Genomic DNA, 50,777 nt, shown 5'->3' on the forward strand with positions numbered 1-50,777 from the left:
TCAGAGATTAAGAAAAGTGTGGGAGTAATTACTGTGCCACCCCCTGTGGTGTTCCCATGATCAGTGGAGTGACTTTTACTGTAAGCAGAGGAAACTCACACTCACTGTACGTCTCGCATGATTACACAGGGGTCAATGTTCAAGTGTTGCAGTTTGTTCCAGGAAAGGTGCAGCTGCATGTTTAAAATGTGCCTGTGTCCAGACCTTTGAATCTGCCCACTCCACTGAGTTGAATTGACTGATTCTGTCTGATATCAGGAAAGTTTAAAACCAGTTAAAAAGTCAAAAATACAATAGGAGGCATTTTTGAGCAGAACAATCAAGGCTATGGGTGTCATAACATTTTATTTAGCTGTGAAAGTGTCAGTTCCTTCACTCAGAGATGGTGATGGAGGAAGAAAGGTCAGCACTATTGATCTGGCATTTTCTGGCAAGTTTTGTTTTTTAATGTATAATTTTAGAGCAGTTTGAATGCCCCTCAGTTTGTTATAGGCACTGACTAATAAAAATGGGGTATCATTAATTAGCTTAAAGAAACGATAGTCATTCACACATAGGCCTACATAATTAGCTAGTACATCTAAATGAGGCAGAGATTAACACCTAACCTGAGATTAAAACTTGAGCAAAGCTATCCCATATACAGTCCAACTGAAATCCTACGAATAGCTTGCCAGAGGACGTGAAGCTCGCAGATTCAGTACACAGTTTGGAATCTCTTCTGAAAAAGTGCTTTTATGTGATAAGTTCTCATGGTTATTACAATGTTAAGCACTTTTTAAATAATGTTTTTAAAAAGTCATATATAAGTTAAGTCATTCTTCTTCTTCTTCTTCTGTTTATTGTTATTATTATTATTATTATTATTGCTGTTGTTATTAATAGTACTACTACTAGTAGTAAGTATTATTATTAGTAGTAGTATCACATTGTACATTTGATTGATTGATTTGAGGATAAATTCAGTTTTGATATGTGTAACTACTGTCTACATGAAATTTGGAATACAGATATAACAGATATAATAGTAGTAGTTCTTGAAATAGGATCATTTCTTGTCAATTAGCCTATGTGAAATTAAAACAATTCTTGCTTTTATTAGAGACTCCCTGGAACCCCTTCAAGCGTCCCTGTTGTGCTTGAGTTAGGAGGCGCTTGTTATGTACTCCGGATCGCTCGGGCTGGTGTATAGTGCAATTTCCAAACATAATAAGATATTAAAACATTTCGAATTAAAATGTGCCACGCTTTTGTTTTGTGTTATTTATCTTTGTCGCCATGTAGGAGTAGCTCAACCAGCATCCTGCGCGGCGCTGACGCTCTTATTTTAAGGCTGACTCCGCTTGAACTAGTCGATTCCGGCGTACGCGGGTACAGCTTACGAACGCCTCTCTCTTAGAGCCAGTGCATCACAGGAGTTCTATAATCGACCAATCAGGTATAATTTTGGTCAGGGGCAGAGCTAAGTGACAGCAAAGCCAGCCAATCAGCGAACGCTTTGCCTAGACGCCGTGACCAATCAGCGTGCATATGCCAAAAATAACACCTCCTCTTGTTCAGCACCCAAAGTCGAAGGATAGCTCTGGCCTTTCAATGGAAGAAAGTGCTAGATTTTGTCAGCGTTGTATGATATAACCGACTCTTCGGGTTCCATATTTGTTTGGGAAACGATCGGAATTGTCTGTATTTAATGTGAGAGACAGAACTTGGCGTCAAACATGCGTAAAAATCAACGCTGTCCAAGCAGGGAACCACCGAGAAAGGAATTATCGCCGCTCATCTGAGGCCAATCTCCATTATTATTTTTTTTTTTTTGGTCAAAGAAATAAGGGAAACATAACATAGCTTAGCGCGTAGCTCACGTAAGCGCCGTAGATAGATCACCAGGGGTAACAGCACATCTTCACACAAAAGCGAGTGGTCCGGCAATATCATCAAGATTGGCTCTACATTCGCGTAACAGCAGGAAAACGTAAGTAGCAATGCTAGTATGTGAGCTAACGTCATTAGCTAGCTCAAGCTAACGTTAGCTCACATCAACACACCAGCAAAACTAGGCCTTTCCCCGCAGAGGGACCATTGTAAAGAGGAGTGGAGTTCAGCATGTGGTCAGTGGATTGGTATTTAAAACGCACAAACGCATTTACTAAACCAACCAGTCGGCTCATGTTTAATATAAACTGTGTTAGGTTAGCCATTGTCAAAATAAATATAAAAAACAAAACCTGGCTCCTCACCTGAAGTTTCAAAGTAACTTGGTGGTTAAACCTTTACCGCCAATCATTTAGCTGTAAGGCTATTCTGAATGAAGCAAAAACATCTGCTGTTTAACAATTTAAAACGACACATTTGGGGCCTTTCAGTGCTTATAGACTGCCCCCCCTCCCTCCTCCTTACAGCTAATCTAGCAATGGTATAACTACACAAGCTATAACCAGCTAATGACAGCTTAGCGGACTTTGTCATATGGGTGTCAATGGTTAGCAGTCTGATGGTGTTTCCAGAGGTCTGATGTTGTGAGTTACACAAACACACACGCATACAACACCGCAGAAATGATGCTAGATTAAACTGCACAAGTCACATTCACTTCAATAAGTAAGCTATATGTGGTGATAAATGTCTAGAGCTAATAGTGTCAATGTGTCAAACATAAACTGCATGGCTGCTGTATACACTCACTGGCTTCTTTATTAGGTACACCTGTGCAAGCTAATGTAGTCCAATACAACAGCTCTGCTTTAGATTATACAGTTGTGGTGAAGCTTGTGCATTTTCAGTTTTTGCTGACAATGTCAAAAAAAAGGTGATCATTCTACTTTGTTTATTATTGAGGTAATAGTGGGTGATTGTGGTGTATTAGGGTGCATTATAATTGAATGGTGTCCTTAATAGGTTGTCCACTCCATTAAAATACATGTGAAGGGGCAAAATATTAGGAATACCAGTCAATATAATGCAGCCCAGTACACCACCATCACTTAGTACAACCTCGGTAATAAACACAAAGTAAAATGATCACCTTTTATCACAATGTTGACAAAAATGTATAAACTTTCCAAAGAAAAATGCTGAATTTAAAGCAGAGTATTGAATTATATTGCACAAGTGTACCTAATGAAGTGACTGTATGTTCTGTTGTGTATGTTACGACCTCAGGGGGGGTAATTATAACCACAAGGCACGTGTAGTATCTATGTTGAAGTCAGTCAGTCAGTGTAATCTAAGCAGATAACGCTTAATGTAAGTCACAAACTGGTAAGGTGTTTATAACCAGCCACGTTTCACTATGATTGCCACCAGCTCATTGTTTACCTCATATATATATATATATCATATTAAATGATACACACAGTACACAACTTAACTTCAAATTCCTTGATCTAGCACTGTTGGTATTGAGAAGCTGAAATACTGTCAAAATAATTGTGAAATGAAGTATAGATTAGAAAGTATTGAACCTCGACTTGAACATACAAACTAATAATTTGCCACAATTTGATTTACTTTCAATTGTCTTCACTGTCTTGCTCGTTAACTGGTTAAGTACTGTGGCATGTTATACACTTTGGGCCTCGTGTCCCAGTTGATTGACGTTACTGCAAAGCGAGCTGCTCTGTAGGTTTATTTCTTGCTAATATTTTCTATATTAAGTCTTGTAGTATATATTCTCGGCTGTATGTAGGAGGGGCAGGTCCATAGGAGCAGGACAGCTGTGTAAATGTGGAGGGAATGTCTTGACCATAAACATGGGCTTGGCTGGTTACTCCTAACTTTGCTTTAGATGTATAGAAATGCTGGGGCGTTTATGAACACATATGGTCAACCAGAACTCAGAGACTATGTTGAAAAAGATTTTGGGTTATAGAATAAACGTGCCCATTGAATTTGGGGTTTGTATGAGCCATTGTTCTTGATGCATAATATCTTTTTTTTTTCTCGTTTAGAGAGCGGCTGACAGCTACATGCTGAATGCAGCTACTAACATTTGTAACCTTGCTTGCTGTAGTCTTTGTATTGTATGATTAGAACTGCTGCGGTATACATTTTTTTCCCCTTATTGCACAAATTAGCGAAACTATTCAAAGCATTACGGTAACCATCATTGAAAAAGAAAGAAAAATTATACTTCAGATGTTAGAAAATAATTAGTTCCTCCTAGTTCTGACCCCTTGTTTTTATATTGATAACGTGATATGTTATATAGATATCGCCTTAGGTTTTGAATATCGTAATATTGTGATATGGAATAAGTTTCTTCCTGCTTTTAAAGGGTGCATTACAGTAAAAGTGTCATTTTCTGAGCTTAACACAAAGTTCTATTACCTGCCTTTATCCACTTAGTCATTATATCCACGTTACTAATGATTATATATCGAAAATCTCATTGCATGAATATTTCAGAAGCAACAATAGTCATCCCTACAATATTGTAAAAATATTGAAATCGAGGTATTTGGTTGAAAATATTGTGATATTTGATTCTGCCCATATCGCCCAGGCCTAGGTTCAGTTACATACTCACACACTTTTCTACCAGGCTTTTTTGAAAGCAGCCAAAAATGATTTTCTCCAGCAGTTAGCATTTCTACGCCTGCCTGTTTGTCTTTTTGAGCTCCTTATCATCTGTCCATGTCACATTTGGCAGTTTGACATTACCCCATTTCCGCAGAAGAAATGCTGGAAGACAGTTTGGACTCACTCGTCATGAATTTATTTCCTCTGTGGCAGAAAAACAACGTGAACCGAGCCTTCACACATCGGTGCAGGTTAAACTGGACTAATGAAACACTTTTAGCGATTGACTCAACACACTGTTTAGAAAATGAACTTTAAGACACTTGATAGCTTAGTAACATTAAGGCTACAAACTACCCATAATCCAACACTCCATGTAAAGAGTCAGTTTTATACCTGTGTTTTATCCATTGGAAAAGGATTGTCTATATAAGATGACCCCACAAACTTAAAAACGTACATTCAGACCAATACGCTGAACTTTACGAATGCATTTATTTTTGTTGTAGTTTTTCTTTATAACGGCTGTTGTCAAAATATCAAATTTTGACTCCAGCTTTGTCACTGAGAGGCTGACTCGCTGCAGGAATATTGGTTGGCATTCGGCAGGCGCATCGCTCTTTTATGTCGAGCCTGAGAGAATAATTAATGTCTCATCTCTTGAGCTGCTCGCTCAGTGGTGAAACGGTGATCAGCACGACTCCGCACAGGGCGTGACGTGATTGTGTAACTGTGGTAATGCGGTAACCACGGCAGCTATAAGTATAGAACCACCATATGAAATGCATTTTTATGATGTGTCTGATTGTTACAACCCAGATCAGTAATCAATGTCATCTCTATCGTCTTTTACTGTCGTCTTTTCACCCCCCCCAGTTTTTTATTTCCAGTTTGAGACGGTCCAAACTCAAGTCTAATTTAGGTTTTCAAAAGACAATTTCTACCCTTACTTTCTATATTGATAAACAGACACTCCTACTAGCAATATAAAGAGTACTCCTTTGATTTCTGATTCATGGGCTTGGCAACATTTTATATGAAATTTTTTAATCAGGAGAGGAGCTAATGACCAAATCTCTGAGCAGATAAACTTTGGTGTTTTCAGTTTATTCCCTTTTTAAAGTTTGTAGAGTTTAAATAATCTTAGGAAAATCATTAAATTTCAACCCTCAATTTTTGTGACAGCAAAGTTTTTATGCAGCGAGGGCTTATTCCAAGTATGAGATAGTCCAAACACAAGTCTAATTTAAGCTTTCAAAAGACAATTTCTACCCTCACTTTCTATATTAATAAACAGACAACCATACCAGCAATGTGAGTTTTCAAAGACAGTGCTCCCTTCAATTTCTGATTCATGGGCATGGTAGGGGTAGTGCTAAAGACCGATTCTTTGAGCAGATAAACTTCGGTGTCTCAGTTTATTCCACTTTAAAGTTTGGAGATTTTAAATCTTAAGAAAATCATAGTTAATTAAGTCCTTGGTCTGCTATATTTCAAACATGTTTTATCTAAGCTAAGACTAATGGGCAAGTTCACATTTCATCATCAATTTTGTATAATGCAGAGCTGAAATTTAGCTCGGCGGCCACCCTGCTGCTGTATCAGATTGCGATAAGGTGCACCAGGTGACGAATATATGACATCACCTGGTGTTGGGCATGTGCCCTGCCGGCCAGATACGGGAGGAGTTCAATAGCTGATAATCTTATCTGAGTCAGCAGTCACCGTTTAAAGACTGAGGTGCAGATGAAAGACGGCGTCACAGTGAGAGATTGAGACAGTTGACAAGCTTATTTTAGAGTTTGACAGATCTTTAAGGCCTCGGCTGTGTGCAGCAATGGAGCTCGTGGGCGTCACAGGGTGCTTTAAAAAAAATATGTGAATCATTGTATGAGCCCACATTGGTCTTTTATTGTTGGGAAAAATTAGAGACCTCTCCAAGACAAGCTGTACTGTTCACAATTCTTAGTGGAGTAAATTAGTTGGACTGCAGCCGTAAAGATTATTCACTGACAGCAACAAGTGTATATCAACAGAAAGACAACTGTATCAAATTTACTGCTGAGCCCTTCAGATATTGTGTTTGTGCTCATTTCATTGATTAAATATCCTTATCAGCTTCTGCATGTAGGTAACAGTGGTGCACTGATGTTAAAGTGCTGTTGCTTTATTCTGGGGTCATTTTTAGAAAATATCCATGCTTAAATGCATCTAAAATAAAGATACAATCAATGACCTATAATACAACCGCAATGATTGGTTTATTAATCAATTTGTTGTTAGACAGAATATTAAATTATATATTATCTCAGGTTCGTGCTTCTAAAATCTAAATATTTTCTGGTTATCGTTCTCTTCTTGGATAGCACACACAATATTTGTTATTTGCTTTTATTTTATGTTTATCTATAAAGCACTTTAAGCTGCATGCCTTGTATAAAAGGTGCTCTTTAAATAAAGTTTATTTTTATTATTATTATTGTTAGTATTCTTCTAACAAAAAAGAAAACACTTGAAGGCATCATTATGGACTCTGGGAAACTTTTTGCCATTTTCACAATTGATCACTGGCCACTGAGCACAAGATGTAAAACCTTCCAACAATACCAGTCCATCTGTCTTCTTAGTCACAAATTGCTGTCCTTTCTGGCACCACGTCGCAGATATGTTGAACCGATTAAATAAAATACAGCGCTACCCTTACTGTGTGTGAGTAAATTAGCTTGAAGCATTAACATTAAGACAATTTTTATGTAGTATTGCGGTCTTTTTTTTAATAATCTGAGCCTTAAACTCTTCTCAAACATAGCTTGTATGCGGACAGTAAAGTGATGTGTGTCATTGTGTGGATTGCAGGCACCACGGTGAACCTGTGAATCAGTCAGGTCATAAAAATGTCCATTATGATCTGATGTGGATGGGGAAATAATACATCATTAATAAGGAAAATCTTCCTATAAATCTTCCTATTAATAGAGTATAATATGTAATAGAATAGGTCTTCATTGTAGTATACAACAAAGCTCTGTTTGAGCTGTCCACTGCAGCATTAAAAAAGATATCAGATATACACAAAACACTAATACACACATGCATGAACCAAGCACATCTCACCCATTCACATGACCATGCAGTGGACAGCTTCATTTCTCATCAGGCATGACTCACAATTAAACAAACTAAAGACAGCGAATACTCAGAAACATACAGACGCTAATAACAATTATTTCTACAATCATACAAGCGAGACAGCTGGAGAAATTGGTGCAGTCAGCACAATACAATCTTTCTAGACCACATGAGTTATCAGGAGCAGAAACAGACCACAGCAGGCAGCTTACGTCGTCAGCTACATAAATATGAAACTGCAGTTTTGCAAAAAGCACAAACAGTTAACCATGGAAACGTTCACAATTACTGAAAGCAGCTTCTCTAATCTTTAAAGTAAATAGTTAAAGAAGACACTCATACATCAAGAGGGTGGATTTAGTGATTTTAGGGGCCCCAGGCGAACTCTGTCTTGCTTTACAAAGTAAAGAAACATTTTGGATTTTGGGGCAGAGTTACATTTACTTTGGGATGGTTAAAATCATTTTTCAGGACATGTCCAGGATGGTGTTGAAAAAAGTTTGGAGCCTTGTCTGGAGAGAGCTAAAGAAACCAGGAAATATTCACATTTGGGAAGCTGGAATTAGAGAACTTGGACGTTATTTCTTAAATAATGACTCCGAATGATTAATGAAAATAGTTTGTATTTAATTTCATAGTTGTCAACTAGGGCTGGGTATAGTTTAAAAAATGACAATACCATTACCAATCCAAGTACCCTTAAAGTGATACAGATACCAATTAAGTACTTCATTCAATACCCATTATGTGAATAGAAGCATTAAAATGCCTAAAAAACCACCAATCCTCCACATTTAAATGATTTGCAATTATTCAATCAATCAATCAATCAATCTTTATTTGTATAGCTCCAAATCACAACAAAGTCATCTCAAGGCACTTTACACATAGAGCAGGTCTAAACCGAACTCTTCAGGTTTTAACTTTAAAGAGACCCAACATTCCCACATGAGCAACAGTGGCAAGAAAAAACTCCCTTTTAACAGGAAGGAACCTCAGAACCAGACTCAGACTCAGAGTGGGCGGCCATCTGCCTCGACCGGTTTAAAAAACCATTATTAATGTTTATTAATTGAAGAGACTTGCGTCGATTGGCTGCGAGCAAGTCCATACAGATAGTCTTATTTTATAACTTTGGGTGCAAAAAGGATCGATTGCAGCGAGATGTTTTGATACTGCTTGGTATTGCTTTATTCCGGTCGATACCTTAAAGGTATGGAGTACAAATATGCAGCCCTATCGGCAACTAATCGATTAATTTACTCAATATTGCAGCTTTAGAGTTGAGTATCCATTGTTATAGTACATAGAGTCAGACAAAGTGATTTAAAGGAGCAGGGTGTGAGATTTAGGGGTATCTATTGGCAGAAATTGAACATAATTTTCATAAGCATGTTTTATTTAGTGTTCAATCACAAGAATATAACAATCATTGGGGTTTTGTTAGCTTCGAATGAGCCTTTTATGTCTACAAAGGGAGCGGATCGTCTCCATGGAGCCTGTCATGTTTTTACAGTAGGATGAAAGTGGAGGGTGACAGGTGGGTTATTTAGCTGGTTGCCATCCACATACTCCTCAGTCTCAATCAGTTATGTCCCTATTTTGACATATTGAGTGAAGCAATAAGTTAAAGCTTTGTTTTTAAGGTTGTATTTTTAGTTATTTGCATTATTAAAATATCAGCGATGATTTTGAATGAACTCCTGGAAGAGAACTTTGCGAGTTTGCGTGCGTCCTGCAGCAGATCAGCGCACCAAAGGGGGAAATGACGAAACGTGGGTCAAAAAAATGTGCTGAAGTGCTGCATGTTGGATCTCTGCAACCGTTGTTTTATGTGTTTATAATAAAATAAACTTTAAAAAAAAGAGAGAGAGAGAGAGAGAGAGTAGCAAGGTCAGAGTTTGAGTAGGGTAAAGGTCAGAAAGGGTTGTGGCAGGAGACTGTTAAGAGAGCTAAGATAAGATAAAAAAGAGTATTTCAATGTGTACCATGAATGAATTTCAAGCGTGTGAATAGATATAATAGGGAAGGTGTGGCTTTAGAGGTTATAAATGCGACATGGGTGCTAATTACACAACGTGAGCCATGTCCCAGTTCAGGGTTGGCTGCTTTCAAAGTCCATATTTCAAGACTACAAGAATACGTCATAACGGATCGACGAGGCTGCCCCCATTCCTTAGGCAGGCTCCTCCAAATGCGGCTGTGAAACGTGAGCCGGTGTATCCTATATGCAGTCCTCAGCATCCCACAATCCATTCTGGGCTTAATGGCCTTAATGGTGCATTCAGGTACCTCTCTTCACCTCGTAAATCCAGTAAATATCCCACAAGACCGTTCAAGGCTGTTTTTCCTTTTTAGATTGGTCATCAGCTATTAAATAATGAAATAAAGACAAGAAAGTGTAAGTGTTTAAGGTGTGGTGTAATCTCTGGTTATTGCTGGTGGCTGCCTGCCAATGTGTCATAATCACATGGTCTTAAAGAAAAGTGTTAAGGACAAACTGACCTGGTTCTTTATCTGTAAATTGTTGAAGTAAAATTTTACGACTTGCATCATAAAGTCGGTTATTGTGGTTTACATTTCTGCTGATATTTAACACTCTGAGGGCAACATTCAGGGGATACATCTGGACAATTTGAACTGCCTACATGCTTTATTAAAGTGTGTTTGGATAGATGATGAAGTGAATTAAATTTCGCTGAAGATTGCAGCCCCTGATTTTGGTTCATTCCACTCGGAGCAGCTCTAGTGGGACCAGCACAACATCACCGTTTCCCATTAATTATAGAGACGGTGTCCCACCATAGTCTATTTTGTGCCACCACAGTTTCATAGTGAGCCGAACATCGTCTGTACACTCTCCACTACGTTCAGCAAAGCATCTCACCCTGCACCAGAGCTGCTCTGTCCTAGTGGAGTAGTTGAACTTGGACAATCACTTCTGGATATAATGGAAATATGGACATTAGTCTTTTTTGATGGTTTGTTTGGGACATTTATGGACTGGTAAAATGTCTTTCCCATGCTTTGTGGCTGTGTCATCACCATTCATACCTACACAAGCAGTAGTTAAATGACTAAAGCACAACATTGTTTAGAGAGTTTAGCCCCAGATTGATGCATTTGACTTAAAAATGTGCCCCTGGACCCTCCCAGGGGTCAGACTGAGGTCCAACCATCCAACCATTCTGTGGGAAACACTGCAACATTGTGTAATTATCAGACTGCATGGTGGGATCCAGGATCGTTTTATGTTGTTTTGTGACGGAGAAATTAACTCAAGACTGTTTTGCTTTGTTTATGAGTAGGGAAATGAACTTTTAATAGCATTGAAATGGAAATGGCTTTGTTTATTATTGGGAAGTTGAAAGTATCTATGTATGTTATAGCTATGTTTTTGAGTTAATCCATTTCTGAGCAATTGAGAAACAAAATGATGCTATTGGGTTTGTCCAATAATTTATTGTAAAGTTCCTTCCAGACATGTTTTAGGATTTCAGATGGATGTTCAGAATTCAAGTTTGACGTTCTTTCCACAAAAAAAGGTTATTATAAAAAAAACCTTCAATCTCTGATAAAAGGCTCAGCTATCTTGTGCTATATAGTCATAATTATCTCACATTTCATTTAAATATTGTGATACAATTTCGAGGCTATATGGTCCACCCCTAGTGGGATCATTCATGTCTTATATTTGGTTCAAAAACCCATTCTGGCAAGTTCATTACATCTTTGCTGGCCAGATATTCAGACTAATTAGTAATATGGTGGTTTTGTCACCTCTTAGTTATTCAGTCTGATGTTGCTGCCTTGTTTTCTTGTGGAGGAAGGACTCCATTTTGCCTTAACCCTCCTGTTGTCTACCATGGACTGTACAACTTCTGTCCTCCCGGGTCAAAATGTACCTGGTCTGGTTTGACTGTTTATAAAGCATAATGTATAAATGATCACCCAGTTCTATGTTAGACCTTTTACCCAACTGTAATCCATCTTATTACCACATGTTTTACACACATGTTTGGGAAATGATGGTCAATGGGCCTCATTTAATTGAAATTATACCTCATACCTATCCAGTCACTACAGAGAGTAACATATCTGGCCAAGAGGAGGCCAGCTGTTTAATTAACTCAAAGCAAATTATTGAGGCAGCCAAGAAGATTTATTGAAGACCTGACCTAGCTTGTGTGTTATCCATTTAGCAGCGTCCAACAGGTCGGCTTGGCTGGTCAGTGTTAGCAAGCAAACAGGCTACACTTGCCAAATAGTTCCTTTACTATCCTGTTGACCTACTATTATATAGAAACAATACCCACACTGTCTAATAGAGTCATTATAGTGAATATGAAAAGGTTACCTGTAGTTGTAAACACCATATAGATGATAGTCATCTACAGTGACTTTCTTCACTAGTGACTCTCCCACAGTGCAGACAGTGATGCAACAGTTACACTTGTACGTGCACCCGGCGCAGTTTAAGGAAGTGTCATGACTCCAGCTGACTCTAGACGCATCGGAGTGAATTTAACGGTCACGCTTGCAAGAGGTACGCACTGAAAAAAAAGTTTTGTGTTGTTTCAGTGTTAGATTAAACCCTGTCCAGGTCCAGTGTGCTGCCGGTTGTCTGTAGATACCAGGTTGATGTCTGGGAACACAAACAGCAGGAGGAGATTATTTTGTCTTTTTTTTTTTTTTTTTTCTCTATCTGCACTGAAACTGATAATTGAAGTCTATATTTTAACCTATTTGAAGCTTCTGGTACTATCAACCCATAGCTATACAGTATAGGATAAATGGGACCTCCTTTAAAAAAAAAAAAAAAAAGGACAGCGATGAAAGTGTTGCAGGTGGTGCAACATTTCATTATCCTTGCTCAACTTCTTTGTAAATCCTAAAAAAAAAAAAAAAACCCTGAATATGTCATGTATCAGTATTTCTACATTTTACAAGAAAAGGAAGAGATTTTACTTTTTGGTCTTATCGCCCCAAACCTACTCTGGCATTTATGTTAACATAGCTAGTGTAATCTCTCAATGGACAGGACACTTGGGATTAAATAATTAAAAAGAAACTTGCAAATAAAAGTTTGTCTTGATAACAGCCAGAAAAATAGTTGTGTTGATACAGGAGCGGGGCTGTAATGTCAGCAGGTTAGCTACTATTTCTAAATATCAATGTTATTCAATTAGCATAGGCTATTTATTTCTTATACAATGTGAGAAATTGTTGTCTGTAACTTTTAAGATATATCACTTTATTGATTTGTATTGGCATCACTGTAAAAGTCTTACTTCTTTTCTGTAGTGGTGAAAACAGTCATTCACTAAAGCAGCTTCAGACTTAATGAATTTGTGATGTAGTGTGATGTGGACAGCGCCATAAAAAAAACCTCATGAAATCTCTGAAATCACATGACCTAAATATAATGTCATGAACAATCTTTAATAATTAGTTTAATGTAGATATTCAGACCCTCAGGCTCTAATCAAACCATCAAACCATCAAACCATCAAAATCTCAAGACGCTGAGTTGTCACATTTCCCTCTGAGATCAAGCATGAACCTGCAGAGAAAATGCAGCTGAATTTCAACATATTGATTTGTATGAATAGCAAGTGTGTGTGTGTGTGTGTGTGTGTGTGTGTGTGTGTGTTAATCTCGCTTCCAGTATAGCATTGACTGTTTGGTACGAGTGTGCCTGCTGCTCTCAGAGCTGCACTCGGGCTCTCTGCAGCATTATGTAATCCCCGACCTTCCACTTCCCTCTTCGTAGCCAGTAGTTTTTGGCAGACATGTGCGTCTTAGGAGAGAGAGAGAGGGGAGAGGGGAGACAGGAGAGAGGAGAGGAGAGAGGGGAGAGGGGAGAGGGGAGGGGGTACTGGTTTTGACCTGCGGTTACAGTGAGGGTGAAAGCAGTTTTTGAGGGGGTTAAGTGGTTGGGAGTTCCTGGTTTCAGTCTGATGTCTCAATTAAGATATTATCTGGGGTTTTTTTCTCTCTCTCTCCCTCTGTGTGTGTGTGTGTGTGTGTGTGTGTGTGTGTGTTTGAGTGTGTGTGTTTTTTTCTCTCTTCCTCCCAGCAGTTTCTTGCACCATTGACAGCCAGAGGACAGTCTCATAGTATCTACATGTGTTCTCGCAGTAGTCTGCATGTCTCCTTTCAGGGTCTGACTGCTGCGACTGCTTTAATGGATGGATGATGCAACTCCCCCTTTCCTCTCTCTCTACCAGGCGGCTGAGAGAGCGTGTGCGTGTGAGTGTGAGAGAGGGAGAGACATAGAGAGAGAGAGAGAGAGAGAGACATAGAGAGGGGGATGTTGCTGAATGAAGCTAAGCCTGGATGTTTGCACTGCAGGGTGGGTGGTTGCTAGGCGACGGCAGTGTGTTTGTTTTATTTTTAGAGAGAATCACTGCTGGTGAACATAACAGATTTCTCTTTTCTCAGACACACACAGACACACACACACACACACACACACACACACACACACACACACACACACACACACACACACACACACACACACACAGGCACAGGCAGGCGCGCACATGTGAGCTCACTTTTCTACCATACTTGAACATACGAGCCACCTCGTGAGTGTCAGTGGCGGCGGGAGCTGGACAGAGAGGGAAGTCTGTTGATACAACCGAAAAGAAAATAGAAATGTGAATAACGTGGCCCACTGCCCCACCCTGGACATGAAATCTAAACCAGCACCCCGGCGTATTTATAGAGTGTGTTTTTTCTTGCACATTGACTATGACACTGCACACATGCGCAGAGCAGACAGACACAGACACACACACACACACAGACACACACACACACACACACACACACACACACACATACGTTCCTCTGAAACCAGCTGTAGTCACTCCTCGCATGTACCAGCCTTTTTTGGGCACATGCCTGTCATGCCGTGTGAGCGCTCATGTGGGAGGTAATGCAGAGCGAGGGAGAAATCAATATGTTGGAGAAAAGGAAAAGAAAAAAAGAGAAAAAAAGACATGCTTAAGGCGCTTGTGATTTTTTTTTTTTTTATCGCTTTTCTATCGATTTTTAAGATCTCATGAGTGCTGCCTCCCCAACCAAACCGAGCTATACTGTAAAGCAGCTGCTGACATTTAGGGCAGAATTGATTAGTATGATGGAAAAATATAGTCCGGGTCAAATATGCCAGAGAGAGATTTAGGAGACTGACTGGCCAGTGTGAGGACCAGTAGGTGCTGCCAGTGTCTTCTTAAGGTACAGTCACTACTAAATTGCACCACATAAACTTCCTTTTTATTACATTTATTAGAATGGAGGGCTCTGGCTTTAAATGTGTGCTCGTCTGACAAATGAAAAGTTTAACCTCGCTTAACTTTTGCCCAAATCTACCAGAACACTTTCCTGGTTGATTTGAAGTTGTAAAATGAACACTGTATTTTGGAGTTGTAATGATTAATAGGTTCATTAAATAGTCGACCAACAGGAAATCAATGACAATTTAAATAATCGAATGATGGTTTCAGAAGAGAGATTGATTTGAGATCAAATGGCAAAAATACATGAGCTCCACCTTCCTAAATATGAATGTTTTCTAGTTTTCTTCCTCCTTTTATGATAAAAAACAAGATTTTTTAGGTTTGGGACATTTTGTACTTAGGAATATCAATATTTTTCATTTGCATTTTCTAAACCACACAAATCTATAAATTGAGAGTATAATTGGTAGATAGAGCCATTATTAAAATAATCATTAGTTGCGGCCCTGCTGTGTTTCTACAGTTATCATTGCAATGAAAGATAAAATCACTGCTATGATAACTTTCCAGAGCAGAAAAACTTTTTACATAACATTATAAACCTCTGTGTAGTGTTCTGACGTCTGATCAGCCTTCAAACTCATAGCTCATAACCCAAACTGGACTTGTGGTAACTTAATCTTACTCTTCTTAGCCTTTTTATTAAACCATAATATATTATTGTTGTTGAGTGTATTGTGTTGCATCTAAGGAGAGCAGCACAGTAAGAACTTCATTGCATTGTCTGAACATCAGTGTTTTTACTTTGCATGTGACAGTAAACTTCTCTTCTTGAACCAGTACCCCCCCCGCATTGTGACTAGTGTCAAGTCAGATGTAGTGTTTGACAGTCAGACTTTTTATTTGAGCCAAAAAGCAAAGACTAACTCCCAAAGACAGATCTCTTCTCCATTCATCACTTGGCAGGTGAGAGTTTTGAGTCCTCGATAATGCAATAATGTCATTTTCTATTTCCTGCCAACAAGGTAACTAATAGTATTAGTTACATTCTATTCAGAAGAAAAGAGGCTCTGTGTGCTCAAAGAAGCTTTTCTGATGAAGTGTAATCCTCCGCTCCACGGTTCCTTCTTTGCTATCTTTGTCTTGTCAGGATCTCACCATCCGTCGAGTAATTAAAAGCACTCTATAATCAGCCTACTGAACTACTGACACCAAAACCTGCTGGTTTACACAGGGATTTATAGGATGGAGGATATTATTATACACTTGGCTTGGCTATTCATAGAATATATATATATAAAAAGAATTGATAAGAAAGTGAATCAGGTTTCACCTTCATTCTGTATTTATGATGTTTTAAATACTTGATCCACAAAGGTCTAATAAGACACATAAATCTAACTGAAACGTAGTCAGTGAGATACATTTTTTTTGATTGCGTCTCGATTTCATATCACTTTAATTCATATCAGATTTTGAAAACGTGAAAACTCCAGTGGTGTTTTAATGCTCCCTGCTTTCACAACTGCATTTCAAACATGTAAATGAGAACCTGTTCACATCTTTATCTCCAATCTTCTCACTCACACACAGTAGGGACCAATACTGGATTTTTGGGAATGATGCCAATACCAAATATTAGTACTGATACTGATCTCTATATATCGGCCGACATATTGTTTATATATAGAATATACGTATGAACAATGGTCCCTCAAATGTAATGGAGGCCATGATATTTTACAGTTTGACAATAATCTTGTTTGTATAAAATGACATCAGTCATTTTATACAAACATCGTCAGGGGCTGCAGCCAATCCCAGCTGTCATTGGGTGAGAGGTGGAGGTACACATTGTATAGATTGCCAATCCATCACAGGCCTCATATGAATGTATGAATAAAAAAAACAGAACAAAAAACACACAGTATGTATATTTCAAACCAGAATACACATAAAGCACTGCCCATATAACTTTTATCTTTAAAATATATTGGTGCATATCGGACAACATACACACGATACCTATGTATTTGTCATAGGCAATAATGGCTGACAGATATATCAGTCGGGCTCTAGTACTCAGTGTGTTAATGATGCTGTGGTGCGTTACAGTGAAGGAGGCTGAGGTAACAGTATATGGAAGGTGTTTTCATATCTTCTTTTTTTTCTCTTTTCTTTCCCTGATAAATCTCCAGCTATAGGCAGCAATGGGTGCATTCCTGGATAAGCCGAAGACGGAGAAGCATAGTGCCCACGGTGAGGGCAATGGGCTGCGCTATGGCCTGAGCTCCATGCAGGGCTGGCGGGTGGAGATGGAGGACGCCCACACAGCTGTGGTGGGCCTCCCCCACGGACTCACCGACTGGTCCTTCTTTGCTGTTTATGATGGCCACGCAGGCTCCCGAGTCGCCAACTACTGCTCCGGCCACCTGCTGGAACACATCTTGTCAGGAGGGGCCGACTTTAGTTCAGGACCCTGCTCCGTGGAGGGCGTGAAGGACGGCATCCGCTCGGGCTTCCTGAACATTGACGAGTACATGCGCAGCTTCTCTGACCTGCGGCAGGGCCTGGACCGCAGCGGCTCTACAGCTGTGTGCGTGTTGCTCAGCCCGACCCACCTCTACTTCATTAACTGCGGCGACTCGCGGGCCGTGCTGAGTCGAGACACCAAGGTGGGCTTCTCCACCCAGGACCACAAGCCCTGCAACCCCCGCGAAAAGGAGCGCATCCAGAACGCTGGCGGCTCAGTAATGATCCAGAGGGTAAACGGCTCCCTGGCTGTGTCCCGGGCCCTCGGGGACTACGACTACAAATGTGTGGATGGTAAGGGCCCCACGGAGCAGCTGGTGAGCCCCGAGCCTGAGGTGTGTGTGTTGGAGCGGGCGGCCGAAGGAGACGAGTTTGTGGTGCTGGCGTGCGACGGAATCTGGGACGTCATGTCCAACGAGGAGCTGTGCGAGTTTGTGCGCTCACGACTCCTGGTGTGTGACGACCTGGAGAAGGTCTGTAACTCAGTGGTGGACACCTGCCTGCATAAGGTGAGTGTTTGTGTCTACTCATGATGTAAATAAAATGAAAAAATCATGCATCGTAGGCCAAAGAGTGTACGTGGTTAACTTGGTGGTCTGGTTTGACTGTTTATAAAACATAAGGTTTAAATTATCACCCAGTTCTATTAGCCAACTTCATTACAACTTATTAGCACAGGTTTTACACCTATTTTTGTTAATTATGGTCAATAGGCCTCATTTAAATGAAATTACACCTTTTTACCCATCTTGGATAAAAATTGACCTGAGGACAACAGCAGGGTTAAATATGAACAAAGATTACAAAAAAACCAAAATCATGTTTGTCTTTTAAAATGAAATGTTGGTTGCCTCCCAGCGTGGTTTATAAGGTAGAGGTGTGTTTTAGGATTAAACATTGCAGATAATGTGAGAACGATCATACAATACTGTGACTATAATGGTTTGAAATTTCAAATATATTGAGGAATATGAATTAAAAATGACTTAAAATGACTTTGTCTTATTGTATAACTCTTGACATTAATAATTAATTGTGAATATAAAATATTGTAGTAATAATAACAGATACCAAACCATTTTTTTAAACCATTAAATCCATCAAACCTAAAAGTTAGCAAGCTAAACCAACTCTTTCCTCTCTTCTCTACTTCTTTTCCCCCTTCCCTTCTTACACTGTGTCTGTATCACCACATCTGTGCACTGTACAACGATGTGTCGAGTCACAATTCAAATACTTGTTTAAACTTTTTATTGTTAATCCTGTCATGTGATTGTCGTCCTGATCGTGGTGATGAGTGAACAGTTGAAGCTGTTTAAGTGTTCGTTTTGACTAATTTCTTGACAGAGTGGGTGACGATGACGGTTTTGCATCAGTTCTGATCCAGATCTCACATCTGCTCGCCTCTGCTCTCGTTCTCATTATTAGGGCAAAATCTGACTCGTTCAAGAACAAACGTTACCAGTATTCATTTTCGGAAAGATAACTAAATACGTCAAATAATGCATTACTGCATCACAATGTAATAGAAACAATTTGAACACGTCAGTGCAAGAAATCAGATCACCCAGATAACAAATGATTCATTCATTTATCAGTTATTACTATCGGCTGCTCTTCTTCGCTCGGCCGCCCAGTTAAATGGTGCTTTATCGCTTTCAAGTCTGCCCGTGCACATCGGCCTTGTCAGCTATTGATCTGAGAAAAAGCAAGAATTGCTCTTTGCCTCCGCTGAACTCGTCTATATAAGTTCACAGTTCTCGGACTTTGGCCTTCCATGTATCATTTATTTTGTGTGTAGAGTTGTCGGAGAAGCAGCAAGTGCACAGCAGTCTAGTTATTTTTACCGTGCTGGATGATTTATCTCAAGTAACAGCCACATGCTGTCATAAATCTTCTGCGCTTGCCACGGCCTTTTGTGATGAATGTAACAGCGAACACGAGGCGTGGGATGATATGAAAATTATTACCCTCGCCAAAATAATTATGACATTTATGACTCACATTATTATCCTGGTGATCATTAAAATGTGCCTTAAACTCTTAAAATGGTACCAAAACAAACTGGTAAAACAAACTTTTATTAACATTTTGTTAAGAGTACACCAATAATAGATTTTTGGGACCAATACTGATACAGATAACTGGAAGTAAAAACATTCCAATAGCGATATATTGGCTGATATAAATGAGTTATATAGTTATAACTGCACATTTTTTTGCAGTGATCCATCAAATTTGATCATCAAACACTACAGCTTCACAATAAACATTATTCTATAAAATGACATCACTGAAACTATGAATTTAATAATTAATATAAAAACAATCAACATGCATTAACCCTTTATTGGGCAAATAATTATATTCGGTAACTTCTGTAAATATCCCAAAATATCCTTCCTTCCTTCCTTCCTTTCCTTCCTCCCTGCCTTCTTTCTTCCCTTCCTCTTTTCCTTTCTCCCTCCCTCGTTCCTTATTTCCTCCGTCCTTCCTTCCTTCCTTCCTTCCATCTGTCCTTCCTCCCTCCCTCCTTCTCTCCTCCCTTCCTTCTTTCCTTCCTCCATCCCCCTTTCTTCTTCTTTCCTTCCTTCTTTCTTCCCTTCCTCCCTCCCTCCTTCATTCCTTTCCTTCCTCCCCCTACCTTCCTTCCTTCCTTCTTTCCTCCGTCCTTCCTTCCTTTCCTTCCTCCCTCCTATCTTCCCTTCCTTCCCTTCCTTCCTTCCTTCCTTCCTTCCTTCCTCCCTTCCTTTCAATGAGTGTCCTATAAAGGTGCTGCTAAATGACGCCAAATAATATGCTGTTACTCTGTTTCTATAACACACATATTACAAGTGAATAAAAGCCTAATTAAAGATGTTAAATTACAATAGTGAATCAGTTTGAATGATCCATCTATTAAATCTACCTGCTCCTGTGGTATTGTATTACATCTTTGATCCGACACTAACAGATTTATTACAGTCAGATTGTTGTTGATGCATCCTTCATTTATAATGTAAACAACAACGTCATTATCAATGTCCTTCTGTGTGTGTGATATTTGAGGCAGTAAACACCCCCCTGACATATTTAACATGTAGTTAAAAAAAAAATCCATTAAGAACATGTAACAAGTCCAAAAATAGATTTTGACTAACCTCAATTAAAAGATAAATGATTTTCGTTAATGCCAGATTACCAAAACCTGTGTGCATAATGTTCACCAGAAGGTTTTGGTGAAAAGCAGCCGTAGAAATGGTATTATTTTTTACAGTAGCACTCAAAAAAACAATTTCTGTCCTTGGCTTCCCCTTTCAGTCATGTTTTAAGACTACTTTTAAATGATCTTCTTCTGCCTTATTAAAAAAAAAAGTATGAATGTGCAAATATCTTTGATTTCTAAAGTTTATTCTGCTGGATAGAAGATGTCTGCATATTCTCAGTGTTTGTGCTCTGCAGGCTTCAAGTTCCCTCATCAAACATGTGTGAGATGAATACTGGAACAGGCTTGACTTCCAGACTAGTTTAGGTCCATACTTTAATAATAATAATACTAATAAACTTTATTTAAAGAGCACCTTTCATACAAGGGATGCAGCTCAAAGTGCTTTACAGAGAAAAATACAAACTCAAAATGTTCACAGAGCCCACGTCTCTCTTAAAGCTTTAGGTCCCTTTAAAATCCGATTTTCAATTCATTCAGAGATGAAGGATGAAGGGATGATGAAGATGAAAACAACCTTCAAGTGTCAAACTCTGCTCATATATCATTCTGCACAGTGAAACTCAAACATTTAAAGTGATTCTTACCTTTCTTGCACTTGATACATCACTTTGAAAAAACTTGAACTGCAACAACTCCTCCTCCTCCCTCCTATGTCCCACCCCTTCTCCCCCTCCCCCCCTACGAACGCGCATTACAATAGTGAAGATATAGTTATATAGATTTATATAGTTTTCTTTTTCCCCGTGGGAGCATCTGGAGGTGGAAGCTGTGGCCCTCTTTTGTTGGTCATTGTCAGTCACTACTGTCTGTTTACGGCTATCTCTGTGGATCATGGATGTATTATAATGCTGAGGATCCACAACAGACTCTCTTCCGGGTGGGGGGGGGGGTGTGCACGATTACGTAATGCAGAAGGGGGAAACAGGCAGGTCGCTCGGCTTGAATGATATGATTAATCAGAGTTTTCATAGAACCATATGAGAATGGAATAATAATGAGTTTTAGAGTGCCATTACTTTATTAATAGCATTTTAACCTAAACCAAAAAATTGTAAAAATGGTAAGGGTTGAAGAAAAACATATTTTTGAGTGGAGGAGGATTTTAAGTTTTTTTTCTCCTTCATGGAACCGTTTATAATCCAGTGTGAACAAAATAATCGTATATTTAGAACAACAACTTTATGACTGATCCCAGTGTCGTGTTGATTCAATAAACCATTTTTGGTGTCAGATGTTTGTATAATTGCCCCTCTACGATCAACAACTACTTTCCATATTTGTTTAAAACGTTTAATTTGTTGTGTCCCCCGTCCTCATCCTGCAGGGGAGCAGAGACAATATGAGCGTGGTGTTGGTTTCTTTACCCGGAGCCCCCAAGATCTCAGAGGAGGCTGTGAAGAAAGAAGAGGAATTGGATAAATACCTGGAGAGCCGTGTTGAGGGTCAGCACATATCTACACACACACACACACACACACACACACACACACACACACACACACACACACACACACACACATACAACAGACTGACAGTTGGCATGATGTTCAGTAGAGAATTGCCTCATTAATCTACATGCTGTAAAGGATAACTCCTCAGTGATAGTTAAATGCTTACTCTGCATGTTTTCAATACCTATTTGAAACATGTTTTTCTCCAAAGGTTAAGTGAAACAAGCAACCACATACTGTTCTCACTGGCTGTGTACATAACCCGCACAAAATCAACATTCTTTAGGTAGTGCACACATTTGAAATCAGTCTGTTACACTGTGGCAACTTGTGTATCAGATTTTTCTTTCTCCCCATCTCCAACTTTAATATACTGTAATGTTGCTTTGATATACAACATAACTTGGCTCTCTTTGTGTGTGTGCCTGCAGAGCTGCTGGGAAACTGTGGGGAGGCAGGCGTCCCAGACCTGGTGTCTGTCCTGAGGAGCATTGCAGCAGAGAACATCCCTAACCTTCCACCCGGCGGAGGCCTGGCCAGCAAGTAAATACACAGCTCAGGATAACATTGAACTAGGGCTGCTCGATTATGGAAAAAAATCATAATCACGATTATTTGGGTCAAAATTGAAATCACGATTATTAAAACGATTTTTTTAAACTTTAGAAACATGCTGCATTTATTGTCCATTCGGCTTAATTAATTTTCTCTCCTAGCAGCAGCCTTTTATCTGCCGCTTAACGCAACACACAGCAGAATATGTGCAGAGATATTAGAGCTGAGCTGGTTACCATGACAACAGTTCACACGTCACTTCCTGGTTTTTAATAATTAGTCAGTAAACTCAGCATCGGCTGACGCAGGCTGGAAACTCTGCACTTTTATTTACAGTTAAAACATTTCACCGTGTGTTTCAGCTTCTATGCTAACGGTGCTGCGGTGGCTTCCGGTCTAAGCTTTTCAAAATAAAACCTTTCTTATTGAGCGCTATCTCATTATTATTATTAAAAATCGTTTCCCCTCGATTTTATTAGTTTTGAGATCGTTTGGCCCCTAAATCGTTTCGATTCATTGAGCAGCCTTACATTGAACTACATGTTTTACACTTCAAGCACACTGTTAAATATTACAGGACTTCACTATCCATGTGCAGTATGTTGTTACTGCTAAGACCAGATAATTATTAAAGATAAAATTAGTTAAAATCTAGTTATAAAAGGTGTGGTTTTTTTTAACTGGCATGCCACATATATTTCTCATAAACTTGACTGAATGTGAAAATAAACTATTTCAATTAGTGCACCTACACATATTCTATTTTAATTATTTCATTGCTCTTGAATTGTCCAACTTGCTGGAGCAACCCAACATGCATCACTTTATTGATTTAAATGCTTATTACTTAACTATTTTTGAAAAATATTTAAATCACTTAATTCACCAAATGTCCGATATGAAAGAATGAGTCAAATAGTCGATTATTCACAAACAGAAACATTCTTGATTTTACTCATTTAACATTTTGTTAAACTAAATATCTTTTGGATTTTAGTCAGACTACAAAGAGTTGGGCTCCCAAATAGCAGTCTTCAGTAGTTTGTGATGTCTTTTTAGATGATTAATTAAGAAAATAATCAACTGGTTAATGGTTAATAGATAATAATGAGGAACTGTTTCATGCATTACATCACTTCAACTACACACACACGTGCTCTTAGAAACTTAGAAACGTGCAGAACTGCAGACAACTCCGATCGAATCACTTAAATGTACAAATGCATAAAGAGATTACGCAGTGTGTTAATGCATGAGTAGCGGATACTTAAATGATATCCACTCAGATGCTTGCTTAGTTCCATCTCAATGTTAATCAATATGCATTTACAAAGAATGAACAGGGATTGTTTGCATTATGTCAGGAGTCTTTCTCTCCTCTAAGCAGCGAGGTGTGTGTCTGTGTGTGTGTGTGTGTGTGTGTGTGTTTACAGACGGAGCGTGATCGAGGCGGTGTACAACAAGCTGAACCCTCACAGAGAAGAGGAAGGGGTAAGTTAATCTCTCTCTCTCCCTCGCTCTCTCTCTCTCTCTCTCTCTCTCTCTCTCTCTCTCTCTCTCTCTCTCTCTCTCTCTCTCTCTTTCTCTCTCTCTCTCTCTCTCTCTCTCTCTCTCTCTCTCTCCCTCTCTCAACCCCTCACCTCTTCAACCTTTCACCCCTCCCAACATGACCTCTTAAATGAGAGTAGCACACACCAGCCCAGACAAGGACACCCTTTTGTGCGTTTGTGTGTGTTTGTGTGTGTTTGTGTGTTTGTATGTGTGAGAAAGAGACAGAATGAATGCTATGAAGTGTGAAAGAGGGCAGAGGATAGACTCAATAGAATAACCTTGGGGATCTTGGTGAAACTCAATTGACTGCATTCCACGCTGAAAAACATGAAGCACCATGCGGTCAATTTTGATTTTTTTGTATTTCTCATTGAAATAGGATCTACGGTAAGATGTAGATGAACCTCTTGAACTTTCTAACACTGAATGCACATCCTTCAGATGACTTCAATGTGACTAAATGAAATAGTTTATTACTTAATGCTTCAACTTCCTGAATACAAAATTGATCTGTATTTGACATTTATAAGCCGTAACTGTTGTAGTAGACTTTAAAGGTTCAATTTATTAATGTAGGTAATACCCTTAATTTTAACTTTATTGTATATTCTTCAGTGTTATATTTCTTAATTAAATAAATAAGACATGATTTTTTTTTAGGATTTTTTCTTCCTGAAAACAAGTCGTACATACATATTGCAAACTGAGCAGAAGGAAAAAGATTCTGACATTTATACCATTATACATTCTCGATCACATTTGTCTCCATCATTGCACAGAAAAATGGCCTTGTGCTTTCAGAAACCCATAAATCAACACTCCAAATTTATATCATAAATACCATATTGGCCTAAGTACAAGACGACCCGCTCCTTACAGCAGCTGTTTTTGGAAAAAGTCTTTCACGTACTTTCACTCTCGTCCTTTTAGTAAAGTCTCCATGAAATAGAGAGTCACTAATCCTCTATGCCGTTTCTCTCGTAAAAGTGAAATACTTCAGTTAAAGCAGAACATAAATTCCACATTTTGAGCGTTGTTTTCTCTCCGCTAGATAATCACACTCTCTTGTCAGGCTCTTGGAAACAATCGTAGACATTTTCTTGCATTTTTCAGATTTTTTTTTTTGTGTGTCTGAGCTCCCCATCATCTGTTACAACAGTAATTCTTGGCTGCTTGACAGATAATTTGGACCGCTGTCTGTTTTTATAGTAAAAACAAAAGCTGGGCAATATATTGGAGATATTTTAATATCAGTATTATTTTTAATATCAGTATCAAGTGTCTGCATTACAGTAAAATGATGTCATTTTCTGAATTTACCAGACTGTTCTAGTCTACTGTCCTACTATCTGCCTTTACCCTCTTACTCATTATGTCCACGTTAAAGCATCAATATTTGCAATTGTTGCCATATCGATATCGAGGTATTCAGTCAAAAATATTACATTTCATTTTGTCCATATCGTCCAGCGCAAGGAAAGATGTCAGATGACTCTGCACTTCTTTTTTTATTTGTCATGGAGCGACTAACTCTTAAACACCTATCAACATTAAGGCTACAATCAACCTATAATTCAGCTCTCTGTTGGAGCCGTAGTTACAGTTACAAAAAGCTTCTCTAACTTGTGAATGTGTTACTGTCGAGTCCTCTAATGTCATTTTTCAAATGAAATTTCCAGAATAAAATATTGTTTTTATTTTCGAGCCGATCAGTAAAAGCACCAGAAACACGGTCAAATTAAAGAGTTATTTCAAATGTTTAACAGGGCACAAAAAATGGATGTTGAGAAATAATTTGAAGGTGGAGATTCCCCTCCACTCCAGTCCACTTGAAAAAGTCAGCCATGAAACAAAATGCAAAGTTGAGAATCAAAGCTCAAAAATTCAGTTAATATTATATTCATATGAAGTGTGGTGTAGGAGGAAATCTCTCATCCGTGTTACTACAGGCACTTTTATTCTTAAGAAAAAATCAGCATCAGGTGTTTAGTAGCCTGAAAAGATGGTTGTGATGGTGTGTGTGTGTGTGTGTTTGTGTGTGTGTGTGTGTGTGTCTATATGTCAAGGACACATGATTGTATTTGTCATATTAATGGCAGTGGGGTTTTAACTTGCAGGGCTCTTTTTCTCAGGGCTGTGTGGGTGCTGACCGACCCTCTTCTCTCTGTTATACCATACAGCAAATATCACAAAGGCTTGTTGGTCACAGGGTCAGAGGTAGCGTTTGCATGGGCCTGTCTGACTGGTGCAAGAATGTCTCTGACATCGTCACCCTAGTGTGTGGTAGATATTTGTGTGACAATGATGTGAGTACTGTGCCACTGCTTGTTCGATGTGTGTGTGTGTGTGTGTGTGTGTGTGTGTGTGTGTGTGTGTGTGTGTGTGTGTGTGTGTGTGTGTGTGTGTGTGTGTGTGTGTGTGTGTGTGTGTGTGTGTGTGTGTGTGTGTGTGTGTGTGTGTGTGTGACCGTGGAGCGTGCCTGCAGAGTCTGACCCCTGGCGTGTCACCTCAGGCCTGTGCGGGGGGAGAGGAGGAGGAGGAGAGTGAGGAGGGAGGTGGCAGCACAGCGGCTCATCTCCTGGAGGCTCTGCGGCAGTTCCGCCTGCACCACCGGGGGCAGTACCGCACGGTGCTGGAGGAGTCCCTGGCCGCCTACCACCTGCGGGGGGACAGCACTGCCGAGGGAGAGACAGGGGAGAGCAGGAGGATCTGCGATGATGACGACGACGACGACGATAACGACAACGGCCAGGAGCAGCCCGCCTCCCCTCCCTCTCCCCCCTCGCCCCCGCTCACACCCACCATTGCTGAGCCGGATACCTGCAAAGACGCGCCCGCTCCTGAGTCCGATCCCGCCTCTGACTAAACACCCAGCCCACATACCCTCCCACCCATCAGATCCTGGTCACAGAGCTCTATCCAGATGTGCTATGACCTCTCCTCCTCTTTCCTTGATCACAGAACATGAACAGACACTCTGGCCACTTCCAGCTTTAATATGGTGTCCATCTACGGCCACCGTTGCTATTCATGAATACTTTAATAATGCAACGGAAATAAAAATGGCCCTTCTGTCTATTCAAGTTCTGTCTGCCCGAGCCACCTTCAACCTAATTAGGACTTTTTCTCGCCCCTCTCAGCTGCTGACCAACTTTTTACAGCTTAGCCACGCTGATGTCACTGACGTTTTACAATAAAAAATCCAAACCCAAAACAATCATTGGCAATAGTGGTGGCTGGTTAAACTCTCCAATATTAGCTTCTGGCTGATATCCCTTCTCAACCCCCCCCTCCCACCCCCCTCACCCCTACCCAATCTCAACCCCACACCTGCTTACAGGGGACGAACTGACACAAAGAGAAGGAGAGGAGACCTTCAGAACTGCAGCTGTCTCAAACACACGGCTCTGTCTCCCGGCCTACTTCATCTACAGACTCAGATCACACTCTTTTGTTGTGTATATGTATGTATGCGTGTCTGCATGAGTTTGCGTGACCGAGCAAGAGACCAGTCATCACCACTGAAATGTGTGTTTTTAGTAGTGTGTGTGTGTGGGGGGGGGGAGGGGGGTTTCTTGAGTGTTAGCCCATGTATTCACATATTTTGGGGGTTGTTCAAACCAGTGTGGGTGCTGACAAACAGGGGGCAATCTGACCACACAGGGATGCTGGTGTGGACGGGTGGGTGGGTTGGGTGGGTTGGCGGGTGTATACTTGAGGTTTCATTTCAATCACTCTCCCACCACATCACCACATGTTAGTAAGCTGCTTCACAGTCACCACAAAAGGAGTCAGAATGTGTGTTCCTGGTTGGTATTTTCAGGGTGGACGAAAATTTTGAGTAATTCTCAAGAAGGCAAAACATATTCGGTTTCCAGGCAACCAAAGTAGACATAAAATTTAAATGAAAACCAGACTGAAATCCTAGAGCCACACTAGTGAGGCTGCAATGCTCATCACACACTTATAAACAAAAAAAAAAAAAAAAAAAAAAAAGAGGAAAGTTTCACTATGAGGACAAAAATGTCAAGTGTGGCACGATAGGAAATATTATTAGTGAAATCAAAAAATGTTATCATGTCTACAGTGGGTATGTTTTACAGCTAAGCAGCGCTGCAACATGTGACTCAATTTTAATTAGTCATGTGTCAGCTCTAACCCAGGAGAAGCTTTGTCAGGTTTATTTGTAAACTTCTGTTAGCAGCTCAATTACACAGTTAGCATGTAAACATATGTGTTTAATATGTTTGCATGATAGCACTGCTTTTGAGCTGAATGCTAGCATTACAACAGTGACGTGCTACTTAGGCTTTCACTCAAAACACAGCGTGAGCTTGATTAAAATCCAGCTTTAGACTAATAAAAGTTGAGCCAAGTCTAACTGTTCAGTGTGGCCAACAACTTTTTTTTTTTTGCCAAACATGCCTAAACAGTTAGCATGTAAGCACACATGTTAACAACTAGAATGTTAGCATGCTTACATTTTAATATGTAATGTTTATCATGTTAGCTTGATAATATGCTAAAATATACCACGTTAAACATGCTACATGCTTTGTTAGTCATTCACTCATTAGGGTGAGAGGTATTCTGACTGATTATTGCGCTTGATCAGGTATTGATGAGGGACCACAGTGTTTTGTTTTTTTTTTCTTCTTCCAAATATTAATCCATCCAATTATTTTTCAAGTATTTTAATTTTGACCAACAGACCAGGTTAACAACATTTCATCAACTGTGGCTATTAATGTCATTCCATTGAAATCCAATTAAAGGGGTTCAGGCCCATGACGTCCAGTCTAGGCCTTTTAAAACCTGGTTTAGCACCTGTATGGTCAATTACAACTGGACAACAATTAATGTGTTACATGTTATATGGTTGTGGTCCATAATTTCATAGTATGGTTAAAGTTGTATTAAACCAGGTTGTAATGGGGCAACCTCTGCCCATGCTGACAGATACTGGTATTAACTGTGGCAGATTTAAAAAAAAAAAAAAAAAAAAGCCTACATACAGTATATATATATTCTTTTACCTACAGGTTAACGAAACAAGATGCAAACTCTTACCTCATCGTGGCAGTTTGATTTTAAACAGACAGCTGAAAACCTACAATGTTTATTTCTCCTCTCTGTGAAAGCAGGTAGAAGGGAGGTTATTGTGAGTCTGTATAATGCCCTGTACCCCGATGACTCTGGTAATGCATGCACTGCACTTATCTTTTCAGTATCTAAAAAGCACTTAACTATGTGAGGGGAGGTTATGCTTAACACTGTGTGTATGTATGTATGTATGTATGTATGTATGTATGTATGTATGCGCGTTTGTGTATGTATGAGTTGTATTTGTATGCGGTTACGTGGGCCAAATCAGTCCCCGTACAGTTAAATGACAAATTAACAAATAAAAAAATGATTTGAGGTATAATGCTGATTTGTGTCAAGTGTATGAGAATCTCTAAGTGTACTTTTGTCACTTGGTCCTGTAACAAATCAGTCACCATGCAAACTTATAGATCAGGGATACAAAAAAAGAAGGAAAAGTCATATTTTTTTCCTTTTAAAAAAAAAAAAAAAAAGTTATACATCACACAAAAAAATCATTCTAATCCCTAACGGAGCCCGAGATTAATATGGTGGCATTTGATACAGAGCCATTCCCCAAAGCTTCTAGAGGAATCTGCCAGTGTTGTTTCTATATTTAATGTGTTATGTATGTTTCTGTGTAGGCTGTGCAGTTTTTTTGGTTACGGTTACCTTCCTCCTCGCCCCTCCTCTGTCAGCTTTTAGCTCCAGCCTAGACTCGTAATTTCAACTCAGCTGCTTTGACGACCTGTCTAATCTGTCCTCTTCTTTGGGTTTGTCTTAAAAAAAAAATAGAGGCTCTCAGGTTTGAGAACCCCAAAATAAAACGGCGACAACCTGCAGACGACTGCTTTAGGCTGTAGGGACCTCCGTTCTCTTAATTTCTTCCCCTGTTTTTCAGTCTTTACAGTTCTGGCCTCGTGATTCTCCGCAAGGTGAGTCATCAGAGGTCTGGGTTCTGGTTGTTTTTAAAGGCTGGGCAGGGGAGTATCTCACTATCTTTCTGAATTATCCATTCATATTGAATGGATGAAAGGGCATTGAGGTTTAAAATGTACCATCTTCCAGCTTAGATACACTTGAAGCATCAGGAGCAACATCTTAACTATGACTCTTAACCTGCCTCTCTCTCTCTCTCTCTCTCTTTCTCTCCCTCCATCTCTTTTTCTCTTTACTCACTCAGAATGCCGGTGAGCTGGAAGACCCCTGGTAGCTGTGGCAACGACCCTGTGTCTCCTCCTTGCGATCGGTGCGCCCGCTCAGAGGAGGAGTGTCTCTCCATTGCGCCATGTCTTTCTCCACTAAAAGAGGACATGTGGTGTGTGTTGGAGTGCGTGAGTGTGCGTATGTTGGTTGTGCATGTGTGTGTGTGTGTGTGTGTGTGCGTGTGTGTGTGTGTGCGTGTGTGTGTGTTTGCAGCAGTGGGACAAAGACAAACGACGATGACAACAACAACAACAAACTACACACACACACACACACACGCAGACCGCTTTAAAAACCTGGAGGGAAAAAAATCACTTTTCAGAAATGTCAAGATTTTATGAACTGAAGCATTGTGATGGTAGAGATGATTTTTACCATTGAGGTGTTTTTCTTTTTTTTTTTTTTTTTTTTTTTTCCTTTCTTGAATGTTGACGTTGAACACATGACTTCACAATGACATGAGGACCTTGTGTGAGTGTGTTTGTGTGTGCGAGAGAGAGCTGGTGTGTGAGAGTTTTTCGAGGAGGGCCAAGAGAAGACAAGATGGTGGATAAAGACTTTGTATGTAATTCTTATTCTCCTGGACTTTTTTTTTTTTTTTTTTTTGTGCTCCTGGGTCTGATTATTGCCTAACACCTTTTTTGCTTCTCCCCTCTTAAAAAAAAAAAAAATACACACACACACTCTCTCTAACACACACAGGCACACCAAAAACCATAAACACCCCTTCCCCCCTCCCCCGCCACCTACCCCCCCACTTCCACCTGTGCACGTACGTGATGTGCCACCTTCGCAGGGCACTGCATGAGGACTTTCGTTCCACATGTACAGCTACGTGGTTTTCTAGTCGACCAGGATGGACCAGGCCATTGGTTGAGACTGACTGAACCCCCCCGAAGGACCTGTGGACTCTGGCTCCTGCCGTGTGAGAAGTGGAAATGATTTGTTTTTTGTTTTTTTTGTTTTTTTTGTTGATACTATTAGGATGATGATGATGATGACGATGATGATGATGATAATGATAATCATGATGGGCGTGGGGAAATGGGAGGTTATCTAGTTCACTGAAAAGCCGAGTGCACGTTGGACACATTGGAGGTGGGAGTGGTGGGGCGGAGATGGGGTAAAAGGGGGGGGGGGGGGGAGGGTGGGGGGCTTGTTGTATCACTGGTTGGACTTCCTGTAAGAGGTGGGTGGGAGGTTAAACAGGCTTCCCACCTCCCTCCCCACCATCGCTGTTTGGAAGTGCACATGACGGCGGCGGACTGTCCTGACAAGAGGAACGTTTTGTTATTTTATTTTATTTTATTATTTTTTGTTATTTTTATGTTGTTCATGAGGTTACTAGCTGCTCGCTGTGTAGAGTGAGTGAACTCCCTGTTTTAACCCCTGTTCCTGGTTCTCAGACTGCATTGGTAATGTTTGTATTGCTGTTGTTTGATTGCACTCACATTTGATTACAGAAAGCGTCTATATATGAAATAAAATACCTGCCAAGGATCAGTGGTGGCTGTGCATTTTATACAGAAGAGTCATTTCTGGTTGTTTGTGTATGTCTGTGTGACCTTATTAAGATATGTGTATTATTTTTGATATGTGATTTAAACACAAACACAACCTAATTAGTGGTCACTCAGAAAGCTACAGCATGATTATTTTCACTTTTCTATCATTTTTGCTTGTTTTGTCTCATGTTTGTTGCTCCATGACAGTTTTAACTTCTTTATAGGATGAAATGTTTTACAGTGCACTCTCCAGGGATACTTCTAATGTAGCCTCTCCCCCCCCCCCCCCCCACCACCACTGTTCTGCGAGGACACCACCCTACTCTGCCTCTGAATGGATGGTGCTCATTGCCTTCGTCAGTTTAGTTGATTAGTTTTTAGGCATGAGAAGGTGAGATGTTTGAGTTAGGGTAAAATGATAAGAGTCAGAGGCAAAGTAAAGGCAGGTGGGGAGAAAAAGATAACGCTGCTATGTAGTCCACCTTGATGTTGAGACTTGATCAAATTCTCACACATCAAAAGAGAAAAACTGTTTTAACCACTTAACACACCCCCCTGTTTTTTATGCTGTTAGCCTAAACGACATGCCCAAGTTGTGAGCAGCACAGATCCCACATAGTTTGAGACTCAGAGATGTGTCTGGTATCATTGGAAAGGAAACACTCTCAGGATTCTTGTAAAAGTGTCTGTGTGATTCTGTGACTTACTGACAAAGAGTGGCAGAGGTTACAATGATGGGGTTGTTTACTCACCCATAGGTTTGCCTTTACAATGACATGTGTACAGACATTCAGGGACCTCTCAGCAGGATATAGACACAATGAGGCCACAGCTACAGGTCTTGGCTTCATGCAGTCCAAATTTGGAGTCAAAAGACCAAAAGATGAATTTTTCTGAATTATTTTTCAACAGGTATGTCCGTGCGTTTTCCTCAGGTCCTTTTTGGAGACTCCAAATGGACACTTGGTTACCAAAGCTGTATAACCACAATCAAACACCTATAACTTCACATCCCCTTTGCCTACAATCAAAATCTTGGTCTCTAATGAAAGTTGACGCCATATTATTATTATTATTATTATTATTATTATTATTATTACATATAACCATATTTTTTTTGTTTGGCCATATCTATCTATCTATCTATCTATCTATCTGTTTATTTTGCTATAAGTTATATGTTAAGTCGAAGAAGAACCAACCGTGTACCAAAACGCCGTGTGCGTAATGATATATGGTTCAACTCTTTTACGCACAGGGCGCACGCCGGTTACGCTTGGAGTTTGTTTATGGACAGCCACACTGATAGCTTAGTGTCATACACCGTTGGAAACCTCTGACTATTGGCTAAAAGGTTATCAACTTCATTTCACCGAATATTTCCATAGGCTAGAACAGCAGTCAATCAAAGCCATGTCCTCATTGGCTTTGGAGACATGTACTGCCTAAACCTAAACACCGATTGGCTTGTGTGTGGTGTCGTCAGAAGCAGAAGAGGCTCACGGTCGTAAACATCTAGTCACGTGTACTCTGAGATGGACGTGCAGGTCAGGAAATGACGTAAACGGACCGTATATGGTTTGTTATTTGTGTTATTACGTTACGTGTTGGACTAAATACATGGACATATTGAGGAAAGTATTCCGGTTTTATGGAAACGGATTTCATATTTCACAAGAATGGATACTTGGCGAGCTGTACAGAAAGTGCTGAGTCATAAGATGATCGTTGTGGATCAAGGGAAGACTTTGAAGGTATGTAGGCATTATAGCTTTTCTTACTTAGCTCTGGGGCTAGCCGAGCTAATCGCTAATACTATTACGGCTGTGAGCAACCATATAAGTCGTGAGTGGTCTTGAATGAATCAGGACAATCTAAGCTTTCCAACAATGTACGGCATGAATATATATGTTTAAGAGTTGGTGTTTAAAACATTCAGAAGAACTTGTCGCTACCTCCTAACATCCGTCCCGTCCCATAGACGGAACAGCGTGCGTTAAGTGGTTAAAGCATAAAATGTTATAATCATAGCATATATCTGAGAAGAAAAACTAAGATGTAACAATTGATAAAAAGGTATCTGTGGGGTCGGGCGTCCTGGTGTGGCCTCTGGTTTTTAAATATTTTTTATTCTACTGTTTATTTAACAAGGACAAAGCACAATACTCGTTTCCATGTGTCGTGCCTGTGTGGAGGCTACCAGTGATGCGCAGGTTGCTGAAGTAAAGTCTTAACTGTTGAGGTGAGGTCAAATGTTAACAATTTAGAAATGGACAGTGTTGGCTTGTGATTAAGGCGTATACGTTATATCCAGGGTTTCCCGCAGAAAATGTGTTAGTTAAGGTGGTGGAAATAAAATTGATAAAACATCGCAGCATTTTACACATTATGCCGCTAATATCACCTGTTTAGTTGGAGCTGTTCATTTACTCTGAGCCGGTTAGCCTGAAACGTGTTACTATAGTAACGTCACAGTTAGCCGTCACAGTTAGCCTGAAACTTGTTACTATAGTAACGTCACAGTTACCTGTCTGAGGATTAACGTTGTTAATGGTGACATCACAGGGCGCTGTTTTCATTAGTTTTCCGGGCTCCTCTGTTTCTTTCTAAGCAGGTTCTGCCTCAGATGATGTAGATTTATGTTTTAACCAGCGGTCTGTGTTTGTTTCCTTAAACTTAATATCACTGTTAGCTTGTCTGTGTTATGCTAGCAGGAGGTACAGAGAGAGCTACAGGTGCGTTCAGGGTCGAAGTCAGACAGTCGGACACAGCGGTTCCGGGCCGCTGCAGACGTTGGTTGGATTTATTTATTTTATTTATTTATTTATATATATTTTTTGAAGACGTTAGTTAAGGCGGCAGGCGTGTGTTGCTTAGGCGGCCGCCTTAGCTGTAAAGTGCTGTGGGAAACCCTGATATCACTTATCATGACCTCTAGGCCTATGGTTCATTTTTTGGTTGTTGAGAAACCCAAGTCAGAAACGCCCAAATCATACTGCAAGACTACATCAAATATTAAACTAGAGCACATGCATGAACAATGTGCATTAAATAGTATTACAACCAGTCTACCAGCATGTAGCCTCATATGAACAACAAGCAACTCTAGTCCATCATATAAAAGCTACAGTGAAGTCTTTGCTATGATTATTTTTTTTACTTAATCCTGCAACACTTCAGTAATCAGCTTCACATCTGCAAAATGTATTCACATATTTTAACCTTCAAATATGAACAAGGCTGCAGAAACCAGTCACTTAAACTTTTATGATTTAGCTTTTTTTCCCAGCTCACTAACATTCATTTCAACTATTCATAAATAGAGGTGAAATTAATTTTTGTTTCTCTTAGGACTAGATTCTAAAAATATCTACTGTACAATGTAATGCTTCATGATAACCTGAGTCTGAGATATAATGTGTATATAAATACTTGTACAATACATTTTGGGGTTATGTAAATGATTTACATGGACTTTATGTAGCAATAAAACATGTAAGGTGATGTTATTTTAGTAATAGACAAGGAAAGCTTATAAACTACACAGATTCAAAAGGTTATTTAGACTAGATTTTTGGTAATAATCCAGTTCAGCAATGCTTTCTATTAGACAACTATGTTCTGAAGGACACATTTATTCATTCGTCCACTTCACAGAGATATTTGTTTCTGCTCCTCCTCTCTCTACATAGAGCATATATACAGTATATACTCATTGAACTGGGATGCTTGATGAAGAAATAAGAGTAGATAAATAATATGCGAGTGCTGCATTGACATCGCCATTCCTCCCCTCTGCAAACACACACACACGCGCCCACACACAACCCCCGTCTAATCTGTCACTCTGTCATAATTTGATCATAATCCCTAATCATAATCACATAGTATCTTAAAGGTGTTCTCAATCTGGACTGGGATTATGGGATTGCAGAGCATGTGTGTTAGAGTGTGAATGAGCAATCTAAATATATTACACTCGGGTGTGTGTGTGCGTGTGTGCGTGTGTGTGTGTGTGTTTGGGGGTAAAAGGGGTGAATTTAATTTGATGATGGTGGGGTACAGAGTGCGCCCTCTCAATGATTCGCCCACTGAATCCACTTTAAGCCTGATAAAACAACAATAGACACTGACCTGTTAAAATAGTGTGTGTGTGTGTGTGTGTGTGTGTGTGTGTGTGTGTGTGTGTGTGTGTGTGTGTGTGTGTGTTCACCCCTGCTCAATTCATGTTTAATCTCTTTCACTTTAATTTGTTTTTGTGTGGCTGAATGACATGAAACAAAGTTCAAGAGATCGCCCTCCTCTGCACCCATATTTCTCTTTAGTCACACTAGTGCAAAGACATTTCCAGTCAGGTGTCATGTCACTTTGGTCCAGATTGAAGTATCTCAACAACTTTTGGATGGATTACTATGAAATCTGATCATTCATGTTCTCCTGATGATGAAACCCTAATGACTTTTGGTGGCCTTAAATTCTTCTTCTTACTTTTGTTACTTCAGTTTGGATGTTTGATCTTCACTGTGCAGAGTTTGACATTATAATTTTTCACATTTCGTCTGAGGTGGGAATATTATCGATTGTATATAAAGATGTAGCAAAGTGTGACATCACCCATTGGTTTGAAATGGAGCCGTTTTGAAGCTCAGAGTTGCAGCTTATCATCAGCACCATCTTTTCTGTTTGGAGCCAAATGGAATCAAAGTCTTCAGGTCTTGTTAACGGAGCAACAATTTCTTAAATGACCACGAACAAACTTATTAAAGGGCCTGAATTTAGTGATTAAGGCCACAATCACTCATTGAAAAAAATGTCTGGCTTAGTATTTCTAGAGAGAAGTTGACACTTTTTGACGTGGGAGTTTATTGGAGCCAGGGTTAGGGTTAGGGTTAGATGATGTCAGCAGCTGTCGCGGCACATTATGCTTCAGGGTAACTTCACATTGGCTTCAGCTTCAGGCTTTGATAGTTGCTGCTTGGTGCTCACCTTTAATCGATGTTAAAGGTGTGTACTAAAAGCAGGATTTGTGACATCACAACTAGTTTGGAGCCAGTCGTTGTTTTTACAAGCATGATGTGGAAACTTGAAGCCTCCAGTGCACATACTCTTAAAATGGATCGCTAAGTGAAGGAGGAGAAAAGGAAGGAATAATTTTATTTTAAAGGGGACATATTGGGTTTTTTTTTTGTTTTTGTTTTTTTTTGTGATTTTCTGTTATTTACATACTGTTATGATGTTGGATGCTAAATGTGGTCAAAGTTCCAAAACTTGGGGCTAACATAATTATCCCTGCAAGTCAAAAGCTCACGTTTCAGTCTGTTTGAGATGGTTTGTTCCCAGCTTGATATGTCTCCTTTAAGGATTTTAAAAACGTAATTAAACTTTTCTGGAAAAAGCATATCAGACTTATACAGGGTTCCTGAGCGTCCTGGAAAATCTGGAAAATGATTGACCAATTTTCCAGTCATGGAAAACACATGGAAAATGAGAGGAAAAAGTCAAATGTCCTGGAAAATCATTTCTCTTCTCTCTGCTTCTCTCTGCTTCTCTCTGCCATTTGACTGAATGCAAACGTTTTAGAAGGTTTGCATCCACAGTCTGTTCTCACGCTGTCTTCAGTGGGCAACATTGAGGCACGGTGCTTCTCTACTTCTAGGTGGGGCAGCGGCCCCCGTGATGCTGTATTATTAATTATGGCAAATTTCGAATCATGGAAAAGTTTATTGAATAGAAGTTATAGACTGCACATCAAACTTCTGAGGTCAGGAGAGGAACAAACATAGAAGCAATCTGGGTCAGAAGCAAAACCAGTCACCAGTCACACATGACCAATCACACACGAGGACCAAGAATCAACAGTATTGTGCTCTTTAACTTTATAACTTTATATATATATACAGTCAAGCCCGAAATTATTCATACCCCTGGCAAATTATGACTTAAAGTTACTTTTATTCAACCAGCAAGTTATTTTTTGACCGGAAGTGACACAGGCGTCTCCAAGAAGATAAAAAGACGATGTACAAAAGGCATCATTGTGATAAAAAAAATATTTCAGTCAGCTTTTATTTACATTTGAACAAAAAGTGGCATGTCCAAAAGGGGTATGAATAATTTCGGGCTTGACTGTATATATATAGATATAGATATAGATATATATATATATATGTCTGGAGGCCATCTTTACTTCATTCAACATTTCTTCTAGTGCCACCAGCAGGCCAAATGTTGATTTTGTCCAATAATGACTAAAAAGCTGCAAAGCTTTTAAATTATTACCACCAGCCTCAGGTTTACTTTGAGTTTAGAGCTCATTCGCAAATATTACCATGCTATAATAAGATTTGTACTTGTTGATTTATATCTTATTTGTACTGATAGCACTTTCTGTGAAAACCTCAGAGCTTCTCGGTACACAACCTATAACCTGGAATGGTTAGAAAAGTTGCAGGTTCTTCAGAAAGTCCATTAACAGGGCACATATATGATGACACTGAAGCTGCTCCGTGTTGTAATGTTTTCTATAATATATTTATGTTTTCTTGCAGCTGTATAAGCATTGTTTATCACTTCCTCTCTTGAAAGGGCAGTGAAGGTGTTCAATGCCAGTGGTGGTTGTATCTCAAGGTCAGCTGACCCGGTTGACCCTGACACGCTAAAAAAAACATGTGCCAATAGAAAAAACAACTGCTGAGAGTTGGTGCTGTTGTGTGGAGTCTCTTTCTCCTCGCTCTCTCTGTATCCTTCTCTCCTCTCCGGTGTTTTTTTTTTTTTTTTTTTTTTTTTTTCACCTGCTCTCATGCTTTAATTCAAGCTTCTTTTTCCACCCACTCTTGTCTTTTCAATGTGAAAGATTTTCCGCTTGTGGCTGTAACCTTGGGAGAGACAAATGGCGACCGGGTTATATTCTGCACACGCATCACATTTCAAACAAGACACCTCTCTCCTCTGCGTTTGATTTTAACACTCCAGATGAGAGCTCAAAGGAATGCAATTTCTATCCACGGTTAAACATAATATACTGATGGCCCCTGCGAAATCTGTGTGTGTGTGTGTGTGTGTGTGTGTGTGTGTGTGTGTGTGTGTGTGTGTGTGCGTGTGTGTGCGTGTGTGTGCGTGTGTGTGCGTGTGTGTGCGTGTGTGTGCGTGTGTGTGCGTGTGTGTGTGTGCGTGCGTGCCTCTCTGTGTATTTGTGTGTTTCAGCATATGATTTTGAGTGGAGTAATTTAGCAGATGAGCGGGTGGCCATTGTTAGAGGGATAATCTGGCTCTTGCTGCTCAGATAGGTTAACATGCAGCAGATTAGACCAGATTACCCCCAACCACACCAGACAGGGCCAGCCTGCCCCCCCCCCCCACCCCCCACCCCCGTTACAGCCGACCCTCCCCTCTTTGCCTTCCTGCTCATTTCACTCGTTCTAACCCCACCTTCATCTCATTTCATCCTCTCTCAGCTTTTTATCCCCACATCTTTGTCCCACTTTGTATCTAACTCACCATCCTTTCATTTTCTCCTTTTCTTTTCACACACATAAATGGTAAAGTATACTAACTGAAGGACTTGCAACACTGTCAGATGCCCTTGTTATTGTTTATTATGTTTTTTTTTTTTTTTTTTTTTACATGGATAAAGAATGCAGCTCTCTCAACTGCAACTGCAACAGCAATTCAGAAACACATTCAGATGATTATTATTTTAGTCATTTCTTAGTTCCATCAATAGGTGGGATCTCTGTCAACTTGCATATATATTTGTGCACCAAAGCTTGACTTTTAATACACAAGAGCAACAGAACAAGCAAGAGTTAGACATTAAAAATCATTAAAAATTATTACACAGGTAAAAGAAATAAAATTTAAAAAAAATTAAAAAGAGAGGAAAACTAAATTAACATGAAGTTATCTTAGAAAATTGATCAAGTGAAACTCATTTGCTTGTATTTGCTTGTACAGCATTTTAAACCTACACAGTAGATCAGTTCAGTACTACCTGGTTGAATGCCTAAAAAAAAAAGAAAAATAGAAGCTTTTCAGTCACTAATTGTTATACATTTTATTATCTTAAAATGCTGTTACTGCCATCAAACTGTAAAAATTGTTTTCCTGTATTTCCTCTTTTAGATGTTTTACAGATCTACACTCAGCAGATTTAAAAATGCATAAAATTAATAAGTGCTGTCATTTAACAAACATCTCCTCTCCTGTGATGCCCTAAAATTTCAACTCACTAAAATGTTCTACAATAATATCTCCAGATGAAGGAAATGATGAACTAGCAGCTGTGTGTTTGTGTGTGTGTGTGTGTGTGTGTGTGTGTGTGTGTGACTTTACATCTGTAGGACTGTGTCTATCAGGGTGGACCTGGCCAGACGTTTGTTCACCATCCAGTTGTTTGTATTTTTGGCTGTCTGGTGTTTGTTTGTCAGGCTACCGCTGGTGTGTTTGTCTCATTCACGCTATTAATTAAAAACAGCCCACGTGGTGAGATGACACTAACAAAACACAGGATAATGATGTAATTACTGCCTTAACATCTGGCCCAGCTGGTCTGATCTATAGTTTTAGTGCAGCCTAGAAAGCAGCACTGCAGAATTAGGAATTATTTGTCAAATTATCTGATTATCTTGTTTATTCATCTATCAGTAAGGTGTTTGTGCTTTAATGTTTGTGCGTGTCACCCATCTGTCATGTGTGGATGCATGTTTGTGTGTATCTGGGTCTGTTTGTGTATTAGAAACCTGGACGTGTGTGTTTATACTTGTGTCTCTCTCCAGCTGTTTCTGCACTTGCACAGCTGGACTCACGCCTCACCAATAAAACAGATAGATTAACGTTGAGGTATTAGGTTGCAAACCAATCACGGTGTGGGATTAGTTGCCCAGGTAAATTCACTTGAGTACCTGTCTTCCTCAGGTTTCTGTGAGTGCAGTCAAGATGCGGTCACCTGGTGACCACACAAAGCACAAATACAGACCATTTGCACACAATGTGGTATCCATCTGTCCTCATGTACATACACATGTTTCTTTGGTTTGTTTGACGATGAGGATGATAAACAAGTTGTCCCTTCTTTGAGAATGAATCAATTAATTATTTAGTCTGTAATGTATCAGAAAATTAAAAAATGGCCGCAGCTTGCAACAGTCAAAAACCAAAATGTATTAAATTTACAACAATATAACACAGAGCAGCAAATCTTCATGTTTTCCTTCTTTAATGATGTTACGGTATACTTTGACATTTTGGGAAATAAACAATTAGATGAGGAGATTGACACCACTCTCACACCTGTCTGTCACATTTAAAGGTCCAGTGTGTTGAATTTAGTGGCATCTAGTGGAACACACTTGATGGAAATGGAATATAACATTCATAAGTATGTTTCAATTAGTGTAAGAATTGTATTTACCCATAGTATTTACCTTAGAAGGAGCCCTTAATATCTACCTCTCCGTGGAGCCTGTCATGTTTCTACAGCAGCCCAGAATGGACAAACCAAACACCGGCTCTAGAGAGGGATTGTAGCATGTTTAACAAGTTTCACGGTCACCATAAGTTCTTCTACACACTTCTTGGAAGGGGAGGGGAGGGTGAGACTGTGCTACTCAGTTGTTTACAATCTGTAACATCACCTCATGATGCCTTTAAATCCTACACACCGGTCATTTAAGGCTACAGCTAGAAGCCAGTTAGCTTATCCTAGTATGAAGACTAGGAGAAGGGGGAACAGTGAATGCCTCCCATGAAAAACACAACTTCTTCAAATAAACAAGATACAACGTGTTGAATAGTGAGCTTTAGCTTTTTGATATTGTTGGAAAGGGCCTTTAGTGTCTAGTGTCTCTGCTGAGCTAACACTGTGTTTGTGTCATACTGTAAATATGAGTTTCCAAATTATATCTACTACTGGGACCCAGGGATTTAAGAAAAAAAAATCTCTGATATATCTGACTTGGCATTTAAAAACTCTGAAGTGTCTGGATACCAAACCAACATCCAGTCCATCGTTCTGTGTAATTAAACCTAAATTTTATGGATATAATGTAACACTTGCTAGTCCTTAACATGGGAATCTTTTCATTCCTTCCCATCCATCTGATATACCATCAGTGCTGATTAAACTAACAATCTCCTGGCTACACTTTGCTTATTTCTTTAAATGAATAATCAATTACCTTAATAGCTGTTGATTGCTTTTCTGTCAACAAACTAATTGGTTAATCAGCTGTTCATCAGAGAGTTTAACATCAGATTAATGTGCAGAAAAAGTGCTCATCACTCTGGTATCTTTGTTGTGTCCTCCCACTTTCTCTACATCCTAATTTAATACTTTTCAGTCGGATACAATTCACCACCTTCCTTCCTTCCGTATGTTTTTTTGGGTGGTGGTGGTGGGGGGGGGGCTACCATTGTCCACCGAACTCTCCTGGAGAGTGTAAGAGCACAAAAGCACACCAAAGACTCAGGAAGTGATTAGTGGCTTAACGAGGAGGAGGCTTTGGGGGAGGTTAGGGGGACTGGGCGGCCTCCTCCGTGAGGCTGGGTGAGGGGGTTAAAGTTTCAGGGCTTAAAGGGTCAGTGTTAAGATATGGAGGTCAGTGGAGAGGTTAATTAGGAGCTAGGCTTTTGTTTATTGGGGGATAAGGAGACGCGGAGGCGATTCACTTTGCATCCTCGCTGTGTATCTGCAGCCACCCTGGAAGTGTCATCCACCCCAGCTCTGCTTTCCCCCCACAGTCCTTGCTAATTGTCCTGTCACTGAAAGGAGATGTAGCTGAATTAACTTAATTGTCACCATTACAACACACTCCTTCAACACAACACACACACCTGAGTGTTTCCTTGAGTGTGTTTTGGTGTGCTCTTCCCGCTCCGGTTTACAAGAATGTCTTTTCAACTTGGAGGAGCCCTGGCCATGACTGTCGCTCAGAGACACAAACTGTTGTGTGTGTGTGTTTGTCTATTGTTCCGCTGTTACAACACACAGTGAAGCATGCTGTGATTCTCTGTAGACCCAAACATCTCAAGTAGGGTAGAATGTGCTTCTCCGTGTGAATGTGATGGAAAGAAACAGAGCTGACACTGAAACATGTCTCTTGGCTGTGAAAACCTGTTAAGACCACCTTCAAATTACTTTGTCCTCTTTAGTGAGAATATGTCTGTGTTTGTACTTACGTCTTTGGTTTCTTATGATTCTTAAGAAACTATATTCACTGTATTCAATGATATTTAAAGGTTAAGGCCGGCAATTTACAATATCTTTGTAATGTTAAAAAATGAGTTGATCTACTTAGAAGTATTGTATGTGCATCCACAACCTGATATATCACATTCCTCTGTGCTATAGGCTTTCATTTTTATCCAGAAACTATTAAAAACACATTATGAGCCACACTGCTGCACTGGGTGACATGTTTTGGGCATGTTAGTTTGTTTAGAAAGTGCTCTAAAGAGACTGCTCTAATAACAATGATCATGTTTTCAGTCTCTGGAGAGTAGTTCTGTTTAAGGAAGACAACATTGCTTTACCAGTTTTTTGTGCTACATACAGTATCACAACCTCTTGACTTTGCGCTGAAGTTCTTTACAATATTCAATGTTACACAAACTCAAGAGGTTGTGATATGTGGTAGTGGAACAACAAGTTAGCGAAGCAGCGGTGTCTTTCTTACATGGAACTACTCTCTGAGGACTGAAAATCGCTGTTATTTTGAGCTTTTTTGGTTTGGTTCAGCAAATGAGATTAGTTAACAAAAGGACAAATATAGAAAATCTTACAAGTTAGTTTCTACAATTATCTTACCTCAGCATTTGTGCCAATATACATGTTCTCATTTCATCATGCTTGGAGTCCTTCTTCACACTTTTAACTGGCATAAAACAAAACAAAAAACATGTATTTGCAGACTCCAGGACGATGCAACAGCTTGCTCTAAACCAACACAAAAGACCATGCAGTATCACTCCTCTTTTAGAGTCCTTATACAGTGTTATAGTATTTATTCTAACACCTGGCTCATTACTTTTGAAACACCAGATTGCATCTTTGAGTTTGGGCAACTCATCTGTGGACAAACTCAGGCTTGCAAAATCAGTGTCGTCTTTTAATTTGGTTCTGAAAACTCATTTTTATTGAATTATCATTTAATTTTAAAATGCATTGACATATGAATACAGTATATATACACACACGTATGTTTATTATATTCATAGTCATTTTTTTCCAGTTTGATCTTATTATTTGACTTCAATTTTATTATTCAACTTAAGTTTTTCTATTATTTAAAAAAAAACATTTATTTATGATTTTGATTAGAGCAATGTAATCACTACCTGCATACTTTGCACTTGCATGGACCCTCTTGCACATACAGTGCACCCTAATGTACAATTAGACTGTACCAGTACATGTTATGCTTATTTGTCTTTGTAACTATTGTGTTTTTATATACAGTATTTTGTTAAGTTTGTATATCTTGTGCTCATAGTTAACAATTTCATACTTAAAAAACAAAAAACTAACTCTGTTTAATTATCTATGGCAGCAAAGTAATCATTCTGTTGTACGGAGTGGTCTCTGTGCATATGACAAAGATCTGATTGAACTTTATTATTCTATATCATTAATAACATAAAGCTTATTTAATTTGCTTTGAGTTAAAGGAAGAGGGATTACCTCGACAAGCATGAACTATATATATCATCTGGAGTGAAAAACTGGCACACAACTCCTAACACCCCACCACACAGGGACATCTGTCTCTGGGGTAAATTGGCATTAACCCCTTTAAGCTGGGTGGCCCCCTTTTTTGACGCCCAACATGTTTGCAGTCCGAGCATTTTCAAGAGTGTATGTGTATAACAAAACAGGATGACATGGGGCATGATAAAGGTATAAAAGAGTGTGTTGCTGGGAATTTGCTGCTCCAGAGAGAATCTACTCTTGTATTCATATGTCTCATACACACACTGACTGACCGCATAAAGGGAGCCACACTCCAAAGCATATGTCCCAGGGCAAGCAGAATGTGTTAATGTTGATTGAATATGCTCCTCTATTAGACTAATGTTAGCAGGCTGTATAGGCCCAATGCTTAATCCAAGGTAAGAGAATGGAGTGAGAGCGTGGTTTATCTCTGAACTTATGGATATTAGAGAATAGGAAAGTGATTAGAGTGGCGGGAGACCACTTAGAGAAACATACGCTTTCAGGTCTGGGTGAGATTTCCAATCACACCGGCCACATTACTGCTATTAATGATGCAAGCAGCTTAGCGGCAGGACCAGAAAGGTTATGAGATTTATTTGATAGTACAGAGTGATGTCATGTCACCTTCTTGTCACCATCATCATCATAATATCATGGCATAATGGTCTTTTTACTTTTTTTGTTAGAATTTATACTTTATAACATGCTTTTTTTAAAGTATTGTTGTAGTTATTGTGATGCAGAAAAAATGGGATGAAACAGAAATGATGATAGAAACAGATTTTGATTTTAAAAAACGTCATAGTAGCAATGAAGTCACTGTCTCCTCGCCTCATGCCACATTAATGTAGAAAGGCAGTTTCAAATTTACTTTTTTGCCCAATCAAATAAAATTCACTGAACTGATATAAAATAAATAAAGTTGTTAATGAGCCTATTCAAAGCTGAGATGCGTTTTCTAAAATGACATGGAGCCACATTTCTTGCCTTGTGATCCAGCCAGATCTCAGGTTAGGTGCCTTTGTCTGAAGGATTCTCAATCACAAAAGCCTCTTAAACGGAGAATCTTAAAATAAAAAGCTAAACTGTTTAAGAAGCTTATGCTGTGTTGGCCATGATGCAGTTTTTGCCTGATATGTTGTGTCAGTTTAACCCGTTTTAATATTTTTGTTTTAAAGCTTGTGTTCAGATTTTTGTCAAACTATTGTATTCCTGGTTTATGAACGAGATCACAATATAAAGAGTTAAGAAGGGATTTTCTGGGAAGTAGAAGTTAATCGTATGTGCGGCTTTTGCGTTAAAGGAGGGAGATGCGTTTGATTGACAGTGCTGCCATGACAACCCCGCATCAGCCTCATGGTGTCCAATGAGGATTCAGATTCAAGGTCCCTCCCTGACTCCCAGGTGAGCTAAAGAGTCAGACTCCAGCAGATTTCTGTCAGACTTTCCGAAACGCACTTCGTCGCCTCTTGGGGGGGTTTCACTTAGTTTTCAGGATGGTGTTCAGGTCGCCACTCGACTTTTTCTCCGCCACTCGTCTCCTTCTACCTCCGTTCCCAGATGGGACCCCTATCCTGGCCCGTTCCGGTTCCCCGGAGGACCTCCCCACTGCCTGTCCTCCTCTGGCTCTCCCGGGATTGTGTTTCTCTGCGGCTCAGATCGCCAGCGTCTGTGAGACTCTGGAGGAGACCGGAGACATCGAGCGGCTGGCCCGCTTCCTCTGGTCCCTCCCGGTGGCCACAGACGGCCGCGACTCCATCTCTGAGCACGAGTCGGTGCAGCGGGCTCGCGCCGTGGTGGCCTATCACACGGGGAGTTTCCGCGAGCTGTATCACATCCTGGAGACGCACCGTTTTACGCGCGCATCTCACGGTAAATTACAGGCGATGTGGCTCGAAGCTCACTACCGGGAAGCAGAGAAGCTCCGGGGGAGGCCACTCGGACCTGTGGACAAGTACCGCGTGAGGAAGAAGTTCCCGCTACCGAGGACCATTTGGGATGGAGAGCAGAAGACGCACTGTTTCAAAGAGCGCACACGGGGGCTGCTGAGAGAGTGGTACCTGCAGGACCCGTATCCGAACCCCGGGAAGAAACGGGAGCTGGCTCACGCCACCGGGCTGACACCCACTCAAGTTGGAAACTGGTTCAAAAACCGGAGACAGAGAGATCGGGCGGCAGCAGCCAAAAACAGGTCAGTGATTTGACTTGACATCAGTTGTTCATTGAGTGCTCCAGATGGCAACAGGCTGCAGTGAAGGACTATTAGTAGTTTATTTATGGAACACAGCTCAACAGTTTCTTTGGGATGTATTTTATTAGTACATCATCAAAGTGTTTTTTTTTTTTTTAAATGATGGCAACTATTCGTACAAAACGTAATCACTCTCTTATTGACTACTCACGTACTCATTCAATCAGCCCTTCAAGCAATTTATCCCTCTACAGGCGGCCAAGGTTGTGAGTAAAAAGGGCCATTCATGCGTAAAAGCGCGCAGCCATTCAGCTTGTAGGTTTTTGTTTTCCTTCTGACCTTTTCGATCTTTCTTCCATTACCTCCCTTTATACATTGTTTCAGGGTCAGTGTGCGGGTCAACCATCCTGTTGGTGAAGGCAAAACGTGCATGAATGAGTGCAAATAGTTCACCATACAAACGTGTATTCACAGAGCTTCAGAGATGTTCTGACAACAGATTCATTTATTAAAGTAAAGCCACAGCTCGATGAAGTCATTGCAGCTTCAATCATTCGTTTATATTCTTTTTTGTCTTTTATATTTTCATTTCACGCTGCCGTTTAATGGCATTAAAGCAATGACTCCACTTGACTTGTGACAAAAATGAAAAATGAAAAATAGATATCTGCACTTTGAGTTGTTTAAGCAGTTGTTTTTCTTTTCAACTTCAGCTTCGTTTGATTTCATTTATCCAAAATGTGCAGTTTTACACCTGTGTTCAGAGTCAAACCTCACTTTTAAACTCTTCCTCTTTTCTTTTCTTTTTTTTTAGGTTGCAGCACCACAGGATGTGTCCAGGTGGTGCGCGTACACTTAGCGGAGGAGAGTGCAGTCCAGACGGGAGCGCGGAGCGAGCGGATGGAGAAACTCTACTCTCAGTAACAGACAGTGACTCTGATTTGGATGTTTGAGACTTTTTCTATGAAATGGACCTTAAGGGGCCTGTGATGGCCCGTCGTGGATTAACAGAGAGAGGATGGTGTTTGCTGACAAAAGCTGGTCAGAGTTGTAACCATCTTTATATTAATATCATCCTACATTAAGTTTTGATTCTTTTTATTTGTTTTCTCATAATATATATACACATATATTTTTCTGCTGGTGATTTATTAGTAAGTTTACTGGATGGTTCACACCTGCTGACCAAGCATTCACTGTCAGTCTAATGCAACAGACGTCAAGCCATGAACCCCTGTTCGACTTTAACCCAGGGACCCCCACACTGGAGGACTTTTACAAGCTGAAACTCGCCATTGCTACACATCATTCTTCTTTTCTCCAATTTGTGTGCCATTTAAAGTTTAATGACATCATTCGCCATGGAGATGTTCTTCCACTGACAAACCTCTGGATGTCCACCGCTGTACACAATCAACTCGCCTCCATGTGTGGCTGTTTACTGTATGTTTATAATGTTTATTGTTTGTTTGTTTGTTTTTTTCTTTACCTTCACTTCTGCGCATTTATTTAATGTTCACAAAGTTCACTGTGCAGTGTGTGTGATGCCATGTCGTTAATGTTCAACTATGATGCGGAATAAATGTTTTGGTATTTTATATAAATAAAACTATTTAATATATGACCGTTATCTTGACATATCTTCTTTAATGGCACTATCATTGTGATGTATGTGTGCGTGTGTGTGTGGTCAGTTACTACACTTTGATACTTTAAGGTAGACTCATATCGTTTCTGGATTTTACCCTTCATGTCAAGATATCCACATATTTATTATTTGCTTTCAAAACCTATTTTAGGAGTTGAGTTATTTTATGGTTAAACATTTAACGGTTACGGAGGATCCATCACGTAACATCAGGCCAACATCTAGTCCAACTGTAATGGCTACAGATTCACATACATATTGAGCATCGTTTTATTTAATCCATATTTTTCTTTCTTTTATAATACACAATAAAAGGTGCAAGCAGATAGAAGGACATTTATTATATTATATGTTTATTCATGCATCTGCCAACATTTATAACTTTTCTTATACTACTAAATATCCGTAACTAATGTGTAAACAGTTAATAAACGGTCAATAACAGAATTAGCTGTAATCATATTTAATTGCCTAATATACTGTCTGTGTGATACTGTGTTTTAATTCACATGTAGGGTCTACAAACGACTAAAGGTAGGTTTAAAACTTTATAAATGTGTTTATAGGTTTATTCTTCTTATTATTTTATTCTTTTTTTTTTTTTTTTTAGATCTGTGAGCTTCGATAAATGATGTTAATCAGTAATGTTAAAACAATCACGCTCGTGCAACAATATTGAGACTTGTTTGGATATTTTGGTTCAGTGTGCTTGTAGTGTTTAATTTCTTCCTCCTACGTATTTATAGAGTTTGTTTTTTTTAATTGACTTGTGCAAAAAAAGTCTGATTTTAAACTGTGGCTTTGTGAAGGGATGCAGTCAAAGCAAGACGAGGCTGGTTCGTCTTCGTCTCGTCCTGGTTAAAATGGTTTGCATAAAACATCAAAAGCAACAAGACAAACTGCAAAAGACACAAATTATAAAAGCACATTTAAATAAAACTGAAAATTAACACATTTTTTAAAAAGCCTTTAAAGAAAAAAAGCTTAAAGAAAAGTCCCACTGTTTGTCATGTGCTTCATTCTTCCTGGAGGGCTCTCTCATATGAGTGGAAACACAGCACGGCAGTGTGAAGGTGATCTAGCGCCACCCAGTGGTCAAAGAAGAGACTTTGTGCTCTTATCCTTAATTGTCCCAGTTGCATTTTGGCTTCTGTTATTCTGTCTTTCCACCACAGACAACAAAACAAGTTATAAAGTTGATGAATTCGGCGGAGAAGTTATATATTACTAATGTTTTATTTATGTCTTTAATTGTTTTTATTTGCCCTAAATGTCGTCATGCTTCAGGGAGTACTATCTACATTTCGTTATATTCAATTAGTTATTCAATTAGAGAGCCAAATGACCACAAAAAGTCATCTCAAGGCACTTTTCACATAAAGCAGGTCTAGACCAAACCCTTTAATTTAATTTAAAGAGACACAACATTCCCACATAAACAAGCACTTGGCGACAGTAGCGAGGAAAAAATCCCCTTTATTGTTGTCTGACCCTCAATATCATGACAATAAAGCAACTAACACTACTCCTAGGATATGAGACTACTAAAATACTTTAATAAATGGCATTTAATGGTGTTGGATGTTGGTTTAACATTGCAATTGTATCGTTAATTCTCTTTTTCTTTTTTTAAATCTTGTTTTACCAACTTTATATGTGACTTTCGACTGTTGCCAGCATGACATGCTTCATGTGTTTCTTTGTGTCACAATTTCCCACAGAAATCCACTTTTTGACCGCAGCTGAAGCCTTTATGTACGAGGAGCACTTGAACGCTGCGTTTCCGTGACGTCACGTCCCGTCAGCTCCATAAGGAAGCCAGCAGGTGGCGCAACTGCTCCTTCTTCTCTTCTCTTCTCTTCTCTTCTCTTCTCTTCTCTTCTCTTCTCTTCTCTTCTCTTCTCTTCTCTTCTCTTCTCTTTTGCCTTCTCATCTCATCTATTCTCTTCTTTTCTCTTCTTCTCTTCTCTTCTATCTTTTCATCTCTTCTTTTTTCACTCTTCTCATCTCTTTTTCCATGTTGTACTGTGTTTTTTAGAGCAATTAAGGCCAGAATCATGAGTGTAAGAGATGTTTTAGATGGGCCCGAGTTTGTAGAATAAATCAGATTATAGATGGAAATAAAAAGTCATTAAGTTTAACCCCTACTACAACCCACAGGATGTAACATCAAACTGCTTACTGTAATTACTGTGTAAGTATTTAACTAACAATGATGTGAGGTTTTCTTCAGTGTTCA

At 39.6% G+C, this 50,777-nt stretch overlaps 2 protein-coding genes across 3 annotated transcripts; both read left to right on the forward strand.

Moving 5' to 3' along the window:
- The first annotated feature begins 1,571 nt into the window (after positions 1-1,571).
- On the forward strand, positions 1,572-32,008 carry ppm1bb (protein phosphatase, Mg2+/Mn2+ dependent, 1Bb). 2 transcript variants are annotated; one of them, XM_053341795.1, is made up of 6 exons: positions 1,572-1,972; positions 17,096-17,938; positions 21,962-22,079; positions 22,520-22,631; positions 24,077-24,134; positions 30,463-32,008. In XM_053341795.1, exons 2-6 carry the CDS (start codon positions 17,108-17,110, stop codon positions 30,490-30,492), a joined length of 1,149 nt encoding a protein of 382 aa, XP_053197770.1. In that variant the 5' UTR covers positions 1,572-1,972; positions 17,096-17,107; the 3' UTR covers positions 30,493-32,008. The 2 variants fall into 2 exon arrangements, with proteins under 2 accessions (XP_053197770.1, XP_053197769.1); XM_053341794.1 differs by lacking the exon at positions 30,463-32,008 and adding an exon at positions 26,707-28,573.
- A 14,187-nt stretch (positions 32,009-46,195) lies between these two features.
- On the forward strand, positions 46,196-47,843 carry six3b (SIX homeobox 3b). The gene is made up of 2 exons (XM_053341797.1): positions 46,196-46,890; positions 47,705-47,843. The coding sequence occupies exons 1-2, from the start codon at positions 46,196-46,198 to the stop codon at positions 47,841-47,843; spliced, it is 834 nt and encodes a 277-aa protein (XP_053197772.1).
- The last annotated feature ends 2,934 nt before the right edge of the window (positions 47,844-50,777 follow it).

The sequence above is a fragment of the Scomber japonicus genome, chromosome 20 (genome assembly GCF_027409825.1).
Source record: "Scomber japonicus isolate fScoJap1 chromosome 20, fScoJap1.pri, whole genome shotgun sequence".
Classification (NCBI taxonomy): Eukaryota; Metazoa; Chordata; class Actinopteri; order Scombriformes; family Scombridae; genus Scomber; species Scomber japonicus.

Coding starts and splice junctions, on each gene's coding strand:
- ppm1bb (XM_053341794.1), top strand. CDS start 17,108: ATGGGTGCATTCCTGGATAAGCCGAAGACGGAGAAGCATAGTGCCCAC. Junction 17,939..21,961: donor TGGACACCTGCCTGCATAAG/GTGAGTGTTTGT, acceptor CTCATCCTGCAG/GGGAGCAGAGACAATATGAG. Junction 22,632..24,076: donor GGCGGAGGCCTGGCCAGCAA/GTAAATACACAG, acceptor GTGTGTTTACAG/ACGGAGCGTGATCGAGGCGG.
- six3b (XM_053341797.1), top strand. CDS start 46,196: ATGGTGTTCAGGTCGCCACTCGACTTTTTCTCCGCCACTCGTCTCCTT. Junction 46,891..47,704: donor GCGGCAGCAGCCAAAAACAG/GTCAGTGATTTG, acceptor CTTTTTTTTTAG/GTTGCAGCACCACAGGATGT.